This window comes from Amblyomma maculatum, chromosome 1, assembly GCF_055883805.1.
Source record: "Amblyomma maculatum isolate TAMU_Amacu chromosome 1, ASM5588380v1, whole genome shotgun sequence".
Classification (NCBI taxonomy): Eukaryota; Metazoa; Arthropoda; class Arachnida; order Ixodida; family Ixodidae; genus Amblyomma; species Amblyomma maculatum.
Window position 1 is genome coordinate 390,725,617 of NC_139344.1, and position 72,089 is coordinate 390,797,705.

At 45.4% G+C, this 72,089-nt stretch overlaps 2 protein-coding genes across 2 annotated transcripts; both read right to left on the bottom strand.

Annotated features, from left to right (window-relative positions):
• Positions 1 to 7,314: 7,314 nt before the first annotated feature.
• On the bottom strand, positions 7,315 to 10,528 carry LOC146208531 (cuticle protein 10.9-like). The gene is made up of 3 exons (XM_084587293.1): positions 10,389 to 10,528; positions 9,370 to 9,402; positions 7,315 to 8,370 (listed from the first exon to the last, which is right to left on the bottom strand). The coding sequence occupies exons 1-3, from the start codon at positions 10,395 to 10,397 to the stop codon at positions 8,041 to 8,043; spliced, it is 372 nt and encodes a 123-aa protein (XP_084443419.1). The 5' UTR covers positions 10,398 to 10,528; the 3' UTR covers positions 7,315 to 8,040.
• An 8,515-nt stretch (positions 10,529 to 19,043) lies between these two features.
• LOC146208532 (cuticle protein 10.9-like) lies at positions 19,044 to 22,963 on the bottom strand. Its single transcript, XM_084587294.1, has 3 exons — positions 22,911 to 22,963; positions 21,523 to 21,555; positions 19,044 to 20,199 (listed from the first exon to the last, which is right to left on the bottom strand). The coding sequence occupies exons 1-3, from the start codon at positions 22,917 to 22,919 to the stop codon at positions 19,828 to 19,830; spliced, it is 414 nt and encodes a 137-aa protein (XP_084443420.1). The 5' UTR covers positions 22,920 to 22,963; the 3' UTR covers positions 19,044 to 19,827.
• Positions 22,964 to 72,089: the final 49,126 nt, after the last annotated feature.

Consider the following 72,089-nt stretch of genomic DNA (forward strand, 5'->3'; position numbering starts at 1 on the left):
TGTTTCTGATATCACCCTATCGTATGAAAGGAGCGACCCGAGTTGGCAGCTCCTGTTCGTGGCATGGGGTAACGTGAATTCAAACGTCATAAGGGACCACGGATACGGACACGGCACACCGCGACGAGCGTTTAGACCTGGCGTAGTATTGCTTTCGCAATAAAAACCTTTGCTACTCACCTTGTTATATCACATCTGTTGCGTGGCCTGCACGCTATACCACCTCACTCTTGTATCTTCATGCTATGGGGTTACTTTTCATAGGTGGTGCCTGCTTTTAACTGTGTTGTGCTAATCTCACTCACATACCGCTGGTTCGGGACAGGGTAAGCCTAGGGCACAGTTAGCATGCAGTGCGCGCCCGCGCTTCAGCTCCATAAGGAAGCGAGAGCGCACGTTATAGGCACAAATGTCTAATGCACGAAAAATTGTATTACAAACACTGGGCTAACCTCCTGGCCTCGTTACAACCCATAGCCCAGCCACAGCACCCGAAAGCTGAGCCGCGGCGCCGCACGCACACGGCAACAGCTACTCATGCGTTCGCGGAGGAGCTGCGGTCGATTCCAGGCCACACGCCAAACCAAAGGATCAAAGCACGCGTGACATAACGAGGGAGGATGAGATTTGCGTGGAGCAGTTGAAGACACAGGTCACACGTCGATGGCTAAACGCGCATCGCCACCGGCACCGGCAGCTGGTGACGGAGAACCGTGTGAAATCGGGCCCTGCCAACTCAGAGGCGTCAACGCCGCACAGGCGAGCGCCGGATTCCTTTCGGGCCTGCTGGACTGGGGCAAGAATACAAGGTGCACGTTCACAGCACGTGGTGGTCCCCCGGCCACGGCTGGGGAACCCGGAGGGCAAAACGTACGCACTTGGTGACGATCTACCTCTTCGCGTCCCGTGCGCAGCCTCGCTTTAAAACAAGCGCCCAATATGTCACCAGATTACCCAATGGGGACTGACACGGGAAGAGCGGAACGGATTTGCAGTGGGAGCAGTTCTGAAGCATATCTTAACCCCTTCTACGTTTTCCTTCCCTTGGAATCCAATTAGTTACCCTTTCCGACCATCAGTTATCCTCGCTTCGTAACACATGGCCTGCCCATGCCAATTTCTTCTTCTTGATTTCCACTAGATGTCATTAACCCGAGTTATTTCTTTGACCTACTCTGCACGCTTCCTGACGCTTAACGTTACACCTACCATTTACCGTTCCTTAGCTCTACGCGGTGTCCTCAACTCAAATAAAACACTTTTCGTTAGCCTCCATGTTTCAGCCCCCAAAAAAAGCGTAGAAGTAAGATTCAACTGTTGTACTTACTCTTGAGCGATACCGGTAAGCAGCCAGTCATAATCTGCGAGTACTTGCCAAATGCGCATGCGCTCCGCCGCAATCCTTTCTCCCAATTCCCCTTTCGTTGTCCGTTGACCTTTGTAGTCAACAATCTGGAACCTTCCTAAAGGATAAGGTTTGAAAGCTATTCGCCATCTTGAATTTAAGATGACAGGGGTTCGGGGTAGCGGGTAATTTACTTGATGATGCGCCTTCTGTATTGCGTCTTGTCGCTTTGTGTGTTGCGCCATGTGCAAAATCTTGGATTCACGTAGTGAAAATTGCTTCCAGCCGCAAAACCCGAGTAGGCAACGACTAGGCAGCACTTTACTCGAATTTCGAATGATGTCCTCCCTCTGTCAGGTTTGGCAATAATGAATTGGTTCACGCCCCGCCGGGGTGGCGCAGTGGTTACGGCGCTCGACTACTGTTCCCAAGGACGCGGGATCGAATCCCGGCCTCGGCGGCCGCTTTTCGATGGAGGCGAAAAGCAAGGCGCCCGTGTGCTGTGCGATGTCAGTGCACGTTAAAGAACCCCAGGTGGTCGAAATTTCCGGAGTCCTCCACTACGGCGTCTCTCATAGCCTGAGTCGCTTTGGGACGTTAAACCCCACAAACCAACCAACCAACCAACCAACCAACCAACCAACCAACCAACCAACCAACCAACCAACCAACCAACCAACCAACCAACCAACCAACCAACCAACCAACCAACCAACCAACCAACCAACCAACCAACCAACCAACCAACCAACCAACCAACCAACCAACCAACCAACCAACCAACCAACCAACCAACCAACCAACCAACCAACCAACCAACCAACCAACCAACCAACCAACCAACCAACCAACCAACCAACCAACCAACCAACCAACCAACCAACCAACCAACCAACCAACCAACCAACCAACCAACCAACCAACCAACCAACCAACCAACCAACCAACCAACCAACCAACCAACCAACCAACCAACCAACCAACCAACCAACCAACCAACCAACCAACCAACCAACCAACCAACCAACCAACCAACCAACCAACCAACCAACCAACCAACCAACCAACCAACCAACCAACCAACCAACCAACCAACCAACCAACCAACCAACCAACCAACCAACCAACCAACCAACCAACCAACCAACCAACCAACCAACCAACCAACCAACCAACCAACCAACCAACCAACCAACCAACCAACCAACCAACCAACCAACCAACCAACCAACCAACCAACCAACCAACCAACCAACCAACCAACCAACCAACCAACCAACCAACCAACCAACCAACCAACCAACCAACCAACCAACCAACCAACCAACCAACCAACCAACCAACCAACCAACCAACCAACCAACCAACCAACCAACCAACCAACCAACCAACCAACCAACCAACCAACCAACCAACCAACCAACCAACCAACCAACCAACCAACCAACCAACCAACCAACCAACCAACCAACCAACCAACCAACCAACCAACCAACCAACCAACCAACCAACCAACCAACCAACCAACCAACCAACCAACCAACCAACCAACCAACCAACCAACCAACCAACCAACCAACCAACCAACCAACCAACCAACCAACCAACCAACCAACCAACCAACCAACCAACCAACCAACCAACCAACCAACCAACCAACCAACCAACCAACCAACCAACCAACCAACCAACCAACCAACCAACCAACCAACCAACCAACCAACCAACCAACCAACCAACCAACCAACCAACCAACCAACCAACCAACCAACCAACCAACCAACCAACCAACCAACCAACCAACCAACCAACCAACCAACCAACCAACCAACCAACCAACCAACCAACCAACCAACCAACCAACCAACCAACCAACCAACCAACCAACCAACCAACCAACCAACCAACCAACCAACCAACCAACCAACCAACCAACCAACCAACCAACCAACCAACCAACCAACCAACCAACCAACCAACCAACCAACCAACCAACCAACCGAATTGGTTCACAGGAAAGGAAAGCCGCAGTATCTATCACACTTGTTCTGTGGATACTCATACCGCGCCGTAAAGAAAGGGAGGAAGGTGGGAGTGAAAGCGGAAAGAGAGAGGAAAGGGTGCCGTAGTGGAGGGCTCCGGAGTAATTTCAACCACTGGGGCTGACATCACACAGCAAACGAAGTGGCGTCCGTGTGCTGTGCGAGGTCAGCGCACGTTAAAGATCCCCAGGTGGTCCAAATTACTCCGTAGCCCTCCACTACGGCTCCTCTTTCTCTCTTTCCACTTTCATTCCCACCTTCCTCCTTCCCTTACGGCGCGGTTCGGGTGTCCACAGAGCAAGTGTGACAGTTACTGCGCCTTTCCCTTCCTGTGAACCAATTTAACTTTAGTTTTAATTTTTAACGTGGCCCAAACATCTCAGAGCACACGGACGCCTCTTCATTTCGCCTCCATCGAAACGCAGCCGCCGGAGGTCGGGATCGAGCCCGGGTACTCCGGCACAGTAGTCGGACATCTTAACCGCTCCACCACCGCGGCGGGGCGGAGATTGAATGCACATGTAGGTTTTCAGTATGCCGCGTTTTAGAAGCTCATGTAGAACATGTCCCGATGGGAATAATTAACCGTATATGGGCACAGCCAGCCTACACAGACACGGGCTAGACAGCTCGAACTTCCAAACTAAAAGTCTAGTATTACTATCATTCGGAATAACCATGCAAAAAAGTAAAAAGTGATTAACATGTCCTTCAGCACTCCCATAAGAAGGTATATTGCTGGAGCCCTATGGCTGATTTTTATTAATTAAAATTCAGGAACGCCTGTGGTCGGTAGCGGACGCAGATTTTCAGTTCAAAATATGCGAAGCTCTCATAATTCCAAAAGTTCTATCCGAGGTTTGAAACTCCTTTAAGTCCTAATAACAAGACCCCCAGTGTCGCGGTGAGATGTATTTTGCATTTACTAATTATATGTAATGAATGTTGTTTGAGGTGTGAATATGCCTCTTTTGTCAACAGTATAGCACTCCGTATTTCACTGACGAAAGTCTGCCTCAGGACTTCAAAAAGGACACCTTGCTGCTATAGGTGTCCACTATAGGTGTACGCTCTATATAGGGCGCTACAGCAGGGTGCTATAGCAGTGTGCTAGAGGATATTATTATACCTTTTTTATTGCTTTGTAGGGTAATTCCTGTTTTGAGAGCTGGTCAGTTATTGCGGACCTAAATACACCGAGATACTTTGGGATAGATTCCCTGGCTTTTTTTTTTTTATATCAGTAATAATAAAAAAACAGAATGCTATCTTCATCTTTGGTCTTTTGACAGGCGCCATGTCTGAGTGAAAAAATAAAACCTGTATTTTGGGCCAGGGAAGACCATCAAAAAGATTTTGGAAGCTGGCAATGATCTAGGTACTTCATTCCTTGGCAATGCAGTCGATCCCGAATATATAGAATTATTGCTTCGATCGAATTGTCAGAACATCCCCTTGAAAATCCAATGCAAATGCACAGGAGTGGTCTTCGTCAATATCGAACTCCAGTTGAGGGGAATATTCGATATACCGAATTGCGGGCCGTGCTTCTGCAAGGACCGCTTCTCCAAATAATGCCGCATGGTCACTTTTCACGTTCAGAGTCGGTTCGGCTGCGCAGACTTGATCGCCTGCTGGCAGCGCGAATGCTGTAAAACAACTGGACGAGGTCAATATGCAGCTCGATTGAGAATCACCTTCGGTCTGGCATTATAGTTTTCAAAGCGACACTGTTGATATGCGGGGAAGCCGAGGTTTGGTGCACGGGCTGTTGTGCGGTGAAGCCATCCTTGCTGACCGAAGGCTTGCGGCGATTCTCGCGTAGCCTGCTTCGCTGCTGAAGGAGAAGTTATTGTTACGTTTATAGTGTCCAAGTAACTGAATTAGGCATTTTTGTGATCAGCAGTAGCTTTTCCCGAAGCACCGTCTGCAGCAGCCTTGATGTCACCCTGAACTCCAGAGGCATTCGTGCCACACGACGCAAGACTCGAGCCCTGGCACCCCAATCCGCCTATAGGAAATACTGAGAGCGCGCGTCCGCGCCCAGGGAACGGCTCGCAGAGGTGCGTCACTCTTTTAACGCGTGTCGCCAAGTGACGCTGGAAGCGCGTGCACCTCGCGAGAAGCTGCACTCTCCATGAGATGCGGGCTGCTTTATGCCGGCGGGACGCGTATCGCAGCAGGAAGCACCACCGTTAGCGTGGCTACACAGTACGCACGCTTCTGGACTACAAGGAAGCTCAGCTGTATGCATGTTTTATATATCGAATTATTTTGTGATCCGCTTCGGGTTCGATATATCCGGAATATACGATAACTGTGTACAGTATCGAGGGTTGCAGGATGTTGCATTCAGCGTTTTAATCCATCCGTACTGGCCTACCTGTCCACGTAAAGCTAAGTGCACAGCTGGATCTAAACCAACGATGATGGTGGCTATAGTTTCCGTTTGCCAAAGCTTATAACCCCGAAAAAAGCTTTTTTTTTTTTTTTTTTTTTTCTGCGTTGGCACCAGAAGCCGCCGTGAACAACCCACGTGCCATTCCGAGCCTTGCGGAGAAAGCTAAACATTGCTTGCCCTTGAATGCAGCTGTTTCGTGTTTTTTCTCGACTGTCACTGCGCTGACGACTTCTTTTCTAGGTGTTCAATTGTTTCGATAACGTTGGCCACCGTTCTCATTTTTAGAGACGTCTGTCAGCATTGTCGGGTTTGAGCACTGTTTCTTCCTTTGGGCTATACTTTGCGAGTACCTATTTTCCAATTAATAATTTCTGTTCTCCTACGTTGATCCACTCTACTCTTTGCGTCAGGACCGGAAACGTACATGGCTTGCTAGCTAAGAGTCAGGCCTGAATCAAAGCTGGTAGCGGTGAATGCACAACGGGAAATAAATCAATAATACAGATTACAATCGCCAATAAATATGAAAACCGATCCCTATTTGATGGCTATAACCCGCAAGACATCTTAGTAGTTACCACCACGTATTGTTCATCGTGAAATAAGCGTCATTACAATAAAGTCTTTCTAACAGCAGATGTTTATTTCGTGCAGGCTCAGAAGCCTGCAGCTGTCAGGGAATGATAATTCTGTGCCGACCGCCTGAATGTGGCATGTTCGAACAGTAACGAAAGCGTCAGGGAATCTGTTCTAGATACATGACCTGTAAATGAATACTTTTAATTTATATCTTCATAATGAAAGCATAAACGTAGAGAACACTGCCCTTTTATCTACTGATGACGATACACTGCATAAAGCGCCTATAATCAGTCATGAATTGAGATTTCTCATTGAGACTATTTCTTCACGATGTCCAATATACACTCCCTTGATTGTGCTCTGCAATTGTTATCGCCACCTTTTATTTTCTAATAACAAGGCACTAAATACGACCGCTTGTGTACACAAGCTTGCATGGCCTGCAAGGACGGGAATGACTGCCATGCTGGAGTGGTCGGCAGTGTATTGTCATTGATGCGCTTGCAGGCATAAAAATGGAACTTAATGCTCCTTTGTTATCGTTTTATGGCAGCTAAAGGACCTTGTTACAAAAGACGCAAATCATATTTATGAATAACCAATTTCTTTGCGAATTATTCGGCGATAATAGAGGCCTGTTTGCTAAACCGAAATCACTACATTAACGAAAAAAAAAATGTGATGGGCCCAGCTATGCAGGGGCAATCATCAGAATAGAGATATAGGGACAAGAACGGTGTATCGCTTCTAAGCTACAGGGCCATGACCGTACTTCACCGTTCACGAAGCGCAGTACTGCTTTTCTTCTATCAGTTCTGTCTCTGTTTCAATTTCTACCTTTATTCCAATGCAGTCACTTTTAACCAGAGTATGTTATCATTTTATAAGTGCTTTCCTTTGTTCCCGCCGTTAGCCACAAGGCAACAATAGTTCACTGACAACACTTGATGAGCCAAAACACGAGCACCGTGATTTATTGAGCACGCGTTTACATAAAAAGTGCAACCGCAGTTCATAACACTGGAGAGCTTCTGTTCCACGACGAGGGCACACGACGGAGCAGCACGCCGAGGAGGAGGAGGGGATGACGAGGTGACACGGGACAACGCGAGGGCAGACACCCGTGGCTGGCACATGGGCAACACATGGTCCGCACGAGTCGATGAGGAGGCTAAACGATCTGAACTAGGAACGGAAGAGAAAGATGCCACGCGAGATCCCGCTTAAGAGGGGAAGCGCACTCCCAGGAGGCGAGACCGTACACCAGCGGCTGCAGTGACCAGCTTCCGTTGCGAGGCACGCAAGGCTTGTCACAGGTGCCGTGGCTTGCCTTGAAGCACCATTTTATGGGGCGTTTACTTTAATCCTAAAGCAGAGGTTCCGACGTACAATAGTTTACACAGTGCTGACGAAGACAAACGGAGACGAAACGGACACCTGCCACATGAGACGTCTACACGAGGACAACAACCTAAACCACAAAAGACAGAAACGACGAAGGGACGGGACGTTGCGGGAGGGGACAGTCAGAGAAGCAGGAAGAAAAATTTACAGCACCTGCAGGCAATCGAGTTCCGAGTGCTTAACAGGAGCCGGATTATCCGCAACCCAACACGGAGTCACACAACATGAAGCGCGGGTGATCAGCGACGTAGCTGGCTCAAGCAGATCTAGCCCCTGACGCGGTTGGGCTCGTTCTGGATGGCGGCCTCGGGTCCAGGAAGGGCGCTCGACTGGATGACAACATCGGCGGGGTTCTTGGACTCGGTTCCCTGCTCGTTGGTGACGATCTCAGCGCGGTAGCCGTTCTCGTCAGCCGTGTAGGTGACGGTACGGGTGCGGCCGTCAGCCAGCGAAAGCGTGTAGCGGCCCTGGACGCGGCCGGAGCCGTCCCCGCTCTCCTCGTGCGTGTGCGTGCCTTCGGCGTCCTGGTTGGCGTAGTTGAAGGAATACGGGATCGGAGGGTAGTTCTCCACTGGAGCGAGGCCCCGCTGAGCGGCCTGCATTGAAACGCGTCAAGTTTGATGGACCGTTCTGACCCAGAATTTTGACTCATCGCTTCTAGAACTTCGCGGTGAGAAAATGTTTTTGTATCATATCCATTGCATCAGATTTGAACTTCAGAGGCATGAATCAAGTAAATGCAATCTGGGATGAGCATGACATTCATGTAATGGTTGTGGTCTCAATTAATAGCATATTTTTAAGAACCTTGGTAAACGTGCGCCCTTTCCGCCGGTCTTTGTTTATGTTAAAGCGTCCCTGTTTGCGTGACCTCCTACTGGTTTCCTTTTTGCTGTTGCCGGCTGTATAACCTGGAGGGACGTCTGTCCCTGTCCTGAGTAAGGCAAGGACCGGTTCAGCATGTATTGCACACTCACGTTCTGTACGCTACAGTGCTTATGCATGTATTGCTTAAGACACGGCCTGCTTCCGTAGCATACTATTTGCCTTCAAAATGCGTTTCATTTTGATTGCTTTTTCGCCTATTCCGAAATTAAGATCTTGTTATATCTTTTAATCTGTTAAATCCTTGGTGACTGCGCTTTTTTTTCCTGCTCCTTGATCTTCACTAAAATTGTCTTTTTCGTCGTCTAGTATTTCTTTCGCGATAACGCTTCTGTTGCGAACCAGACTCGTACTGTGGACAAATCCGATAAGCTCTTTAACACGGCTATGAGTTCACATTTAAGCGCCGAAGAAAAATTAGAAACTTGTCGTTATCTTTTAGAAGCTTTTCTTTGTCTTATTGAGATAACTTCTTAGCAACTAATCTACCGCTCAGGGAAGGAGCTCAGAAGGACTGCAGCAGTTTTTTTTTTTTTTAACTAATCTTATTTGTTTTAAGTTTATGCTATGGGCTGTAGCCGGCCGTGTCTTTGTCCTCGCAGCATAGGTCTTGACCGTGATGAAATTTTGTCGTCAAGATTTTGTGAGTGTGCATACATAAAGGCTGCTGTTACGTGCGTGTCCTATTGAACAAGAGAAAATAAACTTACGGCGACGCAGATGCATGCCAGGAGGATGACGAGCTGAAAAAGAGCATACATAAAAATTACCAAATAATCTAATTATGTCGGCGTGGCCATAACATTCACCGAGGTCTTTAATAAACAATGGCGCAGTTAAAATGAACCGCGTAGAAAATAACCAAGACTTTTTAATGGGCTAGTTGGTATGTCCAAATTTACGAGGTTACTGCGCTAACAAAATATACGTTGTTGCTAGTCTGCTTTGATCGTGTGACAGCGTTTCCTTATGCTTGTCTTTCCTATGTTATAACAATGTATGTTTTCAGACCAGTAGCTGCCAAAATAACGTGTAAAATATAAGCATTTAAACAAGGACAACTGAGGATTTTCGGCCGAACAACGCGCAGTCGACAAGACCCAGTAAATTGCAGATTACACGGCTACCAACTGCGCCAAGCTGCCTCATAAATGGCGGTGATAGGGCCTAGGAAATAAACCATATGGCGTGGAAAATGAACATGTTATTTATAAACCATCAACATATTGACAATTTAGATTTTTTTTTTTCTGAAGCGTTGTTTACCTCTCTGCGGACGTACGTATAAGGCGCAAACGGTTTTTCACAACGTGTGACATAAAATATAAGAGAGCTGTAGACATTAGATAGAGGCGACGTATGCGAGCAGTGATCTAAATTGAGTGAACTGATTATATGAGTTCGTTTGACCAACAATTCATTGCAGCAGTTATGTGGTGCGTTGGTACGGCAGCCGACAAATTGGAGAAATCCATCATCAGTGACTCGAGAGATGGCATAATTGGAGAAATCCATCATCAGTGACTCGAGAGATGACATTAATTAAGAGACCAGGTGCTGAAATGACCATTTACTGCACATGGGTATGCCCCTGCAGTTAACAAGCGGAAAAGGAGAATTGGCGCCGGGGAGGAGGGAGATGGAACACAATAGAACAAAAGGAAAGCGTGGGGCAGGAGACACGGCGTACGAAATCCATGGTCCGTGGCTTCGCTCCTCGTGCGCTTACCTTGTGCATGGTTAGGCTGCTGCGGTGGAAGTCCGGCACTTTGGGGGCAACGCTACTGGGAGGCGAGTGGCGGATGAGTCTCCAGCGTGGCTCATCTCCGTTCTTATAGGGCTTCAGCCGGCCAGCGGCGCGCTCTTTCCACCGCCAATCAGCTTCCGCTGTCCTACATCGCGCCGCACACTTCGTCGCCGGCCTTAGCAGCGCTGCACAGACGTACGTCGCGCTCACACAGAGCGCCGCTAACCTTAGCCACCCTCACCCCCTCTAACCCCCCGCTGCTGCCGCCGCCTTCACTTGAGCTTTCTGCGCGGAAAAGCCCTTTCTCCGATGCTGCGTAGCCTCCTTTCATCGGTGAGCGAAACGACACGCACCAACAACCATCCGCTACGGGTACTATGCGGCCGAGGCAGCCGCCAAACGGCGGCTGGGGAGACGTATACTGCTGGCGAGTAGCCGACAAGGTTGGCCGAGGGACGCTCCATCATTGACCAACTCCCCCCCCCCCCCCCCCCCCCTCCTGTCTCAGCCGCTTGCTTCCAGTACCTCTCAGTGTTTCTCATTTTCTTATATTCAGTGATCACCCAGCGCTTACCTGCTCTGAGCCGCTTCACGGGATTGTGGACGCCAGACGAGGAGGGCTAGCGGGGGGAATGCGTGCGGATGTCAGTGTTATCGATAGCGATGTCGTCTCTGGTGCATGCCTTGGGGCAGGCGACTTGTTATGCGAGAGCACGGTCAAGGATGTAACCTGGGGGCAAAGGTTGTGTTACTTATACCGTTTGCAAGCTCTACATTTTGCGTAACCTGGCACGAATATTATTCTTTTTTTAATGATAATTAATGTTTTAAGCCGTGGTACAACACTTTCGATCATGCTTTTCTATCACCCAGGGATACGCTTGCCAGTTGGCCACGGACGGCTGAATTTAGTTTGCTAAACAAACATAGTTGGAATGCTAAAGAAGTTGTCGCACTGTTTCGCGCTTTCTTAGAGCGATCTGTTAAAACCTACGCGTAAAAAGCTACCACTGCTGCAATGCATGCTATTATTGAGACGAAAAAATGCACCTATATCAACTAGTGATTGTTTTTTATCACATCATGACTGTCATTGTCACCGGTAAGGCCGTACCACACTGTTTTCTATGATGCGATACCTTTACATGACGGACAGGGTTTTAAACCCAACACTTTCCTCAGATAGAGCACGCATATGCACTCACTTTAAGCTTCAGGCATCTCAAGTGTGGAGCAGAAACTAATTTCGTGCTTGACGCAAGCCGCTTTTACATTTTGATGTGGGACATAGGAACGAAATGAAGGCACCAAGAAACTATAGTAAACATTGCAGAAAATTGGGATAACTGTGGGAGATCTTGTGGGGACGGACGTACATGAAAGGTGAGCTGTACGCATTTGGTGAAGGTGCTTACACCCACCCAGACTGCTGAGTAATAATGGGAAATTGATTGAGGCATTGATTTCTCCTTTTAAGCTGGTGACGCACATTGAACATGTGCGTGCGGGATTCGTACGCCCGTGACGAAGGCGTGAACTTTTAATGTGAGCCAAGAATTAAAAATAGGGCAATTGTGTGTGTGTGTTGGGGGGGGAGGGACAGGTTTGAAGACAGGAACATAAAATAGGGTTCTGACTCGTCGGCTTAAGCAAACCACAATGTTAATAATTCCTAACTTATCTAACTAATTAATAATGAGTACCTATTTAAAGGCTTGAAGTGCACAAAATATTTCCATTATAATGTTGCAGAGCGAGACAGCATGAACCCTGCAACATGCGCAAATGATCAATCTTATAATAGCAACTGTGACAGTACGAATTTCGCCGTCGCATATCAAAGGCCATTGCGGACACGTCACTGTACATGGGGTGTTGAACGAATAGTCGATATCCAGCCTTGAGCATTTCCCATTTGACACGCACGCGGTAAATTCCATAAAATCATTGGAGACTGTTTGAATGAAAAAGCACTGCAGAGCTCATACAACACTTTCTAATGAAAATTTAGTATTTTTTAACGATTATTCACAAACGTTTCCATTGAAATTACCCCAGAGTGTCTTAGTTTAAACTAAATGCTGACTTATAACGGAGGATTTATTACGCCTCTAAAGTCATGCTTTTGACATTTTTCGAGGTTGTTCGAGTATCTTGAAGGGTACACGCTATATATTTTAGTTATTGTGCTGAATACTTCCCTCTGAAGGCATGCTTGAAAACCTAAGCATATATTTTCTTCATTATTACAGATCGAGATGCTGTTATGTTTTAAGCCAACTCAGAAGTTATGATAAGTCCCGAACGTAGTTTTAACGCGAAAGCGATGAGAATCTCGTGTTGCAGAAAAGCCGGTGTCGGCGTTATGTTTGTAACGCGAAAATCACAAGAAATTAAAGAAACACTAAAGGTTTTGCCGAAACCGGCGGAGTTAGCATGGTTCCTTCGCAGTGCAAGTCGAGCACGCAACCACTCCGCCACAGAACGGCGTTGCTTGTCTCCAAATAAAGGTGGACCTAATGTATGCATTGCCTTATGACTGGCAGCTAATGTTTAGGTGCGTTATTAGAAAGGATAATTACGGAAGTAATGGCTAAGTGAGTAGCAAAAAAAAAAATAAACATTTTCGCTTTGCTTGCCTGCGATGCCGCGCTCACTGTAAAATTGCATTCGATCGTATGGAGCTGCCGCAACAAATGGCGCGAGCAGCCGCCCGATTCTAGAGTCACTCGATAATTTTCAGAGTATCGCGAAGGTCCCATCGCCTGCTGGCAACCATGACCGGCGTGGCCATGAAAGCGCCAGAAGGAGGCCGGCCGAAGGGCACTCGGGCTGCCCAAACACGTCCCTGTCGAAGTCATTCAGGGCGATATGGGTTGGTCTTCATTCACAGCCAGGGAAGCAGTGCTTGCTTCTTAAATATCTTTATTGACGCAATCAAAATTATTATCAATAATTATTATCACTCATCGCTAAGCGTTGTTACTCATTTCAAGTCAGTTGTGGTCATTCAAGTCATCGTTTGACGTATTGGTCGTTTCGTAGTAATGATGAGTAATTCCTAGTCACTGTAGTCATTACCACTCATAGTTAAGCATTTTTACTAATTTCCAATCAGCTGCGGTCATTACAAGTCATCGTTTGTCATATTGGTCGTTTCGTAGTTTGTTAGCAGTTATGAGTCATGCCTAGTCATTGTAGTCATTACCATTCACAGCTAAGCATTTTACTCGTTTTCAATCAGCTGCAACCTTTTCAAGTCGTCGTTTTACATATTTCGTAGTCATCATGAGTTATTCCTAGTCACTACAGTGATTACCACTCATAGTTAAGCATTTTACTAATTTCAAATCGTTGCGGTCATTACAAGTCATCGTTTGCCATATTGGTCGTTTCGTAATTTGTAGTCATTATGAGTGATGCCTATTCATTTCCAATCAGTTCCGATGATTTCAAGTTGTCGTTTGACATAATTGTTGTTTCGTAGTCATGATGAGTCATACCTACTCATTGTAGTCATTGCCATTCATAGCTAAGCATTTTACTCATTACCAATCAGCTGTGGTCATTACAAGTCATCGTTTGACATATTGGTCGTTTAGTAGTCATTAGCAGTCATGATGAGCCATGCTTAGTCATTGTAGTCCTTAACACTGATCGCTAAGCATTTTTACTCCTTTCCAATCAGTTCCGCTCATTACGAGTTGTAGTTTGACATACTGGTCATTACAAGTCATCATTAATCATTATTACTCATTAACATATCGATGTCTATTTGTAACTTTTACTCATTACCTATTACCATCAATCGTTTTCATTCTTAATCTCCCTCCTCACACCTCTGCTATTTGCGAGCGACACATCAGCGCACAGAGGCGACGCACACATTTTCGCTAATGAGCTAGCCTATAAATGTTTTCGCTTTAAAAACCCCCGGATTCATGCAGGTTACTGCAGCCGAACGCGCTGTAGCCCAGCATTCTGCAGCTAAGTATACTTCTTACAAAAAAAAAAAAAAATCAAGCAGCAAACCCGAGACGCGAAATACAGCAATCTCCGCACAACCCCAGATGCGAAATGCAGCAATCCCCACACACGCACTGCGGTGAAAGGCGTTCATGCTGTGACGGTTCGGAAGCTTGATGGCGAAAGCAGACCGCGGCGCACCACGTGACCCATGCTGACCAATCGGTAGCGCAGCGGCGCGGGGAGAAGAATCGCGGTACTCTGAAAATTGTCGAGTGATTCTACCCGATTCAAAGCCTGGATGGATGTATACATCCATAAATAGTCTTCAAAGCATTGGGGTTTTAACGCTATTGCGCTGAACTCTTATTGACATAGCTTAAACATCTTCCGTTTTTTTATCAGCATTTATGCAATATAGTGTGGAGATGCTACGGTCACGTTCTTGAATCGTGCTGTAAACATACACGAAATAATTGACATGTAAAGAAAGCATGAGAAAATCTAAAAAAGAAAACACTGCAATCTTTTTTATGTTTACGCTGATACCAGCGGCTATTGGCTTCTTTCATAAGTACATCTCAACAAGTCCCTCGTTTCCCAAACCTACTCTGCTCAATAAGCGCCGATTAAAAAATATTCGAAACCACACTCGTTCAAATAGATTCCATCAACACTCTCCAAAGTGAAAGTAGTTAAACTAAATGTAGAAGATATAGTAAAAAGCTATACACCTATAAGCACACACCCCTTGCCTAGGCCTTATGTAACGCCTCCTCACGTCATGGAAGATTAACTGGTAAATGTTATTAAGGCGAGTTGGCATATTTATTTAGCTTTCGAAAGGAATACTTGCGCCATGCGTGCGTTCTATGGCAGTAAGTAAAACAAAATTGTGTGAGTGGTTGCAGTAATATGTATGGGTTAAACTTGTGCTTCGGAGTATAGTTTCACTTTAGAGGGTCTTTATTAATTATATTAAGTTAATCTTGCGTAAATAGTGCTATCGTAAGGCGTTATTAAGGTGATTTTCCTTAATTGTTTCATGCGAATAAAAGCCACTGGAGGAAAATTTATTGCAGCCGATGTCCAGCGTAGATTTTCTTTACATTGTGCAGAAAATTATTTTGAGTAAATTAGGAATTATATTTTTGATATTTTAATGACTGAATTTAATAGGTTCCGAGTAATGAAGCGCGAATCGCATCCTTCAAGAAACGGGGTACTGAAAAAAAAAATAATAATAAACGTTCACCTTTCGAGACATACTATGTGTTATTTATTTATAGCCTCCCTTGATGCACCTGTTAATTTATTTCTTTAACCATATTTGTTTTAAAAATTGCTTAGTTAAATTTAAAACAAGGGGTAAATTGGTATAAATTTCGCGTAGTTCCACACGACTTAAAATCCCAACAGAACGGCTGTTCACTTCTGCAGTGTGCAAGTAGATTTTTTTTTCTATTTACATAATTTCTTACAGCATTGGAATGAATGCATTCCACACGTGCTCCATCTGTTCCCAAAAACACACATACCCAATAAAGGGGGGCGCAAAATATCGCACTGTCTGATTCACAAATACTGCTGCTAGCTGAATTTATCGTCGACGAATGAGTTAACTAAATTCAATTCTCAAAATACTAATCGGACGCGTATTTCGGATGTTTTAGAAGTATTTCAACCTCACGAAAGTCGGGTCACACTCGCCATAAAGCAGCGAATATCGATGTAATACGTGATGCGGATAGGTATTTGCCGTGAAGGCCGTGTGGGCATTGCAGGAAGCAATGGGTAATAAAAATGCAATAAAACGGCATGAAAACATGTCATATAGAGGGATGCATGAGCTATGTTTCACGAAAGCACGATTGAGCAAAAAGATCAGTTTGTTCGATATTGTTCTAACTTGTGCTGTGATGTCTACAGCTTGGCGAGTAATGTTACCTGCAATGAAACTTCCAATACGATGTTTCCCTTAATAATGATCCATTATATCATTATTTACATGGAATAGAGTCGAGAAGTCAATGTATATATAAGCAAGAATTTTTCTCATGTTATATGAACTTCTACAATATATCTAACATGTCGATGATCGCAAGTCGGCTTAATGTGGTGTGAGATTTTAGAAGTAACACTGATAAAATAATCTACACCACCGACGTAATAACAGCTAAGGTAATTAAATCCGGCTCAAATTACGGGAAAGGCTGTAACGACAGTAATGATTTCCCAAGTCTAGGCTGAGAAAAAATCGCTAATCAATAAAAATAACAAATACTGAAATTCCTTCTAAACACGCTTTTGTCGCTTTCGATTATTTCTGTTTCTGAACCTTCTGTGCATTACTTGTCCAGAGGTTATTTACCTTGTTTTGATTGCACCATTGATACGTGATATATTATTCTTAGTGCTTGAAAAGTTTACCACTGCATTTCATGCTCCTTTCATTCCGAATTAGCCTTTGCTTAGGAGCTCACTAGTGATAGTGGTCCTCTTTTGGTATCTGTTCCTTTAGGTCATTTGTCGAAACGTCTCTTTCCTTACTACTTAACTTTTAGAGCGTTCACAAAGCTGACATTGCCGATACTACGACTGACACTGGTACGACAGCTACTCATACGTTATAATAACAACACTTTGAAATGTAAATAATGTGCAAACATGTAAGGCACTTGTGATCACGAGTAAGTCAGTTTCTTTCGTAGTTTCATTCAAGCTACGCCTATCGCGAGGCTACCCGACAGACGCATTCCTCTTTCTTGTTTTTTGGCACAGCCAATACAATGCGTCGATCTTGCGCAGCACACCCTGGCATGGGTGGGTGTCGTTTCCTCCGCAGGTCTTCTCGCGCATTTTATCACTTCGTGCGTGGGCGGTAGACGTTTCTCGTTCCTTACCTGCATTCATTTATGCAAATCCTCGTGCAAGTGTGAGCGTCTGAAAGAATGCAGTTGTTGAGTCACTGCGGTTTGGTCTGGAAGAATTGTCCTTGCACCTATGTCTGCCTTCTTTTTAGTGTATACCTACCTCAGTTATGCACTTGTCATGCACTTGCACCAGAAAGATTGCGAAGAACATACAGGGTGGTTCACAGTTAACCGGAACGGCGCGCAGCTCTGACACCTTGACAGCGCGCCCTCTGTGCGATGCGCGCACAACTAGCGCTACGTGGTCCGCGAAGCAATCGCTTTACTGATCTCGTTAAGTTCGGTGGAGTGTGTACAAAAGAGAAATGAAAGCTTATTGCTCAATGTACTAACTTGGCCAAGAGGGATGGAATAGCAGACAGTTTCGGGTGAACGGAGTTTAGTAGTTCTCTGGCGCACTTCCATTTTACTAAGATAATAAGTTATTACATGCGGCCTGGATTAGTGAACGCGTGAACTTGTGCTGAAATGAGAGCGGCGAATTGAGTTATGACCTAAATTACCAATTTAATAGCTGCAGTCGGAAAAACATCGAGCGTTGGTCAAATGTTCCAAGGGCACATGACACCTCCTGAGCTGAAAATCATTGTGGGGTAGAAGTACCTCCGAAAACCTTGATTCCTTAAGTAGAATTTTAAATTACAGCATACATCGAAGAACCTGTGGGACCTTGGACATTTGGTCAATCCTCCTTCCTCTCAGTGCACGTCAGAATTGAACACTCGGACAATACCTTTTATTGAAGGTTATAATTTCAAATAGCTCTCTCATAAGTGCCTGGTGTTTTTACCCAAAACGTTTTAACACAGTATATCGGGAGCATTGCATTAATGCCATCAGAGCAAGTTTCATGGGCTATATGCTTCCTCAAAAAAGCTTTGAAAGCGTCTCATTTGAAAACTAAAAAGCTTGGCGCTTCAGTCTCGACAGCGGTGTCAAAAAAAAAAAAAAAAACTGCACAGAGTGTCCAGATCCTAGCCCTAATTCAGCTAACTTTAACGGCTGGCTCTGATACGCAACTATCAAGTCACTTTAAGGCAGTGTTGCAGCAAGGAATACTGATCATTCGTGCTATTGTTCTATTTCTTCATGCTGCGTATTATTAACAGACACCTGCTGTGTCATGTCAGTGCACGTTAGAGGAGCTCCGGTAGTCGGATTTGAGCAGGAGCTTTCCACAACAACGTCTATAATAGCCTATGAGTTGCACTGATGCGTGGAACTGCGTACCATAAGCCACTTCATGTGATTACATGCAGGTTTTGAGATATATTGCTTGAACGGGCGATTCTGTTGAAGAAGGAGGTAAATGTGAAGAGGGACACCTATGCGATCCAGTGAGGTCCGGGTCTACAGATGGGGCTAGTTTGCCAGGTGCTATGTGAATTACTAAAATTTATGCTGATATATACTTCGCTAACTGCGTGCATTCCTTCTTTTATGCTTATTTATTCCGCGTTTTGGTTCTCTGACACTCATTCAGTCAGTTCATGCACTGCATACGCTGGGAGAATGGACGTATTACTTTGATATTCCGACGGAATGTACATCAACCCATTGTACATCGACTTGTACCGTCGATGTACAGTACGCGTACCGTCAGGTGTTTCAGTCTGTCTCGGAAGCAGTTGGCCCTGATAGACGAAACTTTGAAACATATGTGTGGTCCGCGCTTGAAAGGAAACTAACGATCCTTATTTTATAGAAAGCAAGTGAAGTGAAGAATCGAACATGAGTACCACTCTTTATTGTGCGCACATTTACACATAAAAGACAACCCAATTCACGACATGGAACAAATATTTGTTTTTCTACAGCAGGGACAAACAGAGGAACGGGACGGCCGTGCTAGAGGCAATGACGGGGTGAAACTAGACGTGAAGACGACGAAACATTCATGAACTACACAGATGCGGCAACGGTGGCGGCGCGTGGAGGTTGATATCGCGCAGCTTGGCACGTGCGGTATGGGGACGCATAGGCGGCCAGGACAAGGTGAACACAGGAGGACAAGGGAAAAGTGACAGCTACTGCTCGAGATCTCCGCTCTAAAGAGTTAACGCGCACTGCCTTGGTGCAATTCCGCGAAGACCAGCGACCGCAGAGACGCGCTTCCCGTGGCAAGGCAAGCGAGACACCGCAGTGGACAACCCGAGAGTTTTAAGACAGGGCAAGACACCTTAAACCCAAACGCCAGCAATCGCGCCGGTTGGCTTACGGAGTAGGAAGCGACGCGGACAAAGGACAAGGAACCCCTACCCACCAACGAGGCTATGAACACAGAGACCAGAGGAAGAGCGTCGCGAGCACGAAGGGGACGGGACAGTTTGTGGGTGGAAAGAGAGAGGAGAGGGGCTGAGGCGGAGGAGGAAGAAAAATTTACAACGCCAGCGAAAGGCGCTCGGAATGCGCTCTCGCTGGCGCAGGTCTTTTTCCGTAACCGTACACGGAATCACACACAGGAAGCGGAGGTGTGTTGCAGCGTGGTGTGTCCGAGGAAAAGCCTGTTTTACAGGGACTTCTCAGCCCCTGAAGCCGCCGGGAGCGGGAGCGGGCCCACGAGCGCGGTTGGGCTCGTTCTGGATGGCGGCCTCGGGTCCGGGCACGGCGCTCGACTGGATGACGACATCGGCGGGGTTCTTGGACTCGGTGCCCTGTTCGTTGGTGACGATCTCGGCGCGGTAGCCGTTCTCGTCGGCCGTGTAGGTGACGGTACGGGTGCGGCCGTCGGCCAGCGTCATGGTGTAACGGCCCTGGACGCGTCCGTTCGAGTCGCCGCTCTCTTCTCGCGTGTGGGAGCCCTCGGGGTCCTGGCTGGCGTAGTTGAAGGAATACGGGATCGGAGGGCCGAAGTTCTCGGCCGGTGGAGCGAATCCTCCTCCCCGCTGTGCGGCCTACGCGTTTCGGATAGGGAAGGAGAAAAAAAAAAAGAAGTCAGTTAGGTTACTAAAAAAAGATGTGAAAACAAGTATTTTTTTAAAGATTCCCAGAACTCTGTGCAGCATCATTCGATCATTGTACCACGAACTCTAAATTTAAGTCCTGTGCGACAAGCTCTTTTTGAAAAAAGTTCTTCAACTCTTCCGTACTCCTTAATCCTAAAACATTGTACATCGCCATCATCATAATCAGCCGGACTGTACCCCCTGCAGGGTGGAGGTACCTCCTACATTTCTTCATTTAACCCGGTCCTGTGCTAGCTGCATCCACTTGACACTAGCAAACTTCCTAACCTCATCCTCCCCTCTAATTCTTTGCCACGCCCTGCTACGCTTTCCTTCGCTTGGAATATATTGCCCTTAGCTACCATCGGTTATTCTCTCCTAGCACTACATGTTCTGCCCATTCACATTAATTCTTTATTTCTACGAGAAAGTCATTAACTTTAGTCATTTCTCTGACCCATTCTGCACGCTTCCTATCTCTTAACATTGCCGGGTGCAACCATAATAATGCAGCTATGGATGTAAAGCGGTGGACATGAAGTACATAACAATAATCGTATATATTACGGAATGTAGACATATTATAGTGAACACTTAGCATGATTATCAAATGCAGAAGAGTTCGCGTTTTCGATATTGATAGTATGCCCAGCCTGTATATTCCTGTACGCTGTATATTTCCATACGTCATCGTTTGATTTCAAAATAAACCTTCAGCTTCAACCCCTATTTCAAACTGTGCAGTTCCAGACTGAGGTCACTGCTGTTTCAAACTTTATGGAATAGAAAAGGAGGCAGTACAACTGAGCCCAGCAACACTAACACTTATTCGCGTTGTATTGCAACCTGAAGTAGTAAGGAAGTGGTAATGACAAATGTACCTGTGGGCTAGCTGCAAAAATGTAAAGTAATTCAGTGTTTGTGTTCAGGGAGTGAAGTTTTGTGCCTTCGCGTGCTTTCGTCATTAGCATTGGGAATATATAACGGGATCATTGTGTTACACCACGAAGAACAGTACTGTGGCGTAGGCGCATTGTTTCGGACGGGACATCGGCAGTGCAATAGTTTATCAAATGAATTTGATCATATAGCACAAGGTTTTGCAGTGTGTTGGTCTTATACAGAAGGTTTTCTCAAGTGATAATTGTGCCAAGTCACTTTAGATAACCTCACATGTTTTTATAGTATTTATGACTGCATCATCGCCCGATGTTTTTAAGATCACTTCATATGAAAACACGTTGCTGAAATTGAGGAAACAGGAGAACTTACGGCAACGCAAATGCAGGCCAGGAGGATAACGAACTGAAAAAAATAAGAAAGGCAAAACTTGATGAGCATATTTGAAATACTTATTAGCATAATTCTGGAAGACACCTACAACTATAATAATGAAGCTTGCTTAACGGATGACTAATTGAAGTATAGATTTTACTTGATCAATTATTGTAATGATGTACGATGACGTGCACCAATAAAAAGGGGATAACACAGGAAACGACTGCACCATCATTTTAATAAACGTGGACTTTTCATTAACTTTACTGAGTCTTGAGCTCTGAGAATTTCTTTTTTCCTTCAAAATTGACTGTACTTAGCGCAATTAGGTGCCACAGAGATGACTTTAACTTTGGCGTGGCGTTCTTGGTCTGTTTTCTGGCTGTCAAATTTCACTAGCATATTTAAGTTTGACTATTCTAGAATAAGAGGCCTTAAATGCGTGCTAGCATCTCCCTACGTATGCAACAGTGAGAACGCGAACTCATTTTCTCTTAGAAAGAGAATTTTCCCACCATGACTAAACTAATATTCCGAAATGCCATTCAGCAGAATAACGATTTCAGTTAAATTAAACATAGAAATGAGAACACAAAATAGCAAACCTCCACCAATAGGTATATACGAACCCTGGAATACAGGCAAATCTTTCAAGCCGAATATGCGCGCACCACGGCGATAACTGCGAACCGCGCCAATGAGCTACTCGTAAGCTGGGATTGAGAAAGCTCCTTTCTATCGTGATCGGCGTTTAAATATGGTGAGAAATAGCTTAAAACATCATATTCTTAGATACATGCACTATAAATAGCTTAAATCAACATATTCTTAGATACATGGACTCTAAATATATGCATAAAAAAGACCAGGTTCGAAATTAAATTACACTTCAAACCTGCCGCAAAGATTATGAAACGTAACACGAACGCTGCCGATGGATAGAATTCGCGGTTAAGGCGATCCATCATCATCGTGTCCATGGATCGTTAAACAGTATCAGCTGGAGGCTGAATGCGAAAAACGTGCTCTGGAAGCCGGAATGCAAGGAGAACGCGAGGAGAACGCGAGGAGTATAGTCTGAGTCGCATTAGGAGAGAGCAAATGAACGGGAGGCCTGCGGCGGCGGATAAACCGCGGAGCTGATTGAAATGGATGAAGAGCGGGGATGGGGAGAGTCACTCAGTCGCGAAGCAGAGCTGCAGGGAAGCCGAGAAGATGAGTGATGCTGATGGCGCAGTGAAGCGACGATGGATGGCGGGCGGACCGTAATCCCAAGTCTGCGGTTTGCGAGGCTCGAACCACGGGCATGAACCAGGGATGAGGGCAGGTGCAAATCCAATGGCGGCTCGTCGTGGGAATATTTTGCTCTCCGACGCACTCACCTTGTGCATGTTTACTGCGCAGGCGAGCGTCGGTGAGGATCAGTTGGGCACTTGGAGGCAAGTGGCGGATGACTCGCAACGTTGCTCATCTCCGTTTTTATAGAGGTACACCTGGGCACCAGCGTGCCTTCCGCCGCCAATCAGGTGCCGCTGTCCTAGATTGCGCAACTCGACGTCATTCCTCAGTCTGCATACGCACTCGCGTACATACAATCGGCGCGGAGGAGACTCCTGTAACCCTAGACCCCAGCCCCCTCCCTCACCCGCGTGCCTAGACTTTCGCCCCGTTCTCATTGAGGAGAAAAAAAATCTCGCCCTCTTCTCTTGCTCTTCGCCTCGGGAAAGGATGCAGAAACAACAACATGCCGAAGCCAGTTTGTCTGGGCAGCCCCAACACCTGACCAGCAACGTGCGCAGTTGGTTATTAGGAGAGTAGAGAGCGCTACAAGGCACCAAGCTGACCAGTCCATGCTTGACCCCCCCTCCTTTCCGCCTCTCTATTTTTTCAGAGATCCCAGCAGAACCTCATGCAAATTTGTGCATGGGATGCTTGGTGTCATGAACGGCCCCCTCACAGGAAGAGGGAAGAGGGGGGAGGGGGGGATGAAAAGGGGAGAGTGTAGTGAAATGTAGATGGAAAGAGTTAAAACCGGAGGGTGCAAGGGAGGGGGAGGGGTGTCGTCCCTCAGGCGCCCCGCTGCTCGCAGCCTGGGGCAGGCAACCCGTTATGGCAGAGTGGGCGGTCATCTTCCGCCGCCAACCGCGCCGCGCGGCCGCACGCAAAAAAAATGAAAACAAGAAGAAAGTTGGCCTCCGCCGCATGACGCCGCCGCCACGAGCGGCTTCTTCCTCGTTTTCGTGGGCGCGCGCCGGAGACGGCAGCTGCACGCGCCAGCGGCCCTGACGCGACGGCCACGGCGTGTGTGTGCGTGCGTGAGTACGCGTGCGACTCGTCGGGGACAGCGGGAAGGGGCAGCGCGTGCTCTGCTCGGTCGCGCACTGCAGGAGATGTCCAGCGCGCGCGGCGATCGCTCGCGTGCAGCGATGACCGGACGCCGCCGAGGGTCGACGAGGGGCCACTTCCTTGCTCGCTCGTTAGATCGAGCGTGCCTCGATTACTACCGCGGTTCCGCATGCTCGCGCATACGAACGGGGCGAACTACACGACCGCCAATCCTAAGAACGTTGTTAACGAGACCGCTGCTAACATCGAAGTATTGCGTCTTCGGCTAACTTTTTCCGAATAGTACACATTTCTATTCTTCGAGAGCAGATTTAAAAAGTACGCCGCGAACGTATACGCACAAGATGTTCCAAGCGCCACATTTTGGTGAGTGCTAAGACCTGTTCACTATTAATGGTGACTATCTTTGTTTCGCAGCTATGCCTGTCTAAATATAAACCGCCAGGTGCAGGATTTCCTTCGTTTATGGGACGAATAAGTGTAATCACCTAAAATCTATGTAAAGGCGCTTCCCTCTGTCTGCTGATAGTTTCGCTGGCCTCTTTTCTACGCATTCGTTTCCGCACAAATGTTATAATGATGGATCAGCGCAAGCGCCTTCCGGTGAAGCTCACGGGGATTATAAAATCACCTGGTGTTTATGCCTTATCCAATATGGGTCGAGAAACCGTATTTAATGAAACGTATGAACTGTGGGAGCTACGGAAAAGCCAGCCATAATCCCGATGACGAGGATCGGAATTTAGAAATTTCGTAAACAAAATAAGCCGCGATTTAGAGATAAATTTCGGTTTGGCAATAGAATCTGTGGCAATTGCCTCTTATAGCTTTACCTCACATTAATGTCTTTGCAACGATGATATGTTTTCAGAGAAGTTGAGGGAAGTCGTGTCAGTTCCGAAATCGTGGTTGGCTTTTTTTACTGGAGTTTCTGGATCACACCTTGGTATAACATACACTTCAGGATTGCGCTTTGACTCACAGCACATAATGTCAGGTAGTCTGAGGATATAAGCACCAACTTCTATGCAATCAAGACCTATATATACCTCGAGAAAGCCGTCCTTCAGTGGAGCAGGTTGTTTTGCGCTGAAACCGTGGGAGGCATCTTTCCAGCAGCTTGAGTAGGATTCAGTCGAACAGGTTAGCTAAACGCCACGCATCCCCGTCACCATGAAAGAAAAACCAAAACGCGGAGAATGAATTGGTTCCTACCGACCAAAGGAATGTAATAGAATGTCATATGTCGTGTTTTTTAATGATCGCATCGCCGACCGAGTAGTTATAGTTTTTTTTTTTATGTTTGTTGCTGGTGAAGTTAACTTCCTGAGATATTTCGCTTAAAATGTGGTCTCCCTTTCGGTTGTCGTTTTCCCAATGACCCAGATAGCTTTTACTGGTTTTACTTTAATCGAGCAAAGTTTGCCACGAAACTAAGTTTTCTAAGGAAGTTCAGAATACTTACGCTTTAATTTCAATAGATTCGGTTGAATTCCGTAAAAAGCAGCTATTACAATAGGTTCACTGCTGTTAACGGTACTGATACCTTAACCTAGTCTAGGATCCGGCTAGCGAAATGGTAGGCTTTAGTTCTTACTTTCATACTTGGTTGTCAGTTTCTCTTTCCCTTGCCACTACGGCAAAGAAATGGTCTGCGCTTCGCATCCCTCGGATTTGTCGAAAAGGTCTCCATGGCCGGTGGAACTCTGCCTCTTGATGAATTCGGTGTCTTCTCTACAGTTTTTCTTTACTTGCAGCAATTTTTGAGTAGCGATGTAAAAAGTAACAGCTAATGTTACCGCTTTTTTCCATATCCAAGGTGGCAGGGTATATATCCAAGTTGGTAGGGTCTATATCCGAGGCGATTAAAATGTTTGGCTCGCAGTGAATACGGATGAAATTTATTTCACAAATTTCGTTGCTCAAAGCGCCACCTTAGGAAGAACATAACAAAAAGGAGTAAAAAATATGGGCAATAAATATTTTAAATTTTCACACATTATATAAGACGCTTCTAACCTTCACAAATCAAAGTGTTTACAACGGATGAAATCGATATCTTATATCGACTGTACAGCGCTTGAGATCATTTAGGGTCTGCGCAGCGAGCTTTGGGTTGGGATTGTTTTTTTTTTTTTTTTTTTTGTGAGCAAGAACTCTGTGGCCAGAGTCCAGATGTGGTCATTTTAAAATGACTAGTTGACAGACTATGACTATGCTGCAGTGCTTATTGAGCTGCAAGTCGTAAAGAAGGAGTTCCAGATCACAGAGAAATTGTAGTTGTCACCTATTCACTTCTTTTTACTTCTTTGAAACAAACAAAGCGATTAAATGCAGACCTTATCTTACACACTGCAAGTCAACATTTTTGAATCAAATGCAAAAGCACTTGATGCAGAAATGCAACCCCCCCCCCCCCCCCCCTCCCGTTACTATAAAAATAATTCGACTAAAATATCTTTATTGGTCTCCTAATCAGAACTTTTCTGTTTCTCACGAGTCTAACAGGAAAGCTGAAGAAACTTCAATGTAAAGTTTCACTCTAAGGTCCCTTATCCCGTTACTCACTTAGCCCTGTGCAAGTGCGGCACTGCGCTTGTTAGTTGCCTGACAAATGCCCCTTTCGGAAGCGTGCCTTCCGCTAAGCGATTAGCATAGTTATCTCACGCTTGCGGGCCCCGTCAGCTGATAAGCAACACGCGAACAAGTCGTGGGCACAGCTGTCGCGAGCAAATTGGTATTGCGACCACACCACGCACCCACCGTGCGAACGACGCGTGGCAGCCTCCCTTTAACAGCCCCTCCTCAAATCCTGTTCTCGCCTTCCTTTCCTAGAGGCAAAGTAATAATCTCTTTTGCATTCTCACTTCATTTTCGTAGATAAGCCTCGTAGGAGACTTATATGGACACCATATGTTTGAATGGCTGTAGTTTATGTAGTTTACGGATTCTTGGCGCACATCTTAGTCCTAAACATAAATGTTTTGTGACGTCCACCCCAAATCGAAATGTGGCAGCCACTGTTGGGCATCGAACCTTTTACTTCAAGGTCAGCAGGAGAATAACAACGCAGCATGCGCTCCTTTGTGGCTGCCATTTTATTGCGACGATAAGGAAGATAGGAGGTGTTTATTCGACAAGAAAAGTCCTTATCTTTAGAATGAAAATTGGTAGCTACAAATGTACAAGACAGCAAAATATCATTTAACACAACACAGCATGTCCTTCCGCAACTTCTCAATATGTCTCCAGCCGGAAGCCCGACGACTGAACCTGTGGTAGCTCATGCACTGATTCAATCATTCGATTCTAGACTTAATATAATTTTTAATTTATTTATTTCATTATATTTATACTCATGCCTTGCAGTTTCTTCTTGGTAATGCAACCTCTAAGCCTGATTATTTTTTTAATGTCTACAGCATTTAAGGATTGGAGCCACCTTCCCGGTGTTGACGTCACCCATAGCCACGGTTGCCATTGGGCAAACACCAATAAGAGCAAGAACTCAAGCCAAAAGTAGTCATGACATTTGATATCTGCTCCAAATTTGTAGGAAAATTGAACAAAAGCGATAATGCAAATTAAGTTTTTGATACTGAATTACAAATAATCGCGTTTTGAATTAACACAATAAGCAATATAATTGATCGTCAAAGTTTTTGCCATCTTGCTTGGTCTTCGAACAAATAAATAAAAAAAATCAATAAACATTCAATGCGAGTGCACATAGCAGAAGGTGCCGTGTACGTACGCAAGCAGGCTCTCCAGGCGAGTTCGATCTTCTGTCGATGCACTTGATTCCCGCTTGCGCGGAGGACATTCGCGCAAAGATTAGACAGCAAAGATTGGGAATAATGGGCTGTATATTTTTTCTTTCTATTGCCCTCTCATTACTAATACGTAGATAGGAAAGGCATGAAAATCGATGCTCGATGTAGCCGGAAAGTAGACAGGAAGGCAAATTGAAATCTTCATCGCCAGAGAGTACCGCAAAGTACACAATTTGGCGCAACGGCGACCCCATCAACCATTACTACTTCAGGTGTTCCATAGAACAACTGATCAGCGATTAGAAACGCTGAAATGTCTTGTAGAAATTCTTTGCATAGGTATTTCAGAGGGAACAATACAGTAAATAATTAACTAATTCAAGTAATTATTTCTCTATTAGTTTTCAGTATGTTAGCGAAAAAGTACTCAAATGCTTCATCTGTATACCACTCTCATTTGGAGTGTCAGGATACGTATGTGAAATCCTGGAAGCACAACTGCGCATGCACTGTCTTTTTCGCTCCCCCTTGTGCCTGCAGCAGGATTGCGCATTTCCTTTCACAGGAAACAGAATCCAACTCGCCCACCTTCTCGCTCTGCTGGCGGAGTAAGACGGCCCTGGTCGGTATGCTACCGCTTTGTGGCTCTAAAGAACAAAGCTCTAAACGTATTGTTCACTCCTCGCGTATCCTTGAGTGACGATCCGCAGGCGTGGTGTAGGAGCAACTTGGATTTTTTTTTTTCTTTTCTTTAATGCGCCAGCGCATAACTACTCGAGTTCGCACTCGTGGGCGCGCACTTTGCGCCTACGCTCGTTCACAATACGCACTTCTCCTTTCTTTTACACATGCACCCTCGCACGCACACACGCTCAAGTCCAGGATTCCGGGACACCTTTTAATTGGGAGGCAGCTATGTGATACTGCAAAATACTGATATGCACACGTTAATGGGAATAGACTAAGCTTCCGATTCATTGAAAAAAATTTGCTTTCAGTATTTTTGCTAATCTCGCAGCAAGTATTTAAATTATCATAGTGAAATAATTGGCTGACTTTTTTACATAGTTGTAAGACAACTGTGGAATACCGTAAGTTTCTTTTTTCGATATTATGATACAAATGGTATAAGCTTTCGAGGCTTAGCAAAATCCTGGTTCAAAAGTTTGTACTGCTATCAAAGTAAATAAGCCAAACAGGCATAGAAAAGAAATGGAGTGCGTGTTTGACAATTAAGAGCAAAAAACTAGAGCCTGCTGAGGAAAAACCTGTGGATATTGTGACTGTAATCGTGAGTTGCCTAATATCTAAAAAAAGAAAGCATTAAAAAATGCTTTCCCAGAGAACGTCCAAAAATTTCTGGGTGCGTGTTACGCACATTAAATGCACTGAAATGCTCTATAGAGCAAAGACTTATGCATAGCTGAGCAATACAATCTTGTAGTAAAAGGACTTGAGCCACACAGAACACACAAAAAGTGTAGCTGGTATTTTATAAACCTTTCAAAAGTGTCTGGGTGGTGTAAACTATAATCACCGCGGGTGATATGAAAAAATGGCAGGGTTTTTATTTTTTTGTTTTTGCATCATTTACAGCGTCAGAATCCTTCATCCAAATTCTGAGCCTCTCGCCATTGCCTCATGCATATGAAGTTACGACGATAGCTGCGGCTTTTTTCGGAGTTGAGTGCTTGGTTCTTCCCTTTCAGTTTCTTTACTCTCGCTGTTCGGCACCAGTACGTACAAACTATCTCGCCTCAAACAGCACCTGCTCTTTGGAGTCATAGGTTATTGCATAAGTTGCGAATATAGTTATGAAGTCGCTTAGTGGCACTTTGTCATCAGCTGCCTCGGCCTACTTCGAATGTACTGGCTTAGATAGTATGGCATGGTTTGGTATGTGGGGTTTACCGTCCCAGAGCGACTCAGGCTATGAGAGACGCCGTAGTGGAGGACTCCGGAAATTTCGACCACCTGGGGTTCTTTAACGGTCCCACGTGCTCTTCTTGCATAAACAAAGTGTGGACTCCGCAGATTTGCAACAATATCGCGACAGCGTTTTCCTGTGCAGGGGCACAAAGCCGAAGCAGAGCGGAGATGTGAAGAGAGGGCGAGCATGCGCACCAATGATGCTGTAGAGAGCACTGTCGTCTGCTTGGCTGTTCTGCTTTGTGCGATGCAACCCCCACGAAGCAGGTTCTACGGCCGAGATCTGGGAGAGTTTTTCTTGGGTTATCTATTTCTTCTTTGTGGCACCGGATTTGGGTAAATGCGTAACGTTCAATGCATGATGCTGTGTCCCGTTTTTTTTTTTTTTTTTTTTTTTTTTTTTGCGTTTTCGGGATATACTCACCATTGGTGGACTCCCCTAACGATTGGACCAACACGGTTTCCTATCCGGGTTGTTGATCTATACACTCTCGCCCTGCTATATGAACCGCTAGCCAGGAATAGCTGAGTTGGTGAATCTACTTCACCGGTTAAGAGGTTTTCTCTTGTTTGAACCCCGCACCAGGACGAATGTTTATTCAGCGACTGAGTTTCTGTAAAAGCCTTGCTTTGTAACCTAGTGACTGTACTTGGGTGGACGCTACGAAGTAATCACTCCCTTATATTACTTTTCTTCATATTCCAGAGTTAGTGATCGGTAAGTATTTTTTTCATTTTGATTAATTATTTCTCGGTTTCCACATTCAATGCGCAGGAGAAGTCGTGGATTATTGGGGCTTGTGTTGTAAGGCGACTGTACAATTACACGAGAAAACATAATTAACGCCCCTGAAATTATACATGTTTGCTGAAGACATGCCAATCAATCTGAATAATTATTTAGTGTGCCAAAGAGTGAAAATAATAAATCAAGTGCGAAAGCTTCAAGAGCCTGAAAGACACATGAACTCGCTGGAAAAAAAAAAAAAATGAGAAAATTTCGTCTAATGTTCCTTGTTGCTGAACCTGTATTGCATATTATTTACTGTGTTTCATATTATTTACTGTGTTGCATATTATTTACTGTATTACATATTGCTTGCTGTTTTGCACAATATTTACTGCATTGTATATTTACTACTCGGTACAAATGTCAAAAACAATCTTCAGTAAAGACAAGAAATCGAATATCAGGTTCAGTGGGCACAGAGAAAAGAGTGTTTGCTCCAGTTGATGTATTTTTAAGCTTACATTTAGCAGTGTGAAAAGAGCATTAGAAAAGTGAGAAATTATAATGCTGGCTATCTAGTGAGTGCTTACAGCAATCAAACAACACTGTCACGCACTGGGCATGCAAAGAGCTTTCAAGATGATATGGAAGTAATTAAAAAGGAACTGCTATTCAAAGAGGCATCGCGTTTGATAATATACTTTGAACGCGAAAAACTGAGGCATGTGCTGACGTTCTTGTGTAGGGGATAGCCGTAGTTCTATAAAATTACCCTTGTCGGTTGTCGTGTGTTTCACAGCCTTTAGTAGAACAGCAAATCAATGTTTACAGTTAATTTCCAGATGCCCGAAAAACCATGCAATAGTCATTTTCGAGGATAAGAAAGGAAGGTTGCGTGCATCTGTTTTGTATGACCTACATGCACTATCACTTCACAGAGGCCTTTATGCTGTACTGACAGGGTGATGATCGAGTCTGTAAAATCATTCAATTGTTTTGCTGATATTCCTTCCTTACTGTGCAATGGTTACTTCACATTTGCTTCAGCATACATCATGTAAATGAAATAAACTAGGACTGAACTTGAGGCAAGAGGGATTAAAAGCACATAAATGTCATTAAAAAACTTATGTCTAAAAGTTGGGCTCATTCTTTATTAGGCTGGATTTCGAAAACTGGCATGGATATTCTGAAAGTTTCAGTATGTTCGACATTTAATTCAAATGCCCAAGCTTATTTCATTAAAGGGTAAACTAGTTCTGAATTCGCCGCGCACAAGTTCATAATTTACAGCTACTATTTTAGTTGATGAGATGTGAACTTGTAAGCATTTAATCAAAATGGGCACTTTGCAAGCGGGCAGTGTAACCTGCGGATTTCAAAGTATATCACTAAGCGTAGAAAGTTTTTCTAAGAAAAAGGAAAAAAAAAAATGTAGGGTACCCGGTGGTCGCTCAGTTCAGCGCTAGCCGTCACTGATCTGTCGTCTTCAAACCTACCTGCACGGGGATCATGCTACAAGTGTGAAAAGATGGAATGCGGAAAGTGATCGGCCGCATAGGCCAGCGATCACGTAACGGGCCCCTCCCGTAACGCGTGCAGTCCAAGAATGAGCGCATTGCCGGTGGCCCGTTAAGACGCGTTCTTAATGCGACGAAGAATTCAGCCGATCGTCGTGGACTGCTTCCTCACACGTATTTGCTGATGACGTTCTTAGAGGCATGAGTTTAAAATGCACTATGATCAAGTTGCTACAACTAGGAAGTTAATAATTTGTTTGTGCCGCCGTTGTTAAGGCACACACGACTCGGGTACGAGCACGAGATGCGTAGGTGTGCCGTGTTTTAGGCAGGTTAGGAAGAGATATTTTATACGAGACAAGAAATCGCACGATAAAAATTTGCGGGAACAGATATATATATCCCAACTTTCGGCCCAACTTTCATCCTGTTCTGCGGAGATTAGAAATGTATCAGTTATCCGGCGTCGATAGCTAAAGCACGAAGGAAATTTATGGAACGATGTGCCACTGTGATGACACGGACTGCGGAATACTGCAGAAATGGCTCCTCTTTCCTTTTATTTCCTTTTTCGTTCTATTTTTTTTTTTTTTTTTGCGGTGCCACTAACTAACGGGTTAAGGTGGCGCTAGCGAGGGGCGTCTGCTACTTGGACATCTTTAGCTTATTTCTTGCATTCGCCACCAGGTGCAAACGGGTTAAGGTGGCGATAGCGAGGGGCATCTGCTACTTGGACATCTGTAGCTTATTTCTTGCATTCACCACCAGGTGCCCCATGGATTGTTGGATTCGCGAAATACTTCGGAAACAAGGTCCTACTTGTAACTCAAATAATATGCCAATATTTATTGTCATTTGTAATTACTTTTTTCGAATGTAACACATGCAAGTGACTTCTTGGGCATGGTAAGCTTGATCAGGGTGGGTGTTCTGGCGAGCTCTTTTGTCATCATCAGCAGCGCTTTGAGGCATTATTTAGCGCACATCCGCCTGCTGCCCACTCTATGTTTTGTCCTTGTCTTCAAAGCGCGTGTTTCCATTATGGTAAGCTGTTTATCGCAAATGTGGGCTCTTTTCGGTGCCACACGTGCTCTATGCAGTGGATTCCGCATGCTTTCACTAGAACTCAACGATCGAGGAGGAAACGGGGTCATCTAAACACGCACCATGAATCGACAAGTTTTGAGATTGTAGAGGCAGGAGGAGTACGTTGCAAGCGCTCTGATGCCGTAGATTACAAGCGTTTCTCTTCCTCCTATGAACGATATTTTCTTACCCCACATGAGCTCACGAGCACAACCAAGAAGTCGAAAGAGCCGAAGCTAATTCCCCGCAAGGCTTCACCACCTGTCTTCGTCCGAAGATGGAGCCGTCACCCGAGCCTCTGAAGACGGCTCATAACATCCGCATCAGTAGCAGCTCCCGGTCGCGTGAACGTGACTCCTAAGGCGTTGCGACAGACGCCTGGCCATCCCTTTGTTACCCTCGTCCGGACTCCGCGCACGTGCGCCGCCACTGCGTAGTGTCGACAGCGTGCGCAGTCCACGTATTCTTTCTGCTCGGCCATCAAACGCATTCATCATGGCCGCGAACGAGCCGCGCGAGGAGCTCGCGGACAAAAGACGATGCAATCGCGTCGCCCCTCCATCGGTCGGCTGCCGTATCGTCGCAAAATGTGTTGTTGTTCCATTCGATTAAACGCGCGGTTGTGGAAACCTCGTGCGCTGCGATGTATCGCTCGAGCCCAACGGGTCAATGCGGTACGGGAGCGCAGAGCCGCCCCAGCGTCGTAAGTCGCGAGTGAGCGATGAACGTGAGAAGCTCTTTTCGTCCCTCCTCGCTCCATCTCCTTCTTTTTTCGCGAATAACGGGCCATACTTCGCAGCGTCACAGCTGTTGATGCTATGGGACGATGTACGTAACAGTTCAGCCGTCAGACCTAGAGGAACTCAGCTCGTTTTTTTTATCGCCGATGAGGCAATGAAGAGTAGTTGTGAGGACGTGAGGGTCAGAACGGAGGGAACAAGGTGGATGGTATAAGCAAGTTGGTCCAGCCTAGCCCGCTATGCTAGGATTTGTCGACTCTGAGCTGATATCGGCGAGAGTGTTGCGGTTAAATCCGGAAGATAACACAGATAGTTTTGATGAGATGGGGAACTGCAGAATCATGAACACAGAATAAAAATACGGAGTAAATGCAATGCCTTCTGTTTGGAAGCATAAATGTTTGGCTAAATTAGAGAGGCACGCTTTGCAAGTGGAGCAGCGAGAAACAATACCTACAGCCGGCATCAAATGTTTAGGTCCTAGGGTGGACATGCCAATGCCAACGCCCTGCGGCTTTGTGGCAAAGCCAACTGCTCCCCAGAAGAACTATCCACCTGCCTACCCCACCCCCAGGTAGAGTAATGACTATACGGCCAACGCCACCCTGCCCCCACTGGAAAGAATGACCAGTGACCCAGACCAGGTTTCCTCAAACATTTTCGCCTAACGGAAGCCCAACAGCCATCAATATGAGGCCAGCCGTTCATCACACGCCATACACATGCAGTATGTAGAAGTAAAGGAAACCCGGTGCCTCAGTTGTGCGCGTAGTGTCGAGGAAATCCTGGAGACACTTGAATGATTGATTAAATTTATTCAATATTCCTATTTACTTTAGGCATTCATTACAGGGCATGTTTGGGGCGTCGTCTGGATCCCTCGTGGGATCAATGGAGGAAATTTCTTGAGTAATTCGCAGGCATGAAACAATTATTTACAATAACGTTTTACATAAGGCTGTCATAATTAACATATACATTTGAGATAATTTGTGTATCTAATACACATCTATTGCAAGTCGTAAAAGTATGCACATGAACGAAAAAAATCCCGAATTCAGAACACCAAATTCTCTTGGCAAGACGCTTGAAATAAAGAGCGGAACACAGAAAACAAGAGATGCATGCTTAATCCTCTGGCTTCAATAAGTGACAGGAAAGATTTTGTTTTGCTTTATAATATTTGGTAGCTTGTCCCAAAGCTTGGTCCCAACATAACCTACAGTGATTTTGCCATGTATCTAGCCTTCGGGAGATGGAAGTTCAAATCCATAGCGCTACGGGTGCTTCTCAAAGGCACAGCAAAAAGAGAGATGAATGCAATGTGTAATTGATTTAAGGCATATATGTACGCTCAGTAGAGTCGTGTATTGAATTAACGTAGTAAGGGCTAGTATATGCATATGATTAAAAAGAGGAGCCTTGTGAGCGTTGTATTCCGACTGTGGAGTAAATCTATTTGCCCTTTTGTAATACCCCAAGCGGCTCCAAATACGACCGGTAGGTGTGACCCCAGAATTAAATGCAGTATGTCAACTGACCTTTTTTTTTATTATTTATAGACTTGCCATTTGGCATAGAAAAAAAAGTCAACTGACTGAAAAATGGAAAAATAAACAGTTAGAATTGTGCCCGTATGAAAGTTCTGACGACATTTATACAATGAAAAACACGCTGCACCTAATCTTTTACAAATTCTCTGAATTCAGGGTTTCCAGGGCAAATTCTGATCCAAAATTACTCCCAGATAAAAAACGTTATCTATGTATTCAATAGGTTTACCAAGCCACTTTACTGCAAGTAGATATGATGGTGTCATTTTTCTGGAGCTTCTAATCATAAAACCTTTTATCTTATTAATATCTACAAGCCTGTTGGAGGAAAATCAGATAATCAAAGTTTCTAATTCCTGGTTGGCAATGCTTACTTAATTCATTCATAGGCTCATGAATATATAAAAATTCACTGCAGTCAGCCTACATTAAAAGAGAAAAGTGATTTTTGAAGTGCGGCAAATCATTGATGTGAAAAGAGAACAAAATTGGACCTTAGACAGAGGTCAGAGGTACGCCCACATGGACTGGTTCATAGTCAGACCTTACACCAGAACGTTAGACCATATTGGGCCTGTTACTGGGGCAGCTTCTAAAGAATTCTAATACATCTAAATCTATAATGAACTAGCTTTCTGAGCAATATTTCCGGATCTACGGTGCGAAACGCTTTTTTAATGTCCAAAGATATTTCAAGCACTAGTTTATTATCGTTTAGGGAATAATTTAGTGCATTCGTTACGGATACACCAGCCATTCCGGTAGATCTTTCAAGTTACAACCATGTTGGTGCAGAGACAAAAAAAAAAAAAAAAAAAAAAAAAAAAAAGCTTCCTTTTCTAGAAAGGCTTTTATTCGCTAAGCAATACGTTTTACGAAAATTACGTTTATACAGCTTTACCCTGAGATTCGGCGGTAACTCGCAATGATGTTACGGTATCCACTGTTACAAATCGGTACTATTCTGGCTAGATTGAGGAATTCTGAGTAGATTAAAAATAAATTGCAAGGTTGTAGATTTTATTTTTTTCAAGTGGGACACATAGGTTACCTATGCATTGCTGCAGCCCAATTAAGGAAATACCATCACATCCCGCAGCCTTTTTAAATGGCACATTATTAACTGTAAATAAGATTTCGTCCGCAGTAATATCAAAGTAGGCAAAAGATGCGAAAATATTTTGTGGAGGTGCAAATAATTTTTTCCAACAAACACTCTTTCCTATGTCTCTGCCAAACGTAGAAAAAGGAACATTAAATGTTGAAAGTAGGCTCTCAATATTTATACCTAAAACTTCGATGTTTGGTATAATAAAGTTATTTGCTAGTGATTTGATTACCGATTTGGTGTCAAGATATCACATGCGTAGCGAGCGGGCGCTGTTTGTCCACTCGGACGCCATTTTCTTGCTCGTTGAACGTGTCAGAAGCCAGTTTGAACATACACCATGCCAACAAAACAATTTAGTTGACCACCTTGCCTCTGCATCCAGCATACCGCGTCTCGTGCTTCTTGCTGCACCAGTCTCATTTGACTTGATTTTGCGGTTCCCCACTCACTCTCTCGGACATCTCGCACAACCGGCTTCGCTTGGAAGACACCAAACACAAAATATCGGCGGTGTGGTTAGTTACTTCCTTCTCCCGCCTTTTGCTCTATTTTTCTTCTACTGGGCATCGCCTGATTAACCTCCCTGCCGTTCTATTCTATTTTCTCCCTCTTCTTCTGCTTACTCTAACAAAAAACTAATCCAGAAACCTTCCCTGTTGCAATTTAAACATTTCTGGGCCGTCAGTGGAAGCCTTGCTTTCTCGCACCAGTACTAAAGTTCCGATTTAGCTGGCCGGGATCAGCATTGCGTGGTGATCAGTCCTCCCTTTCCTCCTATGTGCCCATCCCAGCCCTTCCTGTTATACTGAATCATGCGACTGGCATTTCTTCCGAGCTACCAGCGCTGACGGCAAAGCGGCTGTCAACCAATTGTGAAACCTATCAATGGTGGCATCTTGGCGTGTGGTTTGCCCCCTCGTAATGGCTAAGGGGTAGAATAATGGATTCAGCGAAGAATCTGTGCGTGGTACAGCGCCACGATCCGCCCCCTTCTTAAGCTAGCCGTGTCGTGCAATAGCAGAATCACGCCGCGCGGTGCTAGGCCGCTTCCAAATCGGCACCAAGGTCGACGGCGCCTCCGCCGCGGTCGGGGATGAGCTGCGGAGCCCTCTCGACGTCGGCCCTCCTTCGCAGCCCGCTAATTGGGACACACAAATCAAGCGGACGCCCGTTTGGCAAGCGTAGCACATGACACGACCCGAACGGATACACAAAACAAAGCCATCGCGCGTGCCCGTGCGCACACTCGGCTAAGAGGCCATTGTTTTCCTCCCTGTCGGCCTCCCTTTCTCTCTTCATTTCGTTTTCCTAGTATTCGCTTCGCTTTCTCGCTTCCCACAGGTTCGCACTGCGGCGCGGTCCGCGTTGCGCGCGCATCGTCTCCGCTTAGTCAACTATCAGCGTATGGCATATCCCCCCACGCGCAACCACAAATCATGTCTACTTCAGCAACAGCAAAGGCTCGCTCACTTAGGGCGCTTGCGTAACGCCCCTCTCTTCTTCCATCTTTATTTTGTCAACCCGATTCACCGCGCCGTTCACTACTGGCGCGTTCCTGCACGAGCCAAACAGCAGAGGGTCTCCCCTTTCTAACTTTTCTCTTCTTGACAATTGCACGCAACACTGTTGAGGCTGCGAGCGCGTATAGGTGTTCACCTGCCTCTGTGCGAAAGTAAAGCTCTCACTGCCACAGCGGTAGTCATCTTCTCTTGTGTGCGTACTATTCCAGACACGTGACTCTTGACAAACAGTTAAAGCTTCACATGCGCTTTACTGACAGCGCGGCCACGAGCTGCTTCCCGCGTCAACTTTTGAATTGCAAAACGCTGTCTAAACCCGGTGCACGTCAGGTTTTCTGTAAAACATTGGGGGACAGTACAGCTCTGCTTTGGCTGCCGTAGGCGGTGCGGCGGATGGCGATTTCTACATTTCTACCGATTACATGTTGACATTTTAGAACGACTGCGGAGAGCTCTATACTGCGCATTAACCAAAGTAAACGTGAAATGTTGGACACAGGCACGCCCAAGCGCTGTGCTGCGTCAAGGGGTGCTTAATTTCAGAATAATAGCTTAGTAGCGAACGCTGTGAGCATGATTTATTATACACGCATTGAGGCCACTTTTATCCGCCTTTGGAGTAAATGGTAACACCTTTTCGCGCAGGGAAGACTACTGCCGCATTACTACCCCTTAGATCGACAGGTTGAACGGAACGGAGTGCTTTATATGAATATGTCACGTGATTTGGGTTATCTCGGAAGGTCTGAAGACGAAGCAGGGAAAGGGAAGAAGTTCGTGGGCCTCGAGGAACTATCGATCTCCCACTATGTGAATAGACGCCTTGTTACGCATTCAGCACGTATAGCGGCACCCAGAAGCTGATGAGTCATCTGAAACTACAGCCAGCTTACAGTTACGCATTCTTTGGATGTTTTTCTGCATAGACACTGCCACCTAATTCCTCTGCTAAACAAAGGTTTTCAGTATTCTTGTCGTTCCTTTTCTTTATGCATTAGTGAGAGTGACTGGACTCAGCGGTCAGTAAACTGCTCATTCTGACTGTCCAGTTTACGCCTTCCTGATTATTTCTCAAGACACAGGAGCTTAGAAAGAGAAGTAGCAATGAAATGGTCGTGGTAGGCCTACTAGGCGTACCCCCCCCTCCCCCCGCTTCCCCCCTCCCCCGAAGCCAATTATTTTCTCTAACGCGATTTGAGCAATCTTATGCACATTATGCTTGCTTTCATAGCATAGTGAGAGGAGACTCAGTGGGCAGATTGATCATTTGATTGTGGTATGCTAATGAAAAAAAAGAAAAACGCTCCCTTTTCTCAAGACTTTTTTTTTTAGATAAAACCCACACGAATCAACATTCAGGCATCGCTACCACTGGTCCTTTATACGCAGCCAAACCGTGGCTGATACGTCAAGACAGGCGAGATGGCGATCTTGGAGGCTACGCTGCAGCGCCTTTAACATCTGGGCAGTAATTAATCATGGAGCCATTCTTGGTCATGAGGTCATGAGTTTGAATAGAGCAGGGGAAAGTCGTAAATTAGAATTTCCCAGTAATCGATGCATTTTATAGACAAGCAAACGTCAGCATGAGCATAAAGCGACAGCGTGCCACCCAACCACAACATGCGCCAAGTTGTCTTTGGTGTTTATGAAACCACGTATTGACGCTAATATTGCAAAGGCCTGAACAAAAAAAAAAAACTTGCCCTTCCAGAGTCTTTCTTATTTGCAGTTTACAACAGTCTGGTGTGAGAGAGACAAAGTAGTCTCACAGGCACTTAGTTTCATTATACGGTGACAATGCGTTAGGTTGTCTCCTCCGTAATTTTATTTGCATCTCGTATACCTCTTAACTTCTTCATATATGTTCTAATGGAAACTGCCGTGTATTTGTTTGCTTATGCAAGGTCATTTGCTCAATTTTCTCAAATTCACCGAAAGAACTGCTAAAATAACTTTTTTTTTTGCACCCTTCGTTCAGTAATTATAGTCATCATCTTAAGTTTTGCATTCTCGGTCATCTCCATTTTTGCTGAGAAATATTCTTTGTCGGGTCAGTCATATCTACTGTGCAGAGTCGTTTTCATCGCGATGGGAGTCTTTCCTCTGACATCCACCTTAGGACCCTCCATCTTAGACTCTAAAAGTAGAAAGAGGGCGATTTTCCACATCTCTTTTCAGCCTGCTTCTCTCATTGGGGGCCACCTGGAAATCCATTCGCCTTGCATTCGGCAAGTGCTGGATTCAGTCACCAGTGCAGCCGGATAAACCAACGGTTTTATATTGAACGGAGGGTTTCAAGGTTTCACCTGGCCTGGTGATGAAATTCTTTAGAAAAAGGATGCTCCTCTTTGTTATCTGCCAATCGTGACTAGTGGCAGCTAGATATTACTTGCACTAACCTTCGTAGCTAGGCGCCATGTCACGACGTGACACACGTCAACGCCAGCTCTTCTTTCTCGCAACGAGGATTCTAATTCTAGCGCATTAGGAAAAGTAGTTTCCCCGCAGAAAGACCTACCCACTAGAGCAAAGAGAGCACAAATGAAGAAAGCCAATAGGCTTCAAATATGCACGTCAAAAAAATTCTTAGGTAATCGAAATTTCCGGATCCCCCTCGCTATGGTGTCCCTCACAGCCTGAGTCTATTTGGAACGGTAAATAAAAAAATACCAATCCGTGCCCACAAGGTGTTTTCCCCACTGCAGTATAGGATTGACAATTTAGCACTACAGTAGCAAATAGTGCTTACAAAAGACTAATAGTAGTAGTATAAAACATTCATTTGGGTTACATGAGTTATGGGTTGAGGGCGGGGTTGGTCGGGTCCTCAGTCCGAGACTCTGGCCGCTGCCTGAGCTCTCGCCAGCAATGTCTTTTGTGCCGCAATGTCGAAGCTGGACAGGGCCATCTCCCACTCCGCCCACGTTGGGTTTCCTTTGCGTGGTATGGCTTAGTTTTCTTGGCAACCCCATACCATATGGTAAAGATCTGCTTTCTGGCCGCATATTGTGCACTCAGGTGAGAAAGTATCCGGAATAGTTTTGTGTAGTCTAGCTGGTCTGTTGTAGCATTCATTTTGCAGAACGAAAACTGGGTAACTTTGTAGGTACAGTAACACTATGAAGGAAAAAGTAAAATTGACGGCACTCCAACCACAACAACAACAACAACGACAACGACAACAAAAAAGAAAAATGTCGTGTAAAAAGGACTTAGGGAAAGTCCCATGCAACGCAAGTTTTGTCGAAAGCAGTACGACACCCCCGCGTGTGCTGAAAGTTGCGCATTTTTCGAGGTCCGTAAAATAAAAAGGGAGAGAAAGCAACAAATAAAAAATGAAAGCGTCGCGCGTAAAATGTCCGGAGGATGCAACGGGCGTCTCGCATGGCGTACGCTAGTGGAGACGGAGGCCGACTCGACTCCGTCGCACGGTGCACGAAAGTGCAGAGGTGTAGAACAGAGCTGCTCGCCGTCTGGCGAGGAGTAAGATTTCTCAAAAAGTTATGCTCTTTCCGGCCTCGAAGGGCGTCGCGGGCCGCGCCGGGTGGGCTTTTGTCTCGGCGTCCCCTTTCTGGTGGGACGCGCGAAATTCTTCGCGAGCTCTTCTCCGGGGCCCGGCTCGCCTGGCGCGCCCCCTCGAGCGACCTAGGCGCGTGTCGGTGTGTGTCTGCTGCTTTAGTGAGTCACCATTAGAAGAAACATGCTCGGCAGCAACGCTGATCACTTCCGCGCGGAACAGATCTACGCGCAGCGGGAGAAAGACATTAATGACCCCGCAATGTGGAATCTCCACTTCCGCTTACACCTCCTCCATTTGCATACCCGCGTGCGTTACGAGCGCAACGTTGTGCGCATCATGATGTCGGGGGTTGCTCTCCCCCGGTTGACTTTGTGTAAACTTTCGCTCGCAGCCCGAGGTGACGGAGGGCGTAGATTAAACGCTGTAGGCCTGCTTTGAAACTCTGGAACAGCAGAATTCAGGGCTGGAGTCTATCCGGTGCACCAAGTTTCAAGTGTTGCTGCGTAATTGAGTAAACAGAGGTCGTTTATTAAACTACTTTATTATGCATACTGGCTGTACAAACAGAATATTTAACGAGCATGATTGTCGCCCCATTATTTTCTTCCAATTTATTTGCCTTAAGGTGGTTGGCTTTGATCTCGCCTGGAATGCAAACCAGTTTAGCTTGGACTTCTACAACGAGGAGACTGCGGAAACGACTATTAGAATTGCAGATCATTGGCGGTGACAGTAAATGGAAATTCTACCGCGCGAACGACTTAGCCTCTCTGAGTTGTGCACATGGTTTACGTCTTCTCATTTCCTAACCTAAAAGCCTAGTTTTTTTGGTTGAACAATTTATGCTATAGCACTGCTAACCGACACAGGCAGGGAAAACTACGTTATGCACAGCCTGTTATGCACCTCTTCCTGTGAGTAACGAGCGATCGATGAATGGAACGTGCAAGCTGCCAATTTATGAATCCCAATCTGATTCAATTAATGAACCAGTCACTACGTGCTCTGATAAATAAAGGACATTTGCAATCACGTTAACTCTAAGCCACGCAGATGCGTTCATACAGCTTGGTTAAAGCGGGGCTCTATATGTCGGGTGGTGAACTATGCTATCGCGTCATACTATTAAAGGCGGATCCTAAAAATTGTCCCCATAATTTTTTTTTTCTTATAAGAGTGCAATCATCAGTGTCAAAAAACTCTGTAGCGATTTCTTCATGTGACAGCCACGTTTGTCTACGTATGAAGGAGACCAGCCCTGAAGAAGCAAGTGTAGTTAAAAATTCGAATGCCAGGGGCTGTAGACGGAAGAGTCTACTCCATGAAGAATATGATTCCGCAGCAAGTGACACGGAAGCAGAGGTTCAATGTAGCTAAGGACTTTGAAATTGGCAGAGCAGAATTGCTTAGTCTCAATTTCAAATTGGAAAGCTTGGAATATCTATCTGGAGACGTCATTTTGTACTTCTTCTTGGCATCAAGGTCTTATTCACAGTGTAAATTTGCAGTTTTGTGCACATGCGTTTTCCTGTGTTGAAACCAAGCGGTGTTGAATCCAAGCTGTCACTCACTTCCTTCCTTTCTCTCTCTCTCTCTCTCTCTCTCTCTCTCTCTCTCTCTTTATCTACCTCTCTCTCTTTTTATATGCGTCTCTAGTTGTGCTGGAATCTTTAGAGACCCGCTTCGATGGTACCAGAGTTTAATCACTGGAGTGTGCGGCTTTTCGAATGTATCGCTCAGTGCTTCAGTTCCCTTTTGTAAATACATTAGAAAAGAAAAACGGAAAATATTTTCAGTTTTCTTCCTTCTTTGGGGGTGGGCGGGGGCAAGGTATATAATAAAATGATTACAAAAATAACATGCCACATAGCTATATTCGAATAAATTTTGATGCAATAATGTCCTCGTCTTCAGTCGGGAGTTGCGGCGGCATAACTGCCTAGATTCAGTTCGTTTTTCGTCTTTCTCATTTCATGGACCGTTTTATTCGAGGTGACAGCCGCTGTCAACTCCGGCTTCGCCTTTGAAAAGGCACGCCAAAATCGGAAGCCTGCCCCCCGGGACCCTTGTATCCCTAGGTAGACACAATGATCCAAGCCACGTTCGTACCACTTTAGTAAATCTATGTCTGGTGGTCTTTCAATTAATATTGTACCATACGACTGCATGTCAATCAGTATGTGTATGGGATAAGGGAGGTACGACTTAAAAGATGAATTTTTACGTGAGTTGTAAAGGCATCTAATCGACCGATGATCATCAAGAAGAGCTGCTGACGTAACCCATTACAACTGTCGTGTCACACACTTAAAGCCAGAGCTTAACTGTGCCCCCCCCCCCCCCCCCCCCCCCCCCCCATTTTTTTATTCCCCACGAGACGTACAAGATCTCTCTTTAATAACGCCCATCGAATGCGCCTCGATGACCTTTAAGGTAGCCTGATTGATTGACGACTCAGCTCTCCCAGGATCGATTCGTATTGCACTCTCAGCTTTCTTTTTAACGCAACGTTATGTTGTTGTTTTTTTGTATTCTCACACGTCATGATGATGTATCATGTTGCGGCCTTATTACCACAATCTATCTGGCTCTTTACCAATTTTTATTCCATGTCACGTCGCGGCCGGGTAGGCCAATGAGAATAAGATGTATTGACGTCATTACTGAGTTACTGACATTCTAGTGGAAATTAAGAAGAAGAAATGGGCATGGGCAGGACATGTAGTGCGACGAGAGGATAACCGATGATCGCTTAGGGTAACAAACTGGATTACAAGGGAAGTAAAGCGTAGCAGGGGGCGGCAGAAAGTTAGGTGGGCGGATGTGGTTAAGAAGTTCGCAGGGGTCAAGTGGATGCAGCTAGCACAGAACCGGGTAAGTGGAGAAATATGAGAGAGGCCTTCGCCCTGCAGTGGGTATAGTCAGGCTGATGATGATGATGATGACGTCATCACTGTTGTACTGTGGGATCACTGTGGGATGTTAGAATTATTCGCGCAGCGGTGATGCATTTGTGTGGCATCATGGCCCTCTTGAGCAATCCGGAGTTTTGTGACAGACCACGGCAGATTTTGCTCCAAACTCCGTTTTAATGCTGTCGCCTTAATGCATGGTTCAGATGGCAACACTTTTCCTGGCCACAGTGGGATAAGGAAGTTCTGTCAAAGATGTACACACACGGTGGCAACATAGACAGGAATCGGAGCCCTGCGTATATTCGATCCAACGCAGGAGAACGTCGTTGCCGCAGCTGTTCAAGGCGGAAATGTATGCAGCCGCCTCCCTTACTACCCATGCTGCAATGTCGATACCGGCAATATGTTGGGTATTTTCCCCGCTTCTTCTAAAGGGGCCACCTTAGGAATTATTCTTCACGTTTCGTTATTCTTCACGTTCGTTATTATTCACCTTCACGGCCACCTTTGGAATTCTTAGCTCTTAACGCCGGTTTTATATCGAGAACATTATTAACACAGTTATTCAATTCACTTCTTCACTTACTATGTCATTATATGCATTACATGTCAAACATTTTCACTTCCCTGTATTATCGGCACATTTCTATTCATTTGCCCCTCTGTGGATGGTGATGAAGATGTTTCTGAAAAAAATTATTGGGTCTCAATAGGAAGTTCACGCTGCCTGGAAGGGGCCTTCAATGCGGGGCTTCTGCAGCGGCTGCAGAACGCTAGTTGGTCCAACAGCTTGTGCTGGTCAACCAAGCTCGATCTGGGCAGCACTGATTTCCATTGGTCAATTGATTGGTATACGCGGTACAATGGACTGCCAGGTTGGATTGGAACGCTCAGGCGGTATGTTATGAGAAATGCTAGTTATTACAGCGCGGGCAAAAGCCTCACAAGCTCAACAACTCAAGGTCTTCACTTAAAATTGCACGAGACTTCAGTTTACCACGCATTTATTGAAGATCACTCAGAATTAAATGAACCGAAAAGAATACTGTGAGCTCCTTTTTGATAGTGTCTTTAGGCACTTGCCAACTAGGGTTAGTAACGAAGGTGCCAGGATATCAGGAACCCTGCAATCTACGCTGGATCTAGAGTTCATAGGCGCGAGAGCGGAAAGCGGTAAAATGACATTCGAACACATCATATCAGATGATGAACTTGTCTTTGTTTGAGTAAATACTCCGAAAAACGCCCATACCGTTACACGTAACAGAAACCCTTGCATTTGTTCCATACATTGACAAAGACGATGGCACAGGCGACACTGACTTATTTTCGCTTATATGATATGGTGGTAAGGGCGACGTCAATATGATGCGCATGTGCTTCGAGAAATTATTTTCCTTACTACTGAGATCTGTATACCATTCGGGAAGAAAAAAACGGAATGGACATAATCTATAGAATAATCCTGAAACCATCCATCTGAAGACTAATACTTGTCGACAGAGAAAGATAGTAAAAGAAAAGTTCGCCTTCATGTTCACTTTTGTCCAATCTTTTACGAAGTGAACTAAGAGAAACAAAGAATAAATACAGCACTGAAGTATTACATAGATTTATCAAGACCCCATTAGTCCTTATGTCACCTGTCGCGGCCTGCTCTTGGTCCGTATACAATGTTTCTTAGTAGGTAATGAAAACATATCGCATAGAGCCTTAGAAGGGTTCCATCACAAATAAAACTTGCAGTCTTTATTATTATTTTTTTTGCCAAAAACGAACATTTACTCTGTGCCACTGCCGTAAAAGAAATGCTTGGCATAAAATTAACGTACCATAGAATAATAGTTAGGCTCTCTTTCGTTGTTCTAAGCGCGATAACAATTCCATTTTTACGAAGGAATGCGGAATGAATTGGTCGCTATGTTCTGATTATTTTTACACCTCACTTCAGCAGAAACAGGTGCAAGATGCCTGGTATTTATTATCATCATCATCATAATAATAATAATAATAATAATAATAATAATAATAATAATAATAATAATAATAATAATAATAATAATAATAATAATAATAATAATAATAATAATAATCAGCCGGACTATACCCACTGCAGGGCGAAGGCCTCTCCCATATTCCTCCAATTAACCCAGTCCTGTGCTAGCTGCATCCGCTTGACCCCTGCGAACTTCTTGACCTCATCCGCCCACCTAACTTTCTACCGCCCCTGCTACGCTTTCCTTCCCTTGGAATCCAGTTTGTTACCCTGAACGACTATCGATTATCTTTTCTTCGCGCTACATGCCCTGCCCATTGCCATTTCTTCTTCTTGATTTAACCTGTACACAAATGAGGAGGTCACCAAAATGTTGAAAATTGTCGGCCAATCTCATTAACGTGCGTCATTCGAAAGCTTCTGAACCATACTATGTCTAAATCAAGTTATTTTTGTTTGGGAGAAATAAATTATTCAGCTGCTGACTCTCACTTCTTCAGAAAAACCTTTTCATGGTGACAAATTGTAGAAACAACCTGCAACTTTTACAAGGCATTAACCAGCTCTAGCTCTAGTCCTTCTTCATGGCCACTACTCACAATTTCTCCTTCAGGACAATCGTGGAACACGGCATATGGCAACACGAGGTGGCTGGCTTCTTTCAAGGGCTTTTGAATAAGCTGACTTGGAATAATACCTTCATGAATCAGAATTATGGCGATTAACGTGCTTCTCCATCGATGTTCAGGACACGTTCCACGGTGTTATGCGCGATCGGGTACTTGAGGCTGTGGAAGAGTGCTCGCACAGGTATGAGAATGTCCAGTTCATGAACAAGAACGAAATCAGTACCTCGAACTTCCTGGCTCTGTTGTAAGCTCTATTTAACTTCACTGCATGTGCAGCGCGACGAAGCAGTGTTTTCGCAAAGCGACGGCATGCGCGTTAACTCGAACGTTGTGTGAGTGCTTCGCAATATTTTCTTCACAAAAAAACTCGCATTGTTAAATTAGAGCTTCTTTCAGGTATGTAAATGATTTTCTTGTATTTTCCGAATCTGGCTGTGCAATGGATAAAGTTGTAGAAAACATTCTGGTTGTTTTTCACTATGTTTAACGCGTTCTAGCATTTGCACACGAAACACCTATTGAAAACAGCTTCCAGTTCCTGGGCATCGTCACTTAGATAGGTATTAATGGCTGCTGGACGCTATTACAGAAGAAGAGAAATGGGCTTTCTTCCCTACGACTCGGTTCAGAGCAAGCTGATAAAGGGCAATTTTCCGGATGCATGGTTCAAGCACGCGCTATATAAAATGGTGCCATTACAAGGTGCCACCTTAAGACAGCTGGACATCCAAACGAGGTGTTGCATCACTGGAAGAAAAGGTGCCTAAGAATGCTGCGAAAGGAAATCCACAAAGGGGAAATAAAAAACAAGGGGCCTTTAATTCTGCCGAATGTTCACACTCTTTCACACATGCTAAAAAAATGAGAAAAGCAAGAAGTGCCGAATGTATCTACAGCCCCTAAAGAGCTTAGAAGCTTGCGCGCAAAAGTCAATGACCAAGAAAAAGGAGGCCAAAGACTGGTCTTGCGGAATTAGACGTCAAAACAAGTTTGAAGACATGCGTCGAAAGCGTTTGTCTTTTAAATCCTACTCTCGTGAAGTGTGGCCCACAGAACATTGGTTCTGATCAGGTCAAACAACCAGGTCACTAGAGAGTTATGGGAGACATTTTTCAACGGATGACAGGAGTTATGTGCACGGACTTACGTAACTGACAGAACGCTACGATCTAAAACTGAGTCTGTTCGCAAAACCTGGAAGTGCGCATCATGCCGGGAAAAAGCAACGGCCAGCAATAAGGCTGAAAACCCGAAGCAAAACTTTTCGCCAGGCGATGTAGCACTCCAGCTTGCTCTGATAAATGAAAAACTAGAACAATTTCTGCCATTGAAAGATACGGTTCTTGATATAGAAACATCTGTGGAACACATGTCGCGAAAGTTCGATAATATCATCACTCGTCTGGACCAACAGGACAGGGAAATACATTTACTCAAAAAAAGACTAGATAAGGTTGATAACGGGCGGGTCTTGGAAACCCAGAGGCAGCTCCTGGAAGATGTAAATGATCTAGAGTGGCGCAGTAGGCGTCTTAATCTAGAATTCTATGCTCTTCCTGTAACACCAGGTGAAGATCTGCTCCAAAAAGTTAACGACCTTGTACCTGTACTTGAGTTGCCTCCATTGCAACTTGGTGACGTCACTGCCATCCACCGTCTACCTGCTAAAAGAGGGAAAATCCCTGGAATCATTGTGAGGTATGCCCATCAGATGCAACGGGATATATGGCTTGAGAAACGAAAAAAACTGGCGGAAGCGAAAAAGGATGCATTTGTCATGGAAAATCTGACAAAACACAACCGAGAGCTACTGCGGAAAGCCAAAGATTGGGCCACAATAAACAGGTTTCGCTTTGCGTGGCATGCAAATGGCAAAGTTCTCTTGAGGAAAGACGTTGGGGATACAGCGATCGTCGTAAGGTCAGAAATGACTCTTCAGGAACTCGAGGTGTAGACTAGATTATGCAATTTAATCCAACATGGTTGTTGTACCCTGGCTTTTTTCTCAGAGAAATAGAAAACATACACAGCACCTTTCCTTTCTGAATCTTAACTGTCGCTCAGCGAAAAACAAAACTGAGAGTTTAGAAATATTTTTTGACACCCTCAATTTCACTTTTTCAGTTATCATATTGACTGAAACCTGGTACAATGATGGTTCAGAAATGTATACACCACAAGGCTACTCCCATTTTTTTGTGACTCGAAACAGGAAGCGAGGGGGTGGTGTGTCCGTACTCGTCAGAAAATCGTTTCAGTGTTATGTTGAAAAGAACTTCACCACTGTAACCGATGACTACGAAACAGTAGCAGTTTACTGCAAGGATCAATTGTTCGTTGGTATATATAGACCACCTAAGGGAAGTTTTGACCAATTTTGTACCTTTTTTGAAACAATCTTGTGTTTTGCATCAGAAAAAAATCTGAAGCTTGTCGTTGGTGGTGATTTTAATGTTAATTTACTTGAATGTGCTTCAAGGCAGGCATTATTAAGTTGTGTCATTAGCATGTATGGCAGTGATGTTATTTACACAACTGCGACAAGAGTCACTGGTACGTCTTCGGCTCTGCTGGATTTCTTTGTAACTAACCATTTATCTTCACTGATAATTGCAGATACCATAGCTGCTGATATAAGTGATCACTTGCCTATTTATATGATTGTGAAAACAACTCCGTCGAAGAAGAAGAAAGATAAACGAACAATTCAAGATATTTCGGAGAACAATTTAGAGCGCTTTAAAACATCCTTGCAGAACATTACATGGAAACATTTATACACAAAAACAGACGCTGAGGAAGCCTACGAAACATTTCTTGCAACAGTGAAGACTGCTTATACTGAAAGTTTTCCTCGTAAAACTGTCAAGCAGGCAAATCGAATCCGAAAGCCTTGGATAACGAGGGATATCCTAGAAAAGATTGATCGCAAAAATCGTCTTTTCCAACAGTTTCTTGAAACAAAAGATCAGAATATCCTTATTGAATTTAAATCTCTTCGAAATAAGCTTGTCAGTATTATCCGAAAATCTAAATCAGCCTACTACTCTAACTTATTTTTACATGATGCTCAGCGCTCCGATTTAACCTGGAGGAAATTAGATGCTGTGTTGTGTCGTACCCATGGCTCTAATGAAATCGAAGCGATCTCCCATGAGGGTAAAAATGTCTCAGAATCTAGTCTAGCAAACCTTTTTAATGACTTCTTCATAAGCCAGTTTTCAACTTCAAGTATTTCTTTAGCAGAAACAGATCCTGCACTACCAGATATTTCACCAAGCGAAAGTACCATGTTTTTGTGTCCTACAGATGAAGACGAAGTCGCTTCCACAATGATGAATTTAAATAACAGCAACGTGTGCGACGCTGACAATTTACAGAGTAAAGCCCTTTAAGTACGTGGTTGGAATTATAAAAGCTCCATTAACGCATGTTTTCAATTTAGTCCTGTCTACCGGTGTTTTTCCTAAGGCAATGCAAACTGCTAAAGTGACTCTGGTCTTTAAAGGTGGGGATAGGAACATAATGAAAAACTACAGGCCTATCTCTATTTTGCCTATCTTTTCCAAGGCATTGGAGAAGCTTATACACTCAAGATTATCTAGCTACTTCACTAAACATTCAGTGCTTCACGATTTCCAGCACGGTTTTCGCAAGTATCGCTCTACCGAGACAGCGCTACTGAAGCAAAAGGAAATAATATTAAAAAGCTTTTTGGAAAATAATTTAACACTTGGAATAAACATAGACCTCTCTAAAGCTTTCGATTCCTTGCGACATGAAAACCTCCTTCTTAAGCTAAGATCATACGGTGTTCGTAGTGTTTCGCATCAGTTACTATCATCTTACTTAAGTCAGCGCAAGCAGTTTGTATCAATTGGCAATTTTGCTTCAGACATTAAAGACATAAAAACAGGAGTTCCTCAGGGAAGTATTCTAGGGCCACTTTTATTCTGCTTGTATGTCAATGATTTGTATTGCCTGTTTCCAAACTCACGGGTTTCTTTGATCTGTTATGCTGATGATACAAGTTTATTAATTACAGGAAAAACAACCCAGGACATAGAAACAGTCAGTAATGAGTCACTACGGCTGTTTGCAGCATGGACGAAGCATAATTCACTGTATGTAAATACAGAAAAAACTAAGGCAGTCCTATTCCGACCCAAAAACAAATGTGTTTCCACACCTAAAATAGCGCTTGATAACACTCCGATTGAAATTGTAGAGTATGGAGGTTCTGGGTGTTCATTTTTCCAGTAACCTAACTTGGGATCAACATGTTGATGGCACCTACAAAAAAGTTTGCAGAGCTATTGGTACAATAAACAAATGTAGGCATGTGTTACCTCTGAAGATTAAGCTGTTGCTTTATAATTCTCTAATTCTGCCGCAAATGACGTATGCCGATTTGGTATGGGGAACGACTACCAAAACGAAATTAAACGCGTTATTGTAGTTACAAAAGAAAGTAATAAGAATTATAGATGACATAAAGTATGATTCCCACACAGAAGAACTTTTTAAACGATTTGCAGTTATTAAGGTTTGTGAATATTATAGCTACCGTCTTACCGTATCGTACACCACAGCTGTAAAAAAGAATAACCTTTTTTACAACAACATCGCCACACTGAAGCCAACTGTTCAGAAATACAACACACGTCGCCCAGATGTGTACTATATACCAACCCCGCCAAACAACTATGCCCAACAGTCATTAACCTTTACTCTGCCAGTTCTCCTCAACAGTTATGCTCATCAGTCGATATAACTACAATGTCCAAAAAACGTTTGAAACATTTGTTCTTGGGGTATAATAATCCAACAATGTGAAATATGAACTCAGCGTGATTTTCCTCTTGATCCGTCATTCCCATGTTCCCTTCTTGTGAAACACTATATGTTGGCTTGTATGACAGTATGTTTGTAACTTGTAACGCTCCGTTATTCTGATAGTGAGATTTTTTTTCCTTATTATTTTTCCTTTTTTTGTGACACTGTATATATTGTCTCGTAATACAGTACATTTGTAACTCTGATTTTGTTATTTTGATACTGGATTGTTCCATATTATGCCTCTGCTGCTGTCATGAGTGGGGGCAGTCGCCTCGTCAAGCTGCTGGTAGCAGTAGCTTTTTGCGGCTGCTCCATCCTTGTACTTTGTGCAAAGGAAAATAAAATTTGATTTGATTTGATTTGATTTGACTTTCGGTAAGACTGACCGAAAAAGAAAGGGTGTTTCTATCTCAGGAGTATGTCAGAGAATTGTGAAGTCTTTCTAATGCTTAACTGGTAAGCTGTTGTTCGCTTCTGTATTCTTGAAAATTGAAAATAAGTTTCAATTTAAACGCTATAGTCGTCTTGTAACATGTCTTGAAATAATTAGCTTGCACCTCGGCTAAGGTAATTCCAATCGCATCAAAAGTGCAAGGCTGCTTGCCAACGGATACAGCTGAAGCTGTTGGCAAAGCGAAGTAATTACACCCACCATTATGAATTCTAAGGGGCAAGCAACCTGCAAACGATTTGCGATGATGCTCATCGTTTTTCTTAGATGTAATTCCTCGCATACATATAAAGTTCTGTTTTTTATTTTGTCTATTACTTTGTTTAGCACATCGTCGCCTACCACTTTTTTTTTTTTCTTACGTGCCTACAACCTTTTTTTAGTTGATCTTCTTCCTTTCCTGAAATTAAGCAGCTCATGCCAGGGTTTTATCGTCGCCGACGGTCCAGCGGTGAAAGGGCACATTCTCTTTCACCGCAGTCCGCTGTTCATTAATACCGCGTCCGCACGAAAGAGCTGTAGCCGCCTCGCGAGGCGGCTGGCCTGGACCTATATCCACCGGACCATCGGCCATTTACATAGGACGCCGGGGATGTTCGTGATAAATGATTCGACTTAGTGCCGGGATCAAAGGATACTGAGGCACGCCGGCTGAAATTAAAGCGAGGAGGCAGCGGGTTCGCCTACAGCGCCGCCGATATACGATTACAGCGCCGCATCTCGTCAGGGCGGCAGACTCAACCCGAAGTCCTTGGAGGGCGAATCGTCGCACTGTTTTGTTCCTACACTGCTGGCGTTGCTCTTAGAGCCGGGTTCACCGGAACTAGCAGCTCCTTGGTAGCGGAACAATCTATCTTGTAATTAATTGAAGGATATGGGAAAAGAAACCGGTCATTAGGTTATGTTGCGTTTTCTCCACCTTTTTAATGCCAAATGCGGCCAAGTTCTCTCCTTTCCATTATGTAAATTCTATACATTGTACTTTCCCTGCGGGCATTTCTAGTTCAAAGATTTCGCACCATTTGATTTGTTGCAAACTTCCCTCTAAATCTATCATTTTTCGTAACTCACAGCCCAGAAATCGAATGCACGGATAAGTCGAATTCACTGTTAAACCTTTTTATTTTGCAAGAGTTCGTCTAATACTTTAAATCAGATTGCAAAAAAAAAAAAAGAGTATGAAATATTTTGACTGAATTCGAAAACAGGATATTGTTCAATTTTGTATAATATTGGGCATAACATGGGCACTATTAGATATAGCGCAACGTATACTTGAAAGCTCTCGTTTCACACCATTGTCATGAGGACACACTGTGAAAGATAAATTACCTAGCTAAAAAATTACTCAGAGGGGCGCTGATAGTATCCTAGTGCAACATTATTTTTGAGAAAATTGTATACTCGGCTCCCGACGGGGTGGCGCAGAGGATAAGGCGTTCAACTACTGTGACTGCGGATGTGGAATCGAATCCCGGCCGCAGCGGCCGTTTTTCGGTAGCGAAAAGGTAGGTGCCAGTGTGCAGTACGATGTCAGTGCAGGTTCAAAAACCCCACATGGTCGAAGTTTCCGGAGCCCTCCACGACGGCGTCTCTCATAGTCTAAGCTTATTTGGGACATGTAAACCCCGTGAACCAAGCCAAAAGGTTGCAGTTTTATTCTTCTAGCAGCCTGCTTGTTTATACAGCAGCGAAAGTGCTGTTCTTTTTTTATTAATTTTGAAGTTCTATCTGGATATATTCTTTAAGCCACTCATTTCAAACTTGCTACGTTAAAATGCTGCTGAGCGCTTAACAGCCTACGTGATCGTCGACTCAGTTGATCGAAAATCTGTTCTTAGAAGTGCGCATTAAGAAAATGTTCCAATTCAACGGATTTTACTGGCGAAAGCGTCCTACGGCGATATCAGCTCTGCTGATAATAGCTTGATTGTCAGAGAAAATATTTTGGCTCCAATTAGACTACGGTAATCTATACGCGTCTGCAAATTTCAATTGTCGTTCGTTAAGTCACTCTTCACGATATCAGGAACACATCTTTCGTCAGTTAAGGTTTGTTGAAATGTTTGCTCCTGTTTTGGTTGGTTTGGACTGATTTAAAAGGGTTTAACGTTCCAAAGCGACTCGGACTATTAGAGAAGCCGTAGTGGAGGGCTCCGGAAATTTCTACAGCCTGGGGGGTTCTAACGTGCACTGACATCGTACAGCACACGTACGCCTTGCTTTTTGCCTCCATCGAAAAGCGGCCGCCTCTCCAGGATTTGATCCTGCATCCTTGAACACGGCAGTCGGGCGCCTTATAACCACTGCACTGCCGCGGCGGTGTGTTTGTTGGAGCGGTCTTTCACTTCATTAAAATGCAGGTTAATCATTTCCGCAGTCACTGAATATAATCAGCTTATGAACTCGGTTACGACAGCGTTTTTGTTCTTTTTGAAATTATTATCGCGCACAATTGAGTAAAAAGCCTTCAAGATTTTGCATAACGCTGTTATCATGTAACGTTTAAGCTGACATTGTCGGAAAAAAAAAAGAAAGAAAGGGTTGTACGCGCCGTTAAAGTAGAATAGGCAGTGATGTATTGAGGCTAACGGCAGAGGTCACAAGACCACGAAGATGCGAGAGCGCACGGAGATTTCCGCGTCACGAACTCCGTTTGCTGCCGCATGACCCGTGAAGATCAATGAATTCCGGCTTGCGAAATATCATCAATAGCGTCTTTCAACACCCGTCGAAAACGACGCTGTGATTCATGCATTGCTAACGTGATCATCACATGCCGGAGACTCGGATTGAAATAATTTCAAATTTGGTCCTCGACAATCGCTCCACAATGAAACACGAGGGAAGGCGAAGGCATCCGCTCCGGACCTTGTATCAGCGCGCACGATGAGACCGCAAAAGAACATGATGATGCTGCTGGCGCTGCTGCTGGAAACGATGCTTGCGACCTTGTTTGGCAACGGGTCAATGCCAGACCCTTTACACTGGGTAATTCAGTACAAATATTGATTGTGCCACGAGGCGGAGTTAATCTAAACGTTGCGTGCGCGCCATGACGTTAAGAGAGCCACTCGTTGAAAAGAATGGGGCAAATTACTTCTTGTCTAAGCGCTGTGTGCAGAGCTGAACTTGCATCGCCGATGAAAGCATGTTATCCTCGTCTGCATACCTGGGACCAAGCGAGCTCGTGTCTTGGTTCTAAGTATGTTCAGACTAGCCGGAAACTTTTGTGGTTGCTCTTCATGATCTCTTGCAAACGAGTACAAAAGGCGCGCCGCAAGCAAGCTGAAGTCTCTAGCAGCTTGTTGTCTTCGTACCAGTAACAGTAAACAGAAGAATTTCTGCCTTTTCGACGTATGTCTTGGGCCCTGAGGACAGATAGAATTCATTTCTTTAAGCGCCCGAAACGTCTACGTGAGTGCTCAAGCAAATTCTGAAACAAGTTCATTAAACATTCGCGAAGCAAGAAACACCCAAGAAGCTCCCACTGAAACGTTTAAGCAGCACTCGAGTACCAGGTCCGTCAGTCTTGAGACCAAATAGCTTTCGTCAACATTCTATAAGAAGTAAATGACAATGCCAATGGCAGTGCATTACAATACGTATCAAGCGCATGCTGCATCCGCCCACTCATCTGACCACAGGCCCCCATTTGCCTACGAAAGTGCTGTCACGTTTCCCTGTCGCTGCCATTCAGCTTGAAACTGAATTCCGATTTTGCATCATATTTACTTGAATGGTGGAGATGCCGGCCATTGTCACTCCACTCATAGCATTTCGACGATAAGCAGCGCAGTTTGGGACAAATAACGCCAGCTCTGCACGATGGGTTGGCTGTACCACCGCACTAGTCATTCTGTGGGATCACATCCGACGAAATGAAAATGTGTTCATTTCACAGCGCGAAGAGCCCCAGGAGTCCTTATAAGTGATTTCACCAACGTTGCTGTGCATCCGGCTACATTTATGATGAATAAATGTCAGCGAATCCCAAAAGCACTTCAACACAGCAACAGTCAACAGCACTTCTCCTGTATCCAGCACATCGATTCGACCGTGCCGGCAGCCAGCATGCGCATTTGGATTCAGAGTTAGGCCTCTCCTACTTCATTCTCCATCTCTAATTTCAACATCCCTACCCGGGGCTGTGGTCGTGCGGCCTAAAAAGTTGGTTGGTTTGTGGGATTTAACGTCCCAAAGCGACTCAGGTTATGAGAGACGCCGTAGTGGAGGACTCCGGAAATTTCGACCACCTGGGGTTCTTTAACGTGCACTCACATCGCACAGCACACGGGCGCCTTGCTTTTCGCCTGCATCGAAAAGCGGCCGCCGAGGCCTAAAAAGTGTTGCTCTTCCTAATAATCCGATATTGAGAGGGTTATCTCTTTCCGTTGCTGTTCGCATGAGGCCGTTGTTGGAAATTATACTGCGGTTGCGTACATTAGCGCCAGTCTGGTTTTATGCTGGCAGCTGATATGCACAGTAAAAACACTAGCAAGCTGCGGATCGACAGAGTGTCAGTTTTAATGTCTAATAATGGCATTTAATTTTCCGCAATGTAATGTAGCGTAGAAAACAAAGTAATACGCGTGTTTCCAAGAGACGCTGCGACCCGAAGAGCTCCGTCTGTCCCGAGCGTCCAGGATTGGTTTTACAATAGCTTCTTTGCCCCTGCGAATGATATTTAGATGGTGTTTAATCGAAGCGGCCGCTACTTTGAAAACAACGTTATTCATGGGACACTGCCTAGGCACCTCAATTCTAACCAGTTCCTAACAATTCGATGGTCGTTGAAGTTGAGCTGTCGGATGCGTGCGTCTACAACGAATTGCAAATTTTGAAACGAATGGTTGAAATTATGCCTTTGATTAGCACAAGCTCCACGCAGCATTAGCCGCCGCGTTTAAAACTATTCTCTCTATGTTTGCGGCGACTGACGATAGAAGTACGGCACGATTCGACGAGTTGGTGAACCATGACAAACAGTAATATAAGCGCAACACCACGGGACAAAGAGGAGAAGGGACAACTGCGTGTTGTCCCTTCTCCTCTTTGTCCCGTTGTATTGCGCTCATTTATTACTGTTCGTCATGATAATTGTTGCGCAGTTCAACTTGACTGCCTTTTCACAGCGGGCTCGTGATCGGGCCGTTTTTCCATGGTACGGAGTGGAGGCAACACAAGCAGTTGAAAGTTTGCGTGCTTCCTGTTAATTCCATCTTATGTGCTTCATATCTGTGTAATTAACAGTCCATCAAAGCCATGAACCAAAGGGCCCAACAACAAGCAGAGCTAACTCTCACGAATGCACGAGTCGGCGGTACATGCTTGCGTTCTCATAATTAAACACACAATGGCATGTCCGAGCCTTTTGTTCGCGCGAATACGCCGATGCGATCTGCACTTAGCCCATTGTCTACGAAAAGCGAATTGAGAAACCATGATAATTAGGGGCCTTTGGAAAATAGTCCTAAATGACAAAGCCTGTCTAGCCTGAGGAAAGATATCAAGAGCAATTAGATAAACATCGCATTTCTCTATCACCGCAGAACAGCGCCCACGTGGACCACTCGAGCCACCACGTCATCTCCAATGCATGCAGTCGCCAAAACGAAGCATGGAAGACCTTGAAAGTAAAGACGTCCCCTACAACTGACTGGACAGCGGGAAATACATACATCTTATTTCTTGCCCGGGGCACTGATTGTGAGCCATACATTTGTAATTGCAGCATTGCTGGTCATCCTTTTTTGGACGATTGTACTCTCCGCCCTTCGTGTGAGCGTGGCAATAATCAAGAAAGGAAGACATATGAATGGCCCAATACAGCGTGATGATGGATGCACCCCGCCTGACATAATTTCGAGCACTTTCGAGAACCCTTAATGAGGCAGTTAAGAACCCTTTCCTGCATGAACGAACGTCAAAGGAAACAAAATAAAAACGCAAAACCGCGCTTCCTTTGTCTCTTCATCGCTGTGCCTGGCTCTGGTTTTAAGCAGCTTTTAGGACAGAATGGATAGGCAGCCCACGGAACCCTGTCCGGGTTGTACGTTGCGCAGAAGCGAATTCTTGTTTATACAATCACACTGAGACGTACACACCTCCCTTAGCTTGCGAGACCATCCGTCTTTCTTCTCGTCTTCCGACTGACGAATGCAAGTGCGCATTGGTGGCGCAACCAATAACGCACCCCCGAGAGAGGAAAAAGTGTTGAAGGGCGTCGCTTGGCACGACATCGACGACTGCTGCCTAACCATTGCGTTTTTCTTCTTGGAAATTACCGTCACGTGAATAGTATAATTGATTACTGGAAGTGTAGGGTAGCAATTAAATGCGCCGTGGCCTTCAGTTCGGAGTGCCATGATTTGTACAACGGGCTTCCTCATACTTGTCAAGAATATGTTTTGCGAGCTGACTTTTTCCGCGTGTTAACATGCGTACATCAACGTTACTAGAACAGAGTTTGTTCTAGTAACGTTGGCATACATCTTTAAACAGCGGTGAACCGCTTGTTTTTCCAGATAATGACAGAAAGTTGATACAGGAAAAACGAAAATAAGCTATAGTTAGTCTAAGAATGTCGCCCAAGCTATAAACGTACGTCTTTTAAAGCGGAAGAAATAGCGCTGTAGGAAACAGATTTTATAAGCAAGCACGCAAGTGCAAAAGTAGTGCAACTTGTTACGTGTCTCAGAACCTTGTGCATATGAGTGAGGAGCTTACGAGGAGATATAAAATGTAATATACTTGATGCTGTTTTGCAAAGTTGCTAACACTTGAGCTAACGAGAAGCGAGATTGAACGAAAATGGGCAGGAGATAGAGGTGAACTGATAAAGTGTGCCTAGGTGAATATGCTCATTCACTCCATATTTGTTAGCTGAGAGTAAGCGGCTACAATATTGAACTGCGCAACATACGGCACAGGATTAGAGGGTGTCCTCCAGCCGCAATGTGTGGTGTGTAGTTCGTGAGTGCCAAAATGCTAGAAATATCAGCCGAGCTTAGATGCACTTTTCGCGCATCTCTAAATCTTTCTTTCTTTCTTTCTTTCTTTCTTTCTTTCTTTCTTTCTTTCTTTCTTTCTTTCTTTCTCTCTCTCTTTCTTTCTTTCTTTCTCTCTCTCTTTCTTTCTTTCTTTCTTTCTCTTCCTTTCTTTCTTTCTCTTTCTTTCTTTCTTTCTTTCTTTCTTTCTTTCTTTCTTTCTTTCTTTCTTTCTTTCTGAAATGGCACCGCTCGTACGTCTTTCATGCAAAAATTCTAAGCTGCGGTGGACCATAACGTTACGGAGTATTGCTATAGGAACGAATATTGGATGCATCAACTCCTATATAACCGTCCCGTTACGCAAACTAGCAATCACACAAACCCAAGCAGCCGCTTTTCTATTTTGTCTTCTTGTCCGATCGCGAGCCGTGTTCGCGTAAACATCCCTGAAATATGCTAAGAGAAGTCGGCACATCCGCATAGGTTCATGTCGACGCTTTATCAGTGACTACGTATCGTGTTGATCAGCTTTGAACACCGGCCAGAACAAGCTCGCAACCTGCTGCCCCGGCTTCGACGCATCGTGCCCCCTCCGGCAAGGAGTGCAGGAACCACGTCACTCAAGGCTGCGTCCGCGTGATATATGCCCGCGGCGTCACCCTTTCAGCTCTGGCTCGGACACAACGCAAGGTGAAACGAGTTGCGGAGCGGCCCTCTCAAACCAAGCAGAGCCCGGTGCAGGCCGATTTTTCTTTCCGTTCTCCTCACTGTAACAACATCTACGACGGGCGCCGGACTAGTCGGGTGTAGGTGGAAAGGCAATGAGGCGAGCAATTAAAAGCACGAGAGAAGATGCAAACGCCATGGGGGAGAGGGGGGGGGGGGGGGGGGGGGGTATGAGGCGAGTCCTTTGCAAGCTCGACCCCGGGGTCATTGTCGCCCGCGAAATGACCCTGATCAGATCTTGCGCACCTCCTTTGGCAGCTCTGATTCCCACAGCTGCACGAGCGATGAGCAGCCAGTGAGCGCGAGGGCGATACGACGCCGGGGCCACTGGAGCGGAAGTGCTTCGATTCATACATATTCGCCGATGTACTACTTCGTAGCGCAAGCTACTGCGGCTTCTTCACTAATGCAAGAAGATTTGAGTGAACCAGGCGTGTCTAATAGACTACATATTAGCAGAGAAAAAAAACTCAACCCTCGCACTCCTCATAACACGCACATACGACGCTGATGGCGAAGTAACCTTCTTGTATTGGAGTTTAGACGTTGCACAGTGACCGCGTTAATCGCGTAGCGCAGATTAAGTTTCAAGCGTGTGACGAAATAAGTGGCTGGAAACGGTTTCGGAGCAGCCGCTCTCCGAGATATCACACCAGAGAAAGCTTGGTATACCACTGCCGTTGCACTTCAGGGCTTGACGGCTGCCATATTATTGGGCACTTCCAAGCTTAAGTCGTTTCACTGCCCTACTTTATTTCATATCCTGCTACTCATAAAAGTGTCTACAACGTTCGTATGTTAATGTAGCTTGCTGCCCTTGCGGTTTGACTGTGTAATAAAACTGAATTGCCTCCTACCCTAGAATGATCCCTTAGCCTCGTAGTCTTATCAAGCCGAAGAGCTAAACATAAGGGTCGAGGTCCAATCTTATCGCTTCGGCCGGATAAACCAATAACGATCTCGCGTCCTCCCAGCCCTCGCAGGTGCAACCGACAGCTGCAAATAAAATTGCTCTTGCAGGTATTAATTGCTTCACCGATGGAACAGCGGGCCGGTCAGGGCGCTGCAGAATGGCTCCACCGCCACTCCATGCTGAGTCAAGGTTCCTTGTTGTGATGATGCGCGCGCATTGCTCGTCGCCGCGAGGCGCATTCAGCGCTCGGGGCCACCAGCACCAGCACCACGGCAGCGTCCCGATCGCGTCGCCAGCGCAAGCGGCGGCGTGTCCGCGTCTCGTCGCCCGCATACAAATGGGCCCCACGATGGGCGGCACACAAGGGCCTGGAATGCGTGTCGTCTTTGCCCACACCGCTTTGCCGGGTACGCCGCCTCGTCCGGAGCAGAGCGCATTCTTCGGTACGCGGCTCGAGCGAGGGTCGCGGCTGCGGCAATGGCGAGCCAGTTGTAGCGGCATAGTAACGGACGAGATGCCTATCGTGGGGCAGGACGCAAAAGGCATAAGGTGCGCGCGAAAATAATGGGTTGCAAAGAATGGGCCGTATAGAAGCGTGAGCGATCGTTAACGGGAGAGACGAGACGCCGGATGCTGCGAGAGCTTACAGGCAGGTGCTGCGGCAAAGCCTGCGTTCAGGTAGCGTAGGTGCGGGAGGAGAGGTGGTTCGGTCAACCGCGGAGCGCAGTTGAAAGGTTAAAGAAGGCGAAGGGCTCGGAAGAAGGTCCACAAGGGTGTCGTTTTAGATGCATAGTTTTGCATATAGTTCCGATCAATTAAATACTTTTGCATAGCGGAACCCTACAGTCTAGCTACTTAGCGTAGCAGGAAAAGGCCGAAAAGCTCCGGGGCATGTGCAACGGTAGGAGACAAATGAACTCACGAAACTACGCATTCGCGTAAGGGGTCCGGCTGATATTGTGCAGTAAGCTTAAGCAAGCATGCATTTCTATGCTGAAAACTGTGGTTTCCCGCTTTCCGTTGCCTACCGTGATTACCTAATGTGAATGTTATACAGGTACATGTAAAAATCATGAGTTGTCTGAATTTTATGAATGTCAGCGCTTGTATTGGTTCTCAGTGTCTTGGGCATTTTTTTTTTTTTTTGCAGTGTTTTTACTTTGCCTCCCCAAGGGATACTACGGGGAATAACTAAGAGACGTCCGCAGCCCAAGAAACGTTCTAGATCCTTAAGATGCAGAAGCAGCTTTGCGAATCTGAACCCTAAGGAACAGTTCGCGTCGCGACAAAGTTTTTACGCACGATGCAATCATCCCGCGGTTGTCTTGCTCATCTTCCGATGCATCTTTCTTCAGTGTCTGTCCACTACAAAAAATGCACTCCCGTTTTAAAGAACGACCAAGAATTGATAGTAAAATTTAATTGAAGTCAAAGCTAATTGAAGTCAAGTGAAAGCGTGTAAGAATAAATTAACAAAAATGGTTAAAACAAAACAGAATCAGATAAGGCAATTCAAGTGCTTATACTGTGAAAAACATAACATTTGCATGCACGTGCGCTGATACTAAAGCCGTGACACGTAGCCAGCTTCAATCCTTTTAACCTCTCTGCTGGAAGCAAGCTTGCTTACAGAAGCAAATGCTTGCGAGGACGCTCATTAAAGATGCGAACAAATGACCGCCATTACCAGACGCGGCATGCGTAGCGATTATCCGGAAGGTCTCGCTCAGGTGGCGTTCGGCAATGCATCGGATAAAACCTCCCCCCTCCACTCCTCCCCCTTTTCGATCGGTAACAAATCCCCGCTATCAGCACAGCGTTCGGGCATTGCCGGGTTGACCGTCCATCATCATCCATACCAGAGTATAGCTATGCGATGCGTCCACCGGCGCCGCCAAATTAGGCGGGCTATACACAGCGGAACAAGGTTTGCAAGAGCGATACCAAGCCGCTATCCTCTCCACAGACGCACTGAATCCCCCGGGCTGGACGTCCAAAGAAAGCGCGAGCGCGCGTGCATGTTTCCAGCCAGCCTTGAGCATCAAAAATAAACACCCGCGTGAGACGCACCACCGCACGCGCTTACTAGAGCTGAAAGCGCGTGTTACGGGGTCGGGGAAAAGCCATCAGGGCCCTCGTCAAGGAAAACCACTTGGCACCACTAACCGGACGGCGTGCATGAGGCGAGCTGTCCGGGAGTCCGGCCTTTCCCCGGTAGGGAAATCAATAGCTCTCCATATCGCATCCTCGCCCACAGAAAGCAGGAGGTGGAGAAGGAATAGAGAAGAAAGAGCTGGCCGCAGGTCTCTTCGTTTCACCGATGGCATTCATTGACGTGTTGTACTTGCTGTGTATACTTGGTGGATGCTATACAGTGGTCTGTTACGCAACGTTGGCGGATCGTAAGAGAGGGTATTGGCGGGTGGAAAGGAGGCTAAGAACGTCCAGGACCTGTAAGCTGCAAAAATTGGCTGTAACGAAGGGGATGGGGCGAAAGGTGAGAAGATTGCCGCACGAAACGTGAAATCGAGGTATTATGGAGGGGCGCGACCCGCCGTTTTCTGTAACGACGCAGGATCATGCTGCGCAGTGTAGCGATGAGTGGCGTGCCGCCGCACGCCGCTTTGCGCCGCGCATGCCGCGTCGTTGCACACCGCGCCACAAGTTGATGACGGCCGTGTAAAGGTTACTACGACTGGAGTGGCGGGACGAGGCGTTGAATAATCAATAAGCATGGACTAACAAGATGTGCAAGTAGGCAAATGGCGGCATGTAGTAAGGGAAGCAAATGCATTATTCCGCCCATACACGCACTAACGCGCAGTCGTTGATAACTGGAAGTCGTCGGCTGTCCTAACGCTGTACTGACAAGGTACCGATGTATCTCTGTTTGTCTGTTTGTATAAGCTTAGCCAGAATACATAGATACCTAATGCCTGTGCGTATAAGGTGTCCATTAGTAGTGGTTAGCGGTCATTCAGATCGTTCTATAGCTGCGCTATCAAAGCTGTTATTGTCTATTTCCTCTCTCAGTTAAATAAAGAACCAATGGACCGTATTGTTTCTATAGTGGTGAGGCCGATTTTATTGCTTTAACCTCATATTTGGCATCACAATGGCGTCATAATGACGTCAGTTATTTATGCGCCATTAAAGTCAACACAAAGCAATTTTAAAATGCGAGCACAATAGCCCGCACTCGCCGATTTCGTAGACATTTGTTTGTCCGGTTCTTGCGGGATGTAGTTGGGGGCTGGTCTGAACCGGCATTCGCCGATTTCACCGATGCTTGTCCGGTCCTAGGCGAGACAAACACGACCAGGCACTGACTCGTCGGTGGTTTGTGGAACGTACAGTCTTTGTCAAAAGTGTAGAGCCCAGGAGGTCTGCTTCTGAGCCGCTTCGTGCGGCTTGTAATGCATGCCCAGTGTTCTGAAGCTCTTGATGGTAAGATTTTTTTTTTTCGTACGCTTTCCAATGGGAAGAACCTCCACTAAAGCTAAATCAGTGCCGCTACGCGGCTCAAAAGCAGACCCCTCGGGCTCTACACTTTTGACAAAGACTGTACGTCACGAGACTTCAGGCCGAACTGGCAAGGGCTGCCAACTTGGGTAGCATTTTTGAGAGCAGAATAGAAATCACCTGAAGGGACAATTGAATCCCGAGTCAGCGACTCTACTCATATAGTAAACACGCCATGCAGGCGTGCTCATACGGCTTGGTTACGGTTGGGCTTTTTATTTATGACGGGTGGTCTCTCCCATAACTGGGTAGATTGAGAGAGTATGTTAATGAGGATGTGCGAATCGAAGACGAAGTGTTAGCGCACTATTGCGCAATTGGTCTAACCATCCTAAATCATCCATTTGTTTCTTTTACTTTTTGCGTCCATCAAAATGCCTATGTGTCAGTGCACACAAAGTTTGAAATTAAAGAACGGAACAAGCGAAACACATTGAGTGCTCCTACACTGATAAATTAAGCTTTACTTAATGAATATTATCAATCTCTTTTCTAACGACTGCTTAGTTTTCTGTGCACTCTGCCCACATGAACAGCGCCCATATTTTATTGCACACGCATGCAGAGTCTGTCGCAAGGAACGTCACGGTTGTACAGAATTATACTTAACATGTCGGTCTCAGGTGATAACATAGGGTCAATGGCTCACATTCACTCACTGGTTTCGTAGTGAGGAAGTAGCCCACGCTAATTTTCAAGAAATTTTCTTCCGATTCCTCGGTTTCAGTTGAGGGAGGTGTTCCTCAACACTAAGCAAGCGCCGGCTGATGCACAGGCCAAAGTTGCTTCCTTTCATGTCAGTACGACTCAAAGATCTGCCCACGGAGCTGGTAGAGGCATGAAGACATTAAGGCTCTCCTTTGCCAATACTCTTAGCTCCGAGATGCCGCGGTAATTGTCCGAGCAGCTTGTGCAATTTAGAGGAGGAGGAAGATGAGGAGGAAAGGCAGGGAGGTTAACCGGTAAAAGAAACCGGTTTGCTACCCTGCACTGGGGGAAAGGGGTGAGTAGATATAAAAGTTGTGGGAGGGAGAGGGATGGATGAAGTCAGTACAGTCACATCACACAAATGTCACATCACATCAACGGTAAACAACTCTAAAGAGACAAAGGTCTTTTTCATATGTTTCTATAGTGGCGTGAACCAGAAGCCATGAGGCGTACCATTCAGTATGCCTTAACCACTTAGTAACGTTAGTAGAATTAGCTTGACAGCGTATACACTGATATTTATTGTTTTCTTGGCTCAATAGATAGCTCACTGGGCTCGAATGAAATTATTCGCTCTTTGGGTCGACTGACGGCGCATTGCACATCTTACTAAAATAGTGCTGCTTCTCGGTTACACTGAAGAAATATCGTCCCACCTGGTCGCGTGGCTGGTCATGCGGTGTCATATTTGACGAGAGAAGCACGTGACACAATGGTCGTCTGTTGCCTCGGCTGTTGTCCTGAATAACAAGGGCTAACAAGTGCTAACAACAGCAGCATCAGCGATTAAAGCTTAGTACTACGTCACGCTCAGCAAGGCTAAGCATGAAATTATTTTTATCATGTTGTGAGAAGGGACAAGATGGGTTAAGGCTAGAGTCTGTGAGATGCTGTATATACTCCGACCCTTCGCGAGGACACAGCTCAAGCAATAATCATTACATGTTAACTAATACCTTACTCCCTCTTCTCATCTCGGAACACTCTTTCAGCTGATACTAGTTGACGATTCTAGCCCAAATAAGAATGTATGTAGGTTAGAACTGAATGAAACGCGCACAAACCATGCTACATAAATCTTAACTCAGAGTACTTCTCCGTAGTGCTGCATAGCTTATTAATACTGCACTGCAGGGTTAATGTGGGCATCCAGAGTGCAGGAAGGCGGAATATGGATTGTACATCAGCCTTTGGAGCCAAATCGGCCCGCGTAATATAGTAAACGTACAAGTGCACAAGAATTCGCCTACTATCCAAGGCCGTGTTGTAACCGTTATTCGTTGCAGCTGGTGGCCACCGTGGTACTCCGTTGCATCATCCCACCTTGCACGGCTCAGAGAGACCTCCTTGACTTCGTATTCTCAATATCTAGTTGCTCGAATGCGGACAGCAAGCTTCACAAATGATCCAAGGCTGCGCAATGCAATTTTGAAAGCCACTTGACCTCGATGAGCGTCACTCAGTAGGCGACTGCCCCGCGGCAACCATTCTACGTCCGAAGTCACGCATGTGAAGACAGAGGGTGGAACATGACGTCCTAAACAATGTTACATCGCAGCGGCAGACAGATTAGGATGCCTCAGGTCATGCTGGGAGGCCCTTGATCCTTGTCTTGTGATCCCTGCACACGGTATGCTGTCTTGCGAGCATCAAACTGAAAGCGCTATTGAATAGGCGAACATTGAAGCTCACACAGTTGACATAAACATCGATCTATGATGCGCCACTTTATTCAAAGCCATCTAAATAGATAATAATTTTATCGGTGTGATTGCTGTTTTTTTTTTTTCTTCTTTTCTTGCTCGAAAGTGTTCTTATGAATAGCGAATAGCAATTAAAGAAGCGTTAGTTGCACTTTTGCGTATTCCTCAGAGTCTAATGAGTTTCTCTTGCTCGAACATCAGAATTTCGTGAGCATCTCCTTCTTCCATATCTTGGCGATTAATCGAAGGGTGAAACAAAGACGACCGAACCTCCAGCCTATTTTGTCGAGATTATGGAGACCTATTTTCGAAAGTGCGAGCGACGGTATGTTTAGCGATGCTACACGTTGGCTACTTGGAGGAAGAAGTGATCTACCCAGCCACATCGGCACATCACTTCTTCCTCCAAGTAGCCAACGTGTAGCATCGCTAAACATCTCTCTCCCTGATCGACTGCCCTTCCATACACTGCGTATTGGATGTGATAAGGGACTTTGAAAAAAAAAAAATCGGCTAAGCACGTGCATGCATGAAGAAGCAAAATTTTGCACTCACACAGCTAAGCTTTGCTTCTTTTATCTTTGTTTGTCAAGTCTTGTACGTTTTACGTTTACGTGTGCTTTAAGAGCCGGGGTTTAGGTCTTTAGCGACGCTTTGTTAGAGGAGGGGAAAATGATGGCATCCGAAGCGTATAGGGTGAAAACACTGACCACTTAACAATTGAAGAAACCGGCTTCCGAGATAGCGCTTTCTGTAGAACCATCTATAATAAGATAAGTTGACTGAACTGGTTTACTTGTCACAATTGCGCCAGTCTGTACTGTTTTGTGAAATAAAGTCAATAGAGATAAAACTACAGGAAAGGCGCTGAGGTGCAAAGCAGTAGCCAATAAAGCATGGTCTCTCTGAAGAAAAAACTACCTACTGGCCTAGTTGGTGCATATTCGATCAAAACAAGTTAGCGCAAAACAGGACGGACACAAGCGAGTGAGACAGGATGGCGCGCTACTGGCGACTGATTATTTTGTTGAAGAACACACATAATATATTGGTTCACGGTCACACCACCTATCAGCTCCCGTAAATGTCAGAAAGCTATGCTTTTATCGAATGATAAAGAGATGCACTGTGTAGGTGAAAGCTGACAAAAACTAATGATTCTTTAAAAGTATAAACATATAATGGCACGCGGTGTAAAGGGACAAAGTAACATGTTGGATGGGAAATGAAGGGACGAAGCAGCATGCAAATACATTAAAAAGTTCAGAACTAGAAAAAAAAATTAGCGAAACAAGTGTAAGATCTTATATAAACGCCGGCAATTATTCCATTCAAAAGCTGAGTAGTCAATAAGGGGCCGTGATGTATACTTGGAAGTGACAAGATTGAATTGATTATGAAGCAAAGGTAACACATGAAAATGGAATAAAAAGGTAAAACTGAAACCAACGCGAAACAACGTAAGCCTAAAGCTTCGAAAACGGCTTTTGTCCTATGAATGCAGCATGTGCTCCAGAACAATTGTACCCTCTCCTTTGCTCTGGCAAATTTCTCTAGAAAGACGCCTGCACTCTTATATAAGGAAATAGAAGCCTCGCTAACGCAATTCGGAGCCTTATTTCAAATCGAAAAGGCTTCTGCTAGTCCACCAGCAAGACATTCGCGACTTCCATCTAGAACAAGTTTTTTTCAAGAGTGGGCTCGCATGAGCGTATGCCCCTCAGCCCCTACAAGGAAACGGGAGATTAGACTCCGTTCCAGAGCCATTCAGCGTTCATGCCCCATTAACATTTCATTGAAATGGAGCCGCATGTGACCAACGTCGACCAATTACCACATCTACGTACTTGTGGCCGTGCTTTGTTCCGCAGGTTCTTTCTTTTTGTTTTCCGTGTACATACGAAGAAATAGGGTGGCCAGCTTACAGCGACCAGCGAGAACTACTGGAACGTTGTAATTTTCGGCTATGTTTTTTTTTTTCCAGGTCATGAGCTACTCTGTAGCAATAGGGAATAGAGCCATGGCCTAACTACTTCATCGGGATTTGACGGTTTACTCTTTTTTTTTAATGATTTGAAGGTGCAACTCAACTCCCTTCAATGCTAACTTTATCAGCAACTGAATAACTCCCTTCAGGACTCACTGAGGGAAGCCTGCCCATAAAAGTAGAGACATTTGTCGTTGGCAGCTCGACTGCATGGTATGAAAGCATGACTTAACATTTTCTGCTTCTAAACATGATATGTAAATAGTTCGCTTCACTGGCTTCACTGATCTCTCTGTCGCGGCCGGAGTGCGAAACCCATTGGCGGCGGTGTTTTTATTTTTGAGCGGTTGTTCCAAACAGGTTTCATATCCGCCTCGGCGGAACCCAAGAATACAGGCAGTAGTATTTTTTTGCATTTTAAAGCCTATCAAGTGACAACACGCGTCTTTTACGATAAGCCAGAATAAACACGAGCAAAAACAGCACCGCCTCTCATCGCAGCGCCTACGACGCGACAGTGTGATCGGCTACGGAGGATCCGAATTCCTGTGTGGGTCAGACGAACAAACCTGCATCCCCCCCCCCCCCCTTTTTTTTTATTTTTCTTCCAGACAACGTTTGCGTGCCGTCTCCTGCTGCTGCCCGCTGAGGCCGACAAGCTGCTCGCTCGCCCGACTGACGACTCCGGCGAGAGGTCAGCTTCGTCTGATCCCGCGTGACTGCAGAGAAAATGAAGAGCAACAAACGGGATGTTTCTCGTATACCTTTCTCTGCGCATCACACAAACACGCTCCCCCACCGGTTCTCTTTCTCTCTTTATTGCTCTCTCTCTTTCTTTCACTCTGCAGTGTTGTTGTGCACGTGCCGACGTTTCTCTCCGCTTCTTGCACGCGATCCTGCGGTACTGCTTTGTTCAGCGCGACTGAACGAAGCTTACACCCGCTTTTCGTTGCGCGCCGAGCGAACCTGCCGGTCCGACGCCGGACGATCATCGTCTTCGGACCTTTTCGCTTTCTCCCACTGGAAACGTCGAGGGCAAACACGCCGTTGTCAGTCCTCTTCTTCTCTTCATTTTCTTTCCGTTTGTTTCCCTCTACTGTCCGCTGAGCATATCCGTGAAACCGCGTACCGCCCAGACTTTATTCTGTTCGAGCTGTCTTTCAAGGCGCCCCGCTCTGCCGTCTATTAATATCAAGCCACAGACCGCCGTTCATCCGTGCCGAAACAATAAATTTCCTACGTTTTGTTTTTTGTTTTCGGTGAGCTACACATATGGTACATTTTGCATGTCCATAGAAAGTAAAAACAAAAAAGATGAAAATAAAAGAAACGGCCGGAGATGCTGAAGAAACTGGATGCGTGTTTGGCATGTTGCATCTTGGTTTGGAGCCAAGTTAAGGAAATGGGGCGTGGAAAAACAAGTGACAGGACGAAATTGGGCGCTACAGCTCTGCATTGAGGGCATCTCGGAGGTCGCCGGGGGATAGCGCCCAGTCTAGCTCGCTAACGCCTATTTTTGGCGTTACACAACACCGAGTGAGCGGCGAAATGATGCGCCGCTAAGTCGTCTTTTATGTCGGGTATTTGCAGTAACAACAACCCCGGTTCTCTCGGCACTTCAGTTTTCATCTTTTTCGCCTTTCATTCGCGAAGGGTCGCAGTGAGCCTGAATTCTTTTTGTGGCCGATGTACCGGCATTTGAATAGGCAAACATGGCGTCGTCGTCATCGTCGTCATTGCTGCCGGCCGGGACAACACATTGGATGATGCGTAGCTCGACGTAGTTATGTATGCTTGTTGGACAGAGCACGTGGGTTTGTGATGGTGAACAGCGACTGCGTAAAGTTCGATCCTGGTGCTTAGATAGCTGTCGATGCCTTGGACCTTTATAGCATACCCTGTCGTTAGCTGCGAAATTGGGATATTTATATTATGGGCACACGAAGGGCAATCGCTATGGTAACCCCGGCATTTGGGCAGCCCTTGACGACAAAAGACTCCGTTCAATGCCTTCTGCCCGATTACGTTCGGGATGTCTCTGCCGACCGTCGGTGCCCTCGTGAGCAAAAAGATACAGGTTCCGCAAGCCTCATGGGAGTGTTTGTTTACAAACGTTCACGAATAGACATAGACATTGAAACCTCCTTCGTATAAGTGTCGGCCAAGAACTCGGCCTTTCCGTGCGCGCGTTGCGAGACGGCAATTTGCGAGTGTTTTTTGTAAGCATTACGCTCGTGAATTCCTTCCGGGTACCTTTCGAGCGGGTTCCCTTTGTGTCTTTGCGTACGATGCAGTCGTTAACGCGCTTTCATTGTCTCCCGTCAAAAGAAAGCAGCTTGCAAGTTGATTACGACGTAATAAGCGCTGTCTTATGGCGTATTACCTTTGGCGATCAATAGCTGTTTTTTTTTTCCCTCCGCGAAACTGAAAAGCGCGTTTAGATTTATATCTCGAGTTATGATTGGATCGCGACGGACATTGTGCTCCTTTGTGGATTCAGAGCTACGCTCCGAATCGCCGATTGAAATGCGTCATTACTAGCGATCACCAAAAGGTAGGGAATGATAGGTTGAGTGATTAACGACCCTGGAAAGGTCGACTCAGTTGAAGTAGCTACCTAATCAAGGTGGCAGACTGATGCTCCACGCAAAGCGTGCACACAACGTAGCGCTTGCGGCTTTCAACAACAAAACATCGTTGCAGCAGTAGCACGACAAGGACGCTCCAAGCAAACAGGGTCAAAGCGGCATAGAGGAGGCACTGAGCCGCGTAGTCGTGTTGAGACGGGCCACTCCTGCTGGACAGGAAGACCGTGGGCAGAGCGGGGATGTCTCAAGTCTAGGAGCTTGCTCCCCCGCGTGTCGCAAGGGGCCCATTCTTTCAACGAGCCATCTCGCCGCCGCAATCTCTGCTCGGGTGAATGACAGCGCGTGCACAGCCCTTGTCAGATCACTGCGAATATTTCGTCGTTGGCTGTGCGTCGCCGCAGTGCGCTCGAGGAATTTGTGCTGCGGCCTTGGAGTTGAAGCTCGAAAATCGACTCGCCTGAGCACGACGCTAGTGAAAGGAATTTCAGGCGTCATTGTTCTTTTTTTTTTCTTTTGTGAAGAGTGAGGGGAGTAGAAAAATAGCGTAGATAATAAAGTGGATATAACCTGAAAGACTAAAGCATGCCATGTTCTGAAGCCACGGCGCAGACTTAACATTCAGGAAATCTTAATCTTTGTCAGGAACTGAAGGGCTCGCTAAAAATTGTCATATAGCAGCGCTGTTTCCCTCCAACTAAACGGAACTAAACGCAAAAGTAGAATAAGGCTATGTGTTTTTAATATTGCTGTTAATTTTC

Bases quoted from the DNA above. Each gene is read 5' to 3' on its own strand.
- LOC146208531 (XM_084587293.1), bottom strand. The intron at 8,371-9,369 runs GTAAGTTTATTT...GTTTCAATGCAG, and splicing joins TGGCATGCATCTGCGTCGCC to GCCGCTCAGCGGGGCCTCGC.
- LOC146208532 (XM_084587294.1), bottom strand. The intron at 20,200-21,522 runs GTAAGTTCTCCT...CGAAACGCGTAG, and splicing joins TGGCCTGCATTTGCGTTGCC to GCCGCACAGCGGGGAGGAGG.